This window comes from Salarias fasciatus, chromosome 10 (genome assembly GCF_902148845.1).
Source record: "Salarias fasciatus chromosome 10, fSalaFa1.1, whole genome shotgun sequence".
Classification (NCBI taxonomy): Eukaryota; Metazoa; Chordata; class Actinopteri; order Blenniiformes; family Blenniidae; genus Salarias; species Salarias fasciatus.
Window position 1 is genome coordinate 7,684,400 of NC_043754.1, and position 56,572 is coordinate 7,740,971.

General features: G+C 42.6%; 3 protein-coding genes across 3 annotated transcripts; 1 reads left to right on the forward strand and 2 right to left on the reverse strand.

Annotated features, from left to right (window-relative positions):
* Positions 1 to 4,863: 4,863 nt before the first annotated feature.
* pcolcea (procollagen C-endopeptidase enhancer a) lies at positions 4,864 to 12,183 on the forward strand. Its single transcript, XM_030101826.1, has 9 exons — positions 4,864 to 5,029; positions 7,699 to 7,807; positions 7,888 to 8,146; positions 10,577 to 10,701; positions 10,806 to 10,942; positions 11,024 to 11,346; positions 11,461 to 11,538; positions 11,613 to 11,783; positions 11,863 to 12,183. The coding sequence occupies exons 1-9, from the start codon at positions 4,944 to 4,946 to the stop codon at positions 11,991 to 11,993; spliced, it is 1,419 nt and encodes a 472-aa protein (XP_029957686.1). The 5' UTR covers positions 4,864 to 4,943; the 3' UTR covers positions 11,994 to 12,183.
* A 1,120-nt stretch (positions 12,184 to 13,303) lies between these two features.
* tmem88a (transmembrane protein 88 a) lies at positions 13,304 to 16,507 on the reverse strand. Its single transcript, XM_030101829.1, has 3 exons — positions 16,093 to 16,507; positions 14,831 to 15,151; positions 13,304 to 13,603 (listed from the first exon to the last, which is right to left on the reverse strand). The coding sequence occupies exons 2-3, from the start codon at positions 15,137 to 15,139 to the stop codon at positions 13,319 to 13,321; spliced, it is 594 nt and encodes a 197-aa protein (XP_029957689.1). The 5' UTR covers positions 15,140 to 15,151; positions 16,093 to 16,507; the 3' UTR covers positions 13,304 to 13,318.
* Positions 16,508 to 20,371: 3,864 nt separating this feature from the next.
* On the reverse strand, positions 20,372 to 43,776 carry LOC115395116 (uncharacterized). The gene is made up of 22 exons (XM_030100502.1): positions 43,627 to 43,776; positions 41,273 to 41,406; positions 37,700 to 37,756; positions 35,579 to 35,702; positions 34,547 to 34,603; positions 34,221 to 34,437; positions 33,887 to 34,135; positions 33,598 to 33,741; positions 33,233 to 33,511; positions 29,637 to 32,221; positions 29,416 to 29,542; positions 27,975 to 28,080; positions 27,621 to 27,826; positions 26,553 to 26,710; positions 26,402 to 26,470; positions 26,179 to 26,327; positions 25,936 to 26,050; positions 25,599 to 25,786; positions 25,314 to 25,455; positions 25,103 to 25,229; positions 24,835 to 25,005; positions 20,372 to 23,912 (listed from the first exon to the last, which is right to left on the reverse strand). Exons 4-22 carry the CDS (start codon positions 35,695 to 35,697, stop codon positions 23,889 to 23,891), a joined length of 5,232 nt encoding a protein of 1,743 aa, XP_029956362.1. The 5' UTR covers positions 35,698 to 35,702; positions 37,700 to 37,756; positions 41,273 to 41,406; positions 43,627 to 43,776; the 3' UTR covers positions 20,372 to 23,888.
* Positions 43,777 to 56,572: the final 12,796 nt, after the last annotated feature.

Consider the following 56,572-nt stretch of genomic DNA (forward strand, 5'->3'; position numbering starts at 1 on the left):
CTCAAAACTCAGGTTTTCTGCAGCCTTCAGCATAAGAGCCTTCAAAAAACTTAACCTAACAGTATATCTTGGTTGATTTAACGCTGCATGCACCAACACATTGATATTTAGCTTTGCTAGGTGACAACATCGCAATCCTTTGTTACATAGAGGCCTGTGCTGAAAGGAACAGTAGCAACTACACACACCCGCATCAGTAAAATCTTTACTGCGTGCAGTTTAGCACTGAATGAAATGGTGCATGCAGGCTTCAAACTTAACCACAGGGGCAATGAACCGTGGCTCGTAAAGCACATGCGCTCCAAAGCAGCGATACGGAGGTTATAAACTGCTCCTACATGCAGTCATTCAAATGAATGGAAACACGTAATGAGCCAGATTTAGAGACATAAGAGGATTACGTGAAAATGAAAAAAGGTTTATCAAATCTGAAGTGAGGCATTAATGGAGTGTCCAGTGGTCAGGAGGTGAGGGAGGCAAGCCTGTATCTGAAAGTTGGCTGGTTTGAATCCCACTGTGCTTCACAGTTTTGGCTTCTGAAGCCTGCTTCAGGATAGACACCCAACAAAAACTGAAATGCAGATCACATAATCACATTTCTTTACCACCTCCTCCAACGACCAGCCAGGGAGTTAAAGCTCATGGAAACTTAAATGCACCTGAACCCCAGCTCAACTTCTTCAACATATTGTGCATCTAACTTTTTTTGGGGAGTTCAGTGCACACAAAGGCACTTAAATCAGCTCTAACAACCCACATCGGTAAGTCTTCTGCCAGGGATGTCAAACATAAGGCCTGTGGGCCCAAACTGGTCTGCAAGAGGCTCCAATCTGGCCCAGCAAACCAAAAACTAAATGGTAAAAATGTGAATGACAAAATAGTTAAAAAAAAAAACCCCAAACCAAACAAAACTAATTCCATAAGAGCACCAAACACAACACCAAACACAACACAACATTAACACCTGAGCTGAGACATCAGTGATGTTGCCATGAAAGCTAACAGCTTTAGCTGTCTGTATGTGGGTCCTGAACTAAAACGTATTTGACACATCTGCCACATGCCTTTACGAATACTAAAAAAATAAATAAATAAAGTCAGCAGCATTATAATAACTATATAATTAAAAAAAAAGCCCTTGAGTTCATGTAAGTATGGTAAAAATGATGGAAATGTTTCAGATGTTTATGGTTGTATTGTTGTTTAGGCCTTGAAAGAAACCTAAAGCATTAAAAATAATATGAAGCAATTTCATGAAATAATTCAGATTTTTTTCAACTCATAAACAAAACACTACAGAAAAAAATGCAGATACTGATTGCAGATTTCCCCTGTTATTTTAACAATAAAACTGGACTCAAAATCAATGCATTTTGACCTCAGCAATAACAAGAAGTTTCTTCAGATATTCTCGGTCCTGTTTAGTTTAGTTATACAGCAAAATACTGCAGTCAGTCAGTCTGAAATCAAGCTGGAGTCGACAACACAGACCCTGAAAATGGTGAAAACAGAAAAGACTGCATCCTTGAGAGGTTCAAACTGGACATGGCAGTTTTATAAAACAAGTTTTCCATCCGGACACAGATCTTTCAGCAGCAGAGAGATAAAATTACGTCTCCAGGCCTTTGTAGGAACACATTTTGAATTTAGATAAAAATCTCAAATCTGAACACACATCTCTTGGCTTCTCTGTCACCATGTTTTAATTCCTGTCGTCCCATTCTTTTCATTTATCAAGCATAAATTCCCAGTAAGCGTCACTGATCTCGTTTCGGAAGGTTGACGCACTCCAAAAGTAAGAGCCAGTTTTGCACATGAGTACCGAGCTGCCATGTGAAGAACAGCTGACACTCTGCAGCGGTTCTCTCCAGTTGTCACTTGCTCTGTCAGCATGAAACAGTTTGAGTGACTGCAGCTTCAGACCAAATCACTTTCTGCAAAGCAGGACAGAACATAACTCTACTCTGCTTTTAAACACGAGGAAAGTCCAACCAGTGGAGCTCTTAACGCTGACAAATTGATCTCTGGTATTATATAAAATTCTCCTGGTTCTGGGAAAGTTCCAAGTCAAGATGATGCAATTTCAACATTTCTCCACCAGATGTCACTATCACAACTCAAGTTCGAGTTACACTCTCCTGTTACACAACCACCATGAGAAGTCTTCCTCACATTACAAAAAATGACTTAAAAAAGAGTGGATTCCATCAAACCTTAATGAAAATGAGTTTTCAAGTCAAAAACAACTTATGTCTAAACTAATATCTTATTGCGGACTGATGCAAACCAGAGTTTCATTGATTACAGGCTCTCGGTGGAGTTTTAGGAACAAGGCCAAGAAAAAAAGTGTTTTAAATTTCACTTCATTTCATAATAAACTTGTTTTAGGGTTAGTATTGGCGTCAAGACTCTCACTTCACAGACTCTCACTTCACAGTCTGAGTGGCCTCGGGGGCCTTTCTGTGTGAAGTTTGCATGTTCTCCCAGTTTATGAAGTTTTCTCCAGGTTTCCTCCAGAGTTCAACACGTCTTTGTGAGAGATTAAGAGACTCTCCATCAGCTGGAAAAGCTGAGACATGAAGCTGGATGAAGCATTAGAGGATTGATTGCTGATAGATGTAGATTACATGTACATGATATTATAAAGTTGTATCATAACTCAATCTATTATAAAGATGTGATGGTGCAAATGTTTGACTTTCAGTATAATCAGTTAAATTCCCTAGTCTTTCATGAAATTTGAAAAAAAAAAAAAAAACACACACACATTCCTTTGCTTTAAGCCTTCTGCTGAGCATTCCATCACTTCCACCATATTTTTCTGGACATTGGATTAACAAACAAAGGTCCAGCAGAGATGTTTCAAATTTCCACTGAGTTTTTCATTTTCATTGGAAATCATACAGCATACTTGCAAGAACCGCTTGAGAAATAACAGCGACTTTATTACTGCTTCCACTGCGAAAGACATTGACTGTTTGAGAGCTGCGATATTGGCCTTACTTTGTCTTGGACCGAATGACAAATGATGATGTGTTTCATGAGCCGCTGCCATAAAAGAAGCAGAATTCCTCACTGTGAGTTTTCACTTGAGTGTAAAATCCTATGAATACAAAATTAGATGGTCTGAGCTTTTGGGGGCTTACACATAAATCCAATAAGTGGAGAAACAGCTAACATGCTTGGTTGGTTTTCCTCTTTTATCACTTCACCTCTGCGCATGTGTATCCACTTATAGTAGAGATCATATAAAATTGGGACTTCTGCTCTGCATGACTGGATGACTGATCTTTTTTTTTTTAAACCAGAGAGTAAATCTGAGAGGATCCACGTTTACAAAGACCAGATGATTCTACAACTGTTATGAATTCACCAGAGAGGCATTTTCAGATGGATTCATGAAAGTTTTGTTTAAGTGTACTGTGTCTTTGGAGTGAGAGAAGAGTGATCAGCACCGGGAGTGTGAGGAGTAACAGCACTGGCGCTCTGGCCGGAGTGTGACCTGACTCCGTGGTGCATTCAAAGACTCTGTTAAGACTGAATTTCTGTCAGATCGCTTTAAGTTTGTTTTCCCACTTCTTCTCATTCTGTCCGCCCCTCCTCTCCTCCCTCGCTCATTGCCTTCTCGTCAGTCATCCACTCCCCCGCTGCTACTCCCCTTTGACTCTCCCCAGAAGGAATGCGGGTCCAGCTCGAGGGCTTCGTCAGGAGTTATTGCAGAAACCCACTCGCTCGGTTTGGATTTCTGCAGAGGTGCAAAGGTCACGCGCGGCGGTGTCGGCTGCACAGACTCCGGCGCGTCCGAGCGTTCTTGATTCTTATCGGAGAGTCTACGTTAACACAAACACGACGGAACATGCTGCGTCTCCACATGAGCGCCGGAGCTGTCAGGAAATCCTAAACCGAGCAGCGAAAGTCCATCCCATCACAACACACTGTAAAAAAAAAAACACAAAATGACTGAGTGTGCAACATGCAGCAGGAAGCACAACCCCCTTCAGTAGTTTTATAGGCTGTCTGTGCTGCTTGCTCGATGCTTTGATGGAGGCGTTTAACGTTCGTAGGCTGCAGAAACATTACTGAAAGCTGCATCTACTCCACAGGCCTCAGTAATGTAGGCCAGAGGGTTGGCTCATCAGCCAGACTTAACAGTAAGGGAAAACTCCCCCATCTCCACTGTTATTCTTGTGGACTGCGGGGGCACGCAGACTCAATCTGGATGTCATGGAGCCAAAGGAGCTCCTGGGGTTTGGGGAAATATAATCCAGGGGGAAAGAGACTCATGAGGTTCTGCACTTGAGTGTCATTTTGCTACTGCTACAGTTAAAGTTAATGATTGTATTAGTAAAAGGTATGTTTAGTAAATTGAAGGTCTTCTGTCTGGCCTGCTGTGGAATGTGAGGATTTACGGCCCGTCGTGATGAGTCGGGCTCTGCCTCCACTTGTGTGGACATGATGAGTAGTCAGACACGAGCTGGACAGTGATGGAGGTAAAGTTCTTCAACGGAAAACTCCAGGCTTGTTTTTACCTGCAGTTTGAAGCATTTAAAGACCCCTGCTGTGAGAGAAGACCGGTTGCTTCTAGACTTTTCTAGATTCTGACCCTGTTTTTCCTCGATGTCCCCCATGTTGGACTGAACCAGGGGTTATTCCAGCGAAAACATCTGGCTGTAATTAAAGCCCCGTCCTTCCTCCCTCCCCGTACACGTCATCCCCCCTCACGGCTCTTTCTCACCGCCGCGGTTGTCCTCTCAGCATCTTTGCCCGTCTCTTTATCCATCCTGGAGCCCTTCCCCACCCCTCCTCCTCCTCCGTCATTCCTCCCCAATCGTTCCCTGTCCCCGCCCAGCCCATGAAAACAGCCTCCTCCTCCTCCTCCTCCACTCTGTCTCTGTCTTTCACCTCTTGCCTCCCTGTTGCCATCTCCCCTCTCACCCTGCATCATGATGCACACGGGCTGCATGTGGGGTCTCTGCCTGGTCCTGTGTCTGAGTTTGGGATGGACGAAGGCTCAGACGAATTTCACCAGGTGAGTTTCCGGCTTGTCCTGTGTGTGTGTTTTTTGTATGATAAGAAAATGTCCTTAAATGATTCAATCTACTCTTTGTTTGAATGATTCTGCAGTCACCAAGGTGCTTTTTCTACAATTTATACTTATTAAATCAAAACGAGCCCCTACTTGACTTCACAGAGGCTTCGAGATTAAAAGAGAAGAAGAAAAAACTCTTTGCTGTGTAATTCTTTCCTGCCTCTGTAACTGCATTCCTTCCAGTTCAGCGTTTGATTGGGCACAGAGTTGTCCTGTTGGTTTTTGGCTCAAGCTGTAAGGCGAGCTGACTGTGCAGTGGCCCCAGATGTTATTGCTTTGGGTTCTGCCTGTGGGGTCGAATCACAGAAACTTGGCTCCGACTCTGCTCATTTTGGCTCTAATCAGCAGCCGCCTGACTTCGCCGGGGTCCTGCTGTCTGAGCTCTCCACTCTATCAAGTGTGTCCTGTCCTAAATTTTGTTTATGTCCTCAGAGGATGCCAAACATGCTGCCAACCTCGTAAAAACTCCATAAATAGTGTAAACATCATAATTTTTGTGGATGAGCCAAAACTCTCCACAGACACGTTATAAAATGCTTGATGATGTGAGGCATATTCATTCTGGCTCACACTTTTAAAATTGGAACCTATTGATCCCTGCTGGCAACAGCGTGAAAAAGGAAATTGTCCCTTCTGTGAAATGAGTTGTGACGTTCAGCGAGTGCCTGGAAAGCAACGATTTATCACTTCAAACGACGCGACAACTATGAGGTTTGAAACACACTCAGTCAGCTGCAAAATCTGCTTCCAGTGCAAAATTGCTGAGTTTTCAAACTCTCATGTTCATTTCCAGAGGTTCACCATCTGTGTCATAACAACAGCTTCAAGTGCTGACCGTTTTATTATAATGCGTCTGGTTTGGTTTTCAGAAGCGTTAAATGTAACTGAAATATTGCTCGCCTCAGATTAAAAGTGAGGAAAATCCATCAAACTCAATTAAAGTAAAAAAAAGGGACCTTTTTTCTTTTCCTTACAGACAGATCATTAGAGAGGAAGTAAGATTGGGTTGATGAGTTCAAACCCCAAAATCAATACTGAGTAAACTGTGGAAACCATGAAATTCATGAGAAAAACTTATTATTCAGTTAGCCAGAATAACATAGATTTTAATGAACTTAGTGATATATAATGAAAAAGAAAGAAAGAAAGAAAGAAAGAAAGAAAAAAAGAAAGATAGAAAGAAAAAGGCTTTATTTAAATCTCACACACGTTTAAGAAATCCCTCTTTGATTTAGGACTTTCTATCAGTGAGGTTTAGTGCATGTCCTAAATTGCAACAAACGTAGCAGACCACAACGTGACCACTCCAAATAATGAGGTATTCTTAATGGAATGAATGGACTTAATGGACAGATGGAATAAAATGCTAAATTCTAGCATGGTGACGTCTCCTGACTGTCATAATTATGACAGCAGCAATGTCAAGACGAAGAAGAGAAAATATAAAAAGCCAAAGAGATTGTGTTTGAATGCAGGCGTACAGTTTTTCCCAATAACATCAAAATTAAGATGTTAATCCAAAGGCATTTTTCAAAACATTTTCTTAAGTAACTTCAAAGTGAGAGAAGAAATTTTGGAGTTCAACAGCTTTTTGCTCATAACTGAACCATAATCAACCTTAATCTGAGTCAATCTATTTCCACAGCGCTACTTAGTGGTGGAAAGTAGGACTAAACAATAAAACGCTTCAGTGGAAATATCAGCTTCGGTCTCTCATCATTTGATTTGATACAGTGCAACATCAACTTAAACAATATTTGTGTGTGTATCGTGACTCAACATGTGTGTAGGTACCATCACTTTCAATGTGAGACACCCGAATATGAAAAAAGAAGTCGATTTGTTGTTTTATTTTGATTTCATGAATTGTTTGTATTGTATTTGAAACAAAAAGATCAATAAGTTTCAACTGGACAGTTATTATTCAAAAACAAACTGATTCAGACGTCCTGTAACAAGTTGAGAAGCATCTATTTTCATCCTTGACTCTTATTATATATACTAAATTTTTGATCCATACAAGGCCTACTCTGGCTTTGGTATCTTAAAGCTAAACCAGTTTTTTTGTTGAAAATCAAAATATGGACACCATAAACTGTAATTAACTACTTTTAGAGTCAAAATTCCAATGTCTTGGAGTGGTATGTAAACCTGACCAACCAGCAGCTGCAAGACATTTCCCTCAAACCCACAATGTTATGATGTTTGAACGGTAACCAAACAATAACCACACAGCATGTTTGATGCCGTATTCCAACAACGGAACCGACTTTTCACGACCAGCGAGACCTTGAATTGACTTTGATTCAACATGGCAGAATGGATGAGTGTAGTAAGCGACCTGTCACTGTAAAACATCTCACTGTTTATTCTGGCTTCATCATGGTTGGACTGTTATTTTGTCTTCAGTGATTTTAACTGCAGACTTTAATTTGGAAGCTGAAATGAGTGTCTGTACAGGAAAATGGTTAATAAGTTGTGGTGTAACGGTCAGATCAGGAAATCTCCTGTTTATTTAGATGACTCAGAAAAGGTTGTGAAACTCACGGTGGAGTTATAACAACACCAGCCACCCATACGGTTTTATATTGTCCTCACTGCTCTTACAGACCGGTGTTCTACTGTGGAGGAGACCTGGTTGCAGATTCAGGCTTTGTGGGCAGCGAAGGCTTCCCAAGCTTCTACAAACCCAACAGCAAATGCACCTGGCGCATCACCGTGAGTCATTTCCCCTGCAGACTCCCTCCCCAGTCAGTCCTCCAGTGTCTGACTCACATCCAATCTCTCTGCTTTTCCAGGTCCCAGAGGGCAACGTGGTCACGCTCTCCTTCCGCGTTTTTGATCTGGAGGCTGATTCACAGTGTCGCTACGACTACGTGGACGTGTACAACGGCCACTCCAACTTGGTGCAAAAGCTGGGTCGCTTCTGTGGAACTTTCCGGCCCGGGAACCTCGTTTCCACCACCAACACCATGATGCTGGAGATGGTGACCGACGGGGAGACTCAGAACCGAGGATTCGTGGCCTACTTCAACGGAGCCAAGCCTTATGTCGATGGTATGTGGTTGCATATTGCAGTGATGAGGAGGTTGTGTCATGTTAAAGGAACTGATCCACAAACATACAGTGAAATAACAGGTCATGAAAAAAAACCACTGAACCAATCCTTAATCACGGTGGCAGGACAGAGAGCAAACAAGCAGAGATCCTCCACAAGTCTCTGAAAGATCAACCAAGAGCTGTTATCTGTCTGCAGCAAGTCCTGGGCTGACCCCGGAGCCTCCTCCCAGGGTGACATTCCTGTGATCCAGTTCATGGGTGGCCCTCAGGGACTGAGCCAGCTCCTCCTCTTCACTCAGTCGAGAGGAGTGGTGGCTCGACTTTGAGTCGCTTCCAGATGGTGGAGTTCCTCGCTCCATCACAAAGAGAGATAGTCCTTAAGACACGAGCAGAGTTTATGAGCATTTATGTGAGGAAGTGGGAAGTAGAACGGCCGGTAAACAGAGAGTGTCGCTCCCTCCTCACTGCAGCAGTCTGGACAATGACTGCGTGAAAGCACTTGATCTCCTGCATATGAGGACCGTTTTCCCCAGAGGACACGCTATCCTTTTCCTTTTCCTCACCTGCTGACCTTGGCTGCGCCTCTGCATCCTGTCTTTCGAGATCACAAACAGAAGAAAAAACAACGCACAACCTCAATAACACCCACAGGCAACTTTAAAATGAAGTGTCCTTCGTTTCCCTGATCAGTGCTTTTAATTATCCTGTATTACAGTGTCTTAAACCACAGTAAAAGACAAATAAATGATCACTATTTCAGTGTTCCTTCAATTTTAAGTGACAATGTTATTTATTATTCATTCACAAGAATTTTTGCGGAGTATTCACCACGACTCCACAAAATGCTGAACTCACTGAACTTAAGGCCTTACATTTAGGTTGCCTGGTTTCACTAAATTTAAACTGAATTATATAGAGCAACAAAGCTGTCTTTTGGAAAATGACCAAAACCTCACTCTAAGAACTAAGTGGGAACTACAGACATTTTTATGCTACTAAAAAGCTTAGCTTTATGACAATATAATGCTTTATAAAGTTTCTATATTTAACAATACCGTAGAATTTAATACTGTGGAAATTTAGTTGACTTTTGAAATAGTGGAAGTGTTATTATTATTATTATTATTATTATTATTATTATTATTATTATTATTATTATTTAGAAAAGGAATATTTACAACATAGGTGAAAAGTAGACTTGAAATATTTTATTCCATGATAAAAAAATGGGCATTATCTCAGTACATGTCAGAGCACAGCTTTGCAGCACAAGCAGACTGAAGCAAGTGAACAGATTGAATCAGCTTTTGACCACACTGCAAATTCCACAACATTTTCTTGTTCCAAGGAATTTATCACTTGATACATCTGCTGAAGTTTACACAGACATAATGTTTACACCCAACAGGAAGAGAGGTCACAACTTGCTTCAGCTTGCTTCAGTTTAGATGCATGAAAACCCAGCATTTTATCACATCTCTAACATTCACCTCAAGCGCTACCGTCTTGGCAGATTTGATAATGACGGTTCTTATGTTCGCCTCAATCACTCACACTGTAAACGGCAATGCTGACACTGCTTTCTATAAATATAGAAAGTTCTTGTGATATTCACATGGACTGTCGATGTCTCTTTGTTTATGCAGTGGTGCAGAGTTCAGTTCATCCATAAATGGTCGTCTCACTTACATAACTGCAGCAGGATCTTGGTGTACAGCACATTTCCATGTTTTTTGTGTACTTTACTTTAATACAGGTTGGTTTTTACACAGGATGTTTATCTGTTCCGTGACAGCTGTCTTCAGTCCTCTTAAACTCTCAGCTGCAGCTTTCTGCTGCTTTATCATTCAGACCTCTGGCTCTCATTGCAGTCCTTGAGACTAAAGCGCTTGTCTGAATCATTGCTTAAGTACCAAACTATTTTCAACAAAGCTTGCACACATACTGTGTATCGTTGAAATGTCAAAGTGGAACTCAGCACATCTAAATGTGTAGATGTCTCATTAAAATACGACTCAGTGTTAAAACAAGGAACCAGACGATGATCCGTGGTTTGATCTGAGGACATTGTTTAACCCACACATCATTTAATTGGTTCATAGTTTTGTTAAAAAAAAAAAACAACCTAAAAATCTTCAAAGTTTCTGAAGAATGAAAAAAAGATTGCTTGTTTGTTCTTTCCTGAGAGCTGATGTGATAACAGTGAAAGGAGGCCGACTCCAGGCCAAGGTTTTCTGTTACGACACTGAATTTGCACAATGAACTCATTAGAACATTTGATCCTGCCAACAAGATGAAGAAGAAAGCAAAACTAAGCATTTTTTTATATCTCTGTGTAATATATTATCAGCAAGGGATTCTAATCCCATTTGCAAAAGTTAAAATTTTCCTGATTTTGCATCATGCTGTGTCTGTGGTATGTTTCAGATGAGCAGTTCTGTGGAGGGAAGATTACAAAATCCCAGGGAGAGATCAAAACTCCCAACTGGCCTGACAAGAAATACCCACCAGGGACCACTTGTGCTTGGCTTATCACTGTGGAGCCTGATATGGTTGGTAAACCAACTCCCTTCAAACATTACACGCTTTACTTTCCATGAGTCTTTCTCTCAAACGGTCCCCTAAAGCCATGACGGAGCTTCTGTTTGGACTCTAGGTAATCAAAGTGACGTTTGATAAGTTTGTGCTGGAGGCTGACACCTACTGCCGGTTTGACTACGTGGTCTTCTATAACGGTGGAGAGAGAGACGACTCGAGGCTGATTGGAAGATATTGCGGAGACGTAGCACCTCAGTGAGTCACTGACAGTATAAAGCAAGGTCACAGCAAGCTGTTTTTAGTGTACTCCTCTTATTTCCCCGTCTTCTGTTCCAGACCGATCATTACCAGTGGAAACGTGCTCCTGGTCCAGTTTGTGTCTGACCTCAGTGTCACATCGGACGGATTCCTCGCTCACTACACCAGCGTCCCCCGTGGCTCCCAGATAACGTCAGTCGACTCAGAAGCCGGCACCAGAGACGTCTCACAGAGACCTGCCGTCAAACCCACCGCGCAGCCGGTCGTACCCACCACCAGATATGAGCCGCCGCCTCGTCCGGTGCCCACCGCGAGAGTCAAGCCCACTCGAGGCCGCGGGCAGGGAACCACCGGCCAGGGCCGCAGAGTGACCGGCACAGGCACAAACGGAAAGAGGCCTGGTGGGTGAAAGTGTGTGTGTGTGTGTGTGTGTGTGTGTGTGTGTGTGTGTGTGTGTGTGTCTGTGCACAGAAGATGGCAGTACAGTCTCTAACTTTCGCTCTTTATGCTTCCAGTCGCTCAAAACCCAGAGTGTGCCAGGGCCTGTAAAAGAGACGGGACGATCAAGCCCAGTTTCTGTGCCAGTGAATTTGGTGAGCTTGTGTGTTGTGGGTTCACGTCCTGCCCAGTCAGATTCTGTGTTCTGATCAAGTCCTGCTTTGTCCAGTGATTACCGGGAAGGTGACCTCCCTGTCCCCTGGGCCCCGAGGCACCCTCCTCATCAGCGTGTCTCTGATTAAGGCCTACAAGGCAGGCGCGCTCACCATCACACAGGTTGGAGAGACCATGTCGGTGAAGCTGGTGTCGCAGTGCAAAAAATGCCCCTTGCTCCGCAGAGGTAGGAACTCTTTGAATTCACTGTTACTTTTCCACACAACTGTGTTTAACCCTTCATGGTCATTTTTTCTTTGGAATAGGTGTAAACTACATCATCATGGGCCAAGTGGACGGAGAAGGACGTGGTACCCTGCACCCCGGTGCATTCACAGCTCTTTACAAAGCTCCACACCACAAATTATTAATGAATATCAACAACCAGCCCTGCTAACCTCACACACGTCCCCTCCAGACTATGAAGGCCACATATCATCACACATCCAGACGTCCTAATGTGAAACACCCAAGAAAAAATCCACAGTGACACATAACTGCAGTTTTATACACCCTTTTTTTTATAAGAAACACCAGCCATTATCTTTGTAATTTATATATGAATAAAGGTTTTATATCTCTTTCAAGCGGACTGAATGTTTTGTTACTTCAACTGTGAGACTTCAACATTGGAATGACGCCTCTGACACCATCTAGTGGTCATGTCTTGAATCGAAACTCAGACTGAAATGACTTGTCTCTCATGTGTTAGGGTTAGGGTTAGGAATCTTATTTCACACAGCAAGCGGCTGTAACAGCTACACAATCCCTGAGAAAAGTCATATCATGGGGCTGTAGCCTTCTCACTCCAAACCTTCCACAGATGTCACCCAACTGATCAACTATCAGTTTGGAAATGGCCACATATTCCGAACTCCATTGACACATGGGACAGAAAGAAAAACTCTTAAGGTAAGCTTATAAAAGTGACAAGGAACAGTAAATAAAAGCTTAATAAACTGTTGTTAGGTTGCAGAAAACATATACTAACTATTTAAACATCTGCAACAGCAGCTAATGGTGTGACCAACTGTGAATTATTGAATCCTGCTGTCATTTTGACTTTCTCTCTGATCAGCTGGTTGTAATGTAATTTTTTTTAATATGCTGCTTCTCATACCTTACTTCTGAGGAGTACTGTTGACTGCACTCATTAAATATGATCAAGAAGTTGATTTAAACAGTTTAGTGGTCAGCACTGTCTGGGCCTGAGCATTTCAAAAAAGAAAAATAAATGATGTCCTCATATTTTATCTGCCACGGTTTTTATACTAATAGCACATATTTTATGATTTTGATTCCCTCTTTCACACTTTCAACTCAATTTAATCATAAAATCGTATGCTTCAATTATTCATAGTGTCTCCACTCTTTTTTTAACAAATAATGTAAAAAAAAAAAAAAAAAAAAAAAAAATCAACAGGGAAAAGGCATTCCCCTGATCCCCTGATGCTTCACAACAGTCTCTCGATAGCCTGACAGAGAAAACACAGCGTGGCCGATCAAGTGACGCTTTATTGTAAAAAGATACAAAATACATTCAATAAGTTGAAACTGTATACAAAAAGTCATACTGGTTTCCAGACAGGCAATAAAAATCAGGACATTAAATGGATTTTTACAATTACTGACAAGTCGCTGTATAAAAAAAAAAGATAAAAGAAAAAGGGAGCTACACTACACATCACAATCATATACATACTTCCTCAGCTCTCCTCACTCCTACACCCAGACGCTCCCCTTGCCCTCCCTCTCCACCGCCCCCTGCTGGCCGCAGCAGCCCCCCGCCCTGCCCCCCCGCCGCGAGGCCGGCAGGTTCTTGTACACGGCCCTGCTGTAGGGGATGAAGCACATCCCCAGCTGCAGGTGGCGGGCCAGGCGGCAGTAGGCCGCCAGCGCCAGCACCAGCAGAGGGGTGAACAGCAGGAAGCCCACCACCAGCAGCGCCACGCAGCCGGCGTCGTCCAGCAGGTCCGAGCAGTACAGGGTGGTCCCGTGGGGCAGCACCTGGAGAACAGGAGGAACTTGACTCACTGCGCAACCATGAAGCACAAAACACGCATGCACAATCCCGACACACACACACACACCCTGAAACCCATGAACTCACTTCACCTCCGGGGAAAATGAACGTATCAGAATGCGGATTCATTTTGTTGTCAGTCTAAATCTCACTCAAGTCCAGACTCTTGAGAAACTGGAGCAGCTCAACCACAGCTGCTAAAAATTAACATTAAGCTCCAGAAAGATCTTTGAAAAACAGCATCAAATCTCTGGGAAAACATTTTTCCCTCTCTCGCTCCGTGGTTTTCATTGGCAGAGGAATGTCATAACAGCAGGTTGAATGACAGTCTGCTCCGCTGGAATAATGTGTCGCCTGGCTGCTTTGGAAAGGGGATCCTTTCAAAAAAAACTGGCACATTTACTCAAGACATCGGAGAAAATGAAAGGTCATTAGGTCAGAATCCACTGATATGGTACTGCAAAGCACAGAAATATATTTAAATAAATAGATTTGAGTAGTTTGCAGTAGAACTGTAATTACAGATTACAGTTGTAGTAAATTTTATATGATGAGTGTTTAATTAAAGGTAGTATAAAGTTCCAGCAGATGAAGTTTTAGATGTGTGGGAACAATTCACAACTGTGTCGCTCTGCCTCACAGCAGTTTCTAATGTAAAAGAGCACAAAATATTATACATTACTTTTACTCGTATGCATCAATGCAATTTATGAGAGGGCAAAAATTCTCTTTATTGAATCATTTCCTTTCCTGAATTTAAAACCAAGACTGGCACCATTAAAAAAAATCAAAGCAAAATAAATAAATAAGAGTTTAAGGGCAAATTTGCAGTTAATTTTTGCTTATTTACATTTCAGCCATCTTTAGCACTCTGCTTGAGTTACAAGGAAAGGTTCACTGGATTTTTAAGAACTGTTGTTGTGATTGTTTTATAGTACATGGTATCCGTCATGCAGAAACACATTTAAATAAATCCATTAACTTTTATTATTTTAGTGTTTAGGTGGAAATATTTCACATACAATCAGCTCCTTAGTGAAACTGACTCAGAAAATTATAGATTTGTTCTCTTCCAGTTTCAGATGATTAAGTAAAAAAGTGTAAGTTTGTTGCTGAGTGTTAACTGACCAATCCTATGATCCTTCATCCTGCTTGTTCTCTCTCCTGTAAGTCTAAATGAATGAATGCATGAATGAAAGGCAGGGCCTCACGGTGGAGTGGCAGAGGAAGCCGAAGGTGATCATGGTGAGCGCCGGCGTCAGGATGGTGCCGAACACGACGCTGGCCACGAGGGCGTTGATGAGGGCGATGATCAGGTTCTGTGCTGTGACCAGGACGGAGCAGGCCCAGCAGTCCAGAGACCCCCTCAGCTCCAGGGGCGTGTCCGGGCCCTCGCTGCCTCCCAGGGAGTACGGAGGGGGCACCACCACCCCCGAGGTCGCTCTGGAGGGGGAGCGAGCGTCAGAGAGCGCGTGCTCGGACATCGTCTTCTCCAAAGTCCCGTTCCTGGACAGACTCATTGTCTCTGTGGACTACATGCAGGGAAAACAAACAGAGACATAATGAATCCAAGAAATTAAGTTTTTTTATCCTGCTGGTGTTGCTGAAAGTTCAGTTTTTTAGGGAAAATGTTCTTTTCTTTTCTTCTCTGTACTCATTTTTCTCAGTTCAACATGGCTGAAGAACTCTCACCCATTAAAGTAATGGGATCCCTAAATAATGTGCTGAAAGGTGTGGAAAGTCAACACAGATAATCTCTGAGTGGGAGGAAATGGGCTCCACTGACTCCGCCTCCCAGCTCCAGGATAACCACAAGAAAGAACAATGAGGCAGGAGCTGCTGGAAAACCCTGAAAAATCACCCATCAAGTGGCAGAACACTTTGTGACTTTCACTTTTTCAAAGAACAAATGCCAGACGTGGGTTTCTATTTCATTTCACCCCACCGTTGCCATAGGAAACCTGCTTCCATGTGACAAAGTAAGAATAATAAGCGACGGCTGTACTGTTTCCCTCAGTCGGTGAGGGTGTGAGTCTGCTGGCGTGTGACCGGGAGGAACACTGCACGCTTTTTCCACTGTTCACTGAACTCCTGTTGCTCCCATGGTTCAGATGGTTCATGAAGTCTACTGATTCATTCATCAACAACATACAAACAAAAGGAAGAAAACAGACTGCTTTGATGGTTTTAGATCTATTCTGTGATCCTCTCAGTGAAATCAAGCACTTTCATCTCATTTATGAATCTTTGAATATTTCTAATAATACCTGAAAATCCAGGGAAAGATTTTTTTTTGGATACTTTTTGCATTTTGTCATAGTAAGTCTGGATGATATCATCCACAAAATCCAGTTTAAAATAAAGAGTATACAGTTTCAGCTTAAAGCTGTTTTTTTTTTTTTTTTAACATTTCCTGGTGAAGTCAGGACTCCTTTTTTAGGATTTTAACTAGATAAGACTGGGTTATACTCACCGTGTGGTAACCCTCTCTCTCCTGCAGTTGGACAGTGGCAGCAGATGAAGAGAATCTGGAGAGTTTCCTCCTGATGTGGTTCTCCTATGTATGCCAATCCAGATTATGATGGTGGTTGGTATCCAAGTGCAGGTTCAGTTTCTACTGCTTGACTGGAAGCCCCTTTTCTGTTTTGACCTATTTCCCCAATTACAAAAAAAGGAAAAAAAAAAAAAAAAAAAAGGTAAACTCTCCGGTTCTGGCAAATCTAATCTTGCTCCTCAGACCAGACCAAGGAGCTGGTCAGAAAAAAGCTTGGGGCAAACTGTTCTTTCCCACTGGCTTCAGCGCTTCCTTCCCTGACATGCTGTTTCCTCACTGCGACTCCAGTTCGAGATATGATTGAGAGGGAGAGCCTGTATCCTGTGTTGCCCGGAGTGTGAATGCTCAGAAAAAAAGCAGGCTGGACTCTGTTAAAGGCTGCCCTGCAGATGAGGGTGGGGGAGGAGAGGGGGAATGGGTTTCTCTGATAACCCCCCCTGGAACCAGAGAGAGAGAGAGAGAGAGAGAGAGAGAGAGAGAGAGAGAGAGAGAAAGAGAGAGTGTGTTTATTTTGATAGATTAGAGGAGTAAGGGTATGCTGCCCAAAACACAACTCTTTACACTCAGGCTGAGCACCTTCTCTACTCAGTGTCAGAAACAGATAAGGCACGTTTCAAAATTCTAAACAACTCAAGTGATTTCATGTTTTACGTAGATTTTCATGCCAGGAGATTAAAAAAAAAGCTGCAAATAAGAGCAATATCAAGCTTCTGAAAGTGTTGCATAAGATGCAGATATGAAACATCACTACTGAAGCAGCAAAACCAAATACTCAGATTACTATGGGGAGTATTTTATATGATATGTAGCCTAACGTGTTTGATATTTTTCCCTAAGGACGCGTTAGAAAGCTTCAAGTGGGAAACACGCTGGAAGGAGCAGTCTGGGGTCAGGAAGAAGCCTTTTCCTGACAGGTTTTTTTGGTTTCTTCTTAGAAAAAAACATGATGAAGACAAGGGGACGTTACAACCACTGCAAACTTTTCTATGAAGCATGTCAACAATAATATTTTAGAATGTGGAATCAAAACTTTAGTATTACTACTTGGAGTGAAACAGTCATACAGCTTGTGAATTGGGGGTTGGTCGGGCATGTGGCTAAAGCTTTGTGAGGACGGGGCTCGGTTTCTGATTTCTCACATTTTGAAAAAACCCTGATTTTTCACAATTTGTTCAAATCATTAGTTGCTGATTCCACGGTTCACATTATCAGTCAAGGCTACCATCAAGATACTTATAACCTTTCAGTTTGGACTTTGGGAAGAGAAAGTCCTGCTTTTTAGTCAGATTTGTTAACAAAATCTGAACTTTTTGTATGTTTATACAGATGAGTGAAGCTGAACATCAGTTCTGAAATCCAACAGCTTGTGCAGAGTAAACAGGAGGTGTGCTTGTAGAAGTGTCAGGACTGTGGTATAAGAAAGTGAGAGGCTTCTGGCTGCAGCAGGCCCTGACAGAGCCTCGGCCCCTGACCTGGTGATGAAAAACAGATCTCCGCTTTCAGAAAACATAAGGAAATGAGGATGGGGGAGAATGCTGACTAATTTGGTGGGGGAAAGCGCCTATCAGGGGACTGATAAGAAGCCAAGAGAGGCTCAGTTCAAAGGGTGAAGCTGGTATTTTGATATGAAGTCTCATTTTTTCGTGCCACACTGGGCATCTCTGTTTGTTTATTTCTTCACAGGAGCAGATAGAAATGATCCCCAGAGAGAGAATGAAGCATTTTACATGAAGTGATCAAAGAGGCCGAGGGTGAAAAAAAAAAAAAAAGTATGTGGGAGCGATAGGAGGTTTTGCCATTAACAATGCCCTAGTGTGTGTTGTTTGTGTATGTGTGTGTGTGTGTGTGTGTGAGGGTGCGTGAGCGTCTACGGGGGGCTGGTAGAGGAAGAGCAGCCTTCCTGTCCTTGGGAGCAGGATATCCGCTGCCGTGTCCACGCTCGGCGATGTGATGTCCCTGTGTCTGCGGGCTCGGCAGACTCATGTCCTGTGACCCTGGAGACTGACGTACACAAAAATGACAGTCCCATTGTATTTGGCGTCCTGAACTATGCTGGGATATGCTGTTTTTAACTCGGCATACTGCCGCGCAGCATGCAGAGCGCTATTTTAGTCCCCGCTCCGAGTGATTGACAGCTCTTAAGTCCAGCACGTCAATCCTCAGGTCACCTCATCCAAACATGGCATTCACTTGATATTCTCATTCAGATAACTTTATGATGCTTTCACAATACCTCTCTTCCTTTCCTGGTTATTGTGTTGACAGGATGCGATCAGGAAAATTACAGGAATATTTGACTAATGAGGTCTCCTTCATCGTCAGCTTTGATGAGAAAACTGGTCCAGTGGAGCCGCTCAGTGGCCGTCAGCTGAGACTGAACCAGCAGACAGATTTACTGTCATCCTATCTGCAGGAATATTCATCAATACACACCTGATACACACATTAGAAAAGATTGATTTTCTGTGATCACAAGTCAATAAATTTGTATCACTTATAGCAGTGTCAGCAGTTTAACGGGTGTTAACTTTTAAACCAATGCATTGCTAGAATAAGATATATTTTGAAGCTTCATTTCAAACAAGTAAAAAAACAAAGTGAACAGTCAAAAAACTACAAATTATACTATAAATCAAGGTACAAAAATGTACAAGATTAAGCAGAAAGCCCTGCAGGGAAAATCCTCAACCAAGCAGTGCGGTCGTCTTGAGTGTCTATTTAGAACTTTTTAATGAAATGTAGTTCAAAGGAGACTCTGGACTGAGCACTAACATCTGAACACAATTAGAAACAAACTCCTAAAGCCGCTAAAGAATTAGTGAGGTCAACAAAGACTTGACCTTTGACCTGTTGCTCCAAAAACCAAATCACATCCATCCATGGTGGGAGTGGGTGTTTCTGCCAAACCTGAGACTTCACTCAGAATGTGTGGTGATTTTGGCATTTGTCCAACAAAATCAGCTCATTTTCGAGTGAGTGTGAACATACAGTGAAATATGTTAACAAGAGGTGTTCGTTGAATTGATTAATTTACTGAAACCCAAAATCTGTTTATTTCTGAAGTTACTTTGCTTTCGTGGATTTTTTCAGATATCAGGACTTTGAATATTTATTTTTAATTATTATTCAATACATTTGAGCTTGAATATCTGAAACTTGTTCCAACATTCGCAAAACTTCTGAACTTCTTCATCTGTACTGAGGATGACTCGGAGTTACAGGAAAAGGAGTTTAAGAGTGACCAAATTATATCAATAATGGTTGAAAAGGAGCTTCAGGTTTCTGAGTCAAAAATAAAAATTCTTCCAAATGAACTGTTTTAAATGGACTTCAAAATGTTTTATATAAACATGGGCCGGGCTACTGCCTTTCCCAACTGCAATATATTAGCATGTCTAAGTCATGATAGTAAATAATATTACTAATAAGAGGGTGATGTATTTTTTTTTTAAGTGTTAATGTATCACGTGAAACTGAAAGGTATAGGAATTTATAAGTTGCTATACATCTTCCGGGTCCTTTTCAAGCATGGTTTTTGGTTGTTTAGTTTTAGTTTAGTTTTGTTTCAATATTCAAATGCAACAAATTTAAATTAAAATCAATGAAGCTCAGTGGAATAGCTGCACCACAGTATCTCAGAGCAACATAAATAGTCCCAGAGAAAAAAAATCAAAAGAGAATGTGCCACAAAGCATTATTAATGTCCCTGCTTCATCTACATCCTGCTGGTGAAAGACCGGTCTGCACTGCAGACTTCCAGCTTCCTCATTTTATCTTCTTGCCTGCTGCACCTGTTCCTCATTGGTTAATTGATTGATTGCTGTTTGAGTTTGCTCAGTATGTCAGTTGCTTTCAGGGCCAAAAATAAACTAGACAACAGCACTTCCATCAGCTTCTGGTTTTAGCACAGCAAGTTAAAACACAATAAACCCATTAAAACATTCAGAAAAAATGAATGAATATTGACCCTGTCACACAGACTTCACCAGTGAAGAGTAGACCACTATAATCAAAAAACAAGTTGAATTACAAACTAATCCAGTAACTGAGTAGAATTATTACTCACTTCTCAGAAGCCGTAGTTTTCCACGTACCCCCGTCTATTAGAAGAATTAATCACCCACCCATAAACCATAAAACACACAGTTAACACTTCAACACTCGGAGAAGAAATCAAAAGCGAAATCTCATGATTGAATAATTTATCAAAACATTTTATTTTCTTGAACAACAATACAATATGTCACAGAAAAATCACAGAGGGATTTAAGACAGGTCTGGCTCAGGTTTTTCTTCGATGTGAGTTCTTTTCAAAACAATAAGTGCAGCGAAAATCAAACCGGTCAAGAGGAAAAAAATAAAAACCAAAAAAAAACAAACAACATAAGAAAAAAAGAAATAAAGAGCATCATCACATCCTCCAAATAGTACTAATGCTGAGGACAAGACACGAAAAAACCTGGACGCCAATAAAAGTCACATCCCTAAAAGTCTCTGCAAAAAGTGTCAAGAAGTACAACTACTGCTAATGCTCATCATAAAACCACTAATGCCTCACAAGGTTATGAAATTCATACAATGGAAACAAACAAACAAACCAAAAAAGTTAGAAAAGATCTGGTATTCATCTGCTAGATACAGTACAAAGACATCATACCATTTCTGCGTCCAGTAAACGGTGTTGAAATGGTTCCGAGCACCAAGCGGTCGGTCCGAGTTGTGTGGCTGACGTGAGCTCATACATCATGATCTGCTGTTTAATGTAGGGGCACTGAGGCAAGGAGGGGTCTAGCACCATGAGAAATTACACCGCCCCCCTGATTGCACTTCCCCTATCCACATGTTATGACCTCCCTACATCTCTAAAATACCTTGTAGCCCCTTATCAAGTGAAGTATCCTTTGATATGCAATAAATATATAAGAAAAAACACCATGTACAGTATAAATAAAGTCACCATGTACAATTTTTCCATTTTTGTGTGTTACCAAAAAAAAGAAGAACGGACAACAAAAAGAGGTATAAAAGTGGGATGAAACTCCCATTGCAGTATTTTAAACTACAGTGAAACAGGATTTCTTGACCATGTATAATAATATGGCAACAACAGAAAAGAACAAAACGACTGAGGTGGACAATCTGACCATATACAAAGTAGACTTTTTTTTGTTTTTTTTCCGAGTGAGAACAAAATTACATAAGTCTTCTAGTAAACCTGAAAACAGATACATTATGTACATGAGAGGGTGTGCACAGACTCATGGCAGCAGAGGGGCGACTGACATTTGAAGGGGCGGGGAGAAACGCTCGTACGACGCTGATGCCGAGCCTCCATTTGGATTCCAAACTGTTCTGTGTAGCAGTAAGAGCTCCTGAAAGGACTGAGCAGAGCCAGACCGATACACCAATCAAAAGCTTTACAGTATGTGGTGAAATATATGACGCTTTTATGGGAAAATACATCCAAAGTTTGTCGTTAGCCTACTACCATAATTAGTAGTATGTCCATGTGTAGGTTTGACATCTACTGATAATGCTGCCTTTAAAATCATCACTTGTATTTCATTATTGCTAAATCAGATTGTAGACTTCAGGTAAACTGATTAAACAACAATGGGTCTGGTGTAGTAACATACATGAGCATTAATGTATAAAAATATGTCGTTGATTGGCTCTAATTGGAAAAATACTGCAAATTTTGTAATGTTACAAAAAAAATAAACTTTTTTTTTTGCTAAAATTGTGACATCTAATTATGCAGATAGGTGCTTATTTAAAGCTTTTTTTATCCCTTCGAAAATCAATGTAAATTAGAATAATTATCTGTATCACTGTTTCTGTCATTACCATTGAATTCTTTTCGATTGAATGATCAGATCTGTTTTCATGAGCAATGAATGAACTGAATGAAATTCTGTTATGGAGCAAGAAAATCATCCAGTTAAGTCAGAGTTAAATTATCTCCTCCAATCTGATCATTATTTATATTATTGCTAATTAGATAAGGCCGATCTAATCTGATCGAAGTGTTTACATGACCCATTTTGAATCACATTAGTTACGGTCAATTCAGATAGTCTCATCAGGTTTTTCGCTGTAAAAATGTAGACATGGTATAAGCTCACAAAAAAAGTAAAGAAAATGATATACCTTTCATGAATATGTGCTAAAGAAGTTTAACTTATGTGTTCATGTGTGTATTAATACATTCTGGACAGCAAATACCCAGTATAATCCAGTATCGGTCAGGCTCTGCTTTGAACTGTATAAATGTTCTCTTTGGGGGTCACCAAAAATAAGTAGCGATCCCCTGACATATACATTAGTTTACAATAAAGATATAATAATATAATACTACTATATAAGCCTTTCTGGTGCTCTTCACCAAAAACAGAAGAGGAACCGTGGCAGCAGTGCATGCAGCTGAAGATCACCAGGATGGAGATTCTGTGGTGAGATGAAAACAGCGAGGAGCTCATCTGTTTGGCCTCGCCGGTTTTTGCATCATAGGACAATGATTGTGTTTTTCTTTGGACTTCTGGGACATGAACCATCAATGGTGGCTTCAACCAACCCCCCTTTTTCTCTCTCTCTGCACCCCGTCTATGCACACCGCTGCGTATTCCATAAATTCATTCACAATTTACAATTATTTATCTTCTCTGTCGTCTACAAACATTAACATAACAACAAAAGAGGTATAAAACTGGGAATGTTTTCCCATTCCAAAAATAAAAATGTCATTATGTGTTTTTTTTTTTTTCATCGTATCGTAGAAACGGCACCAACCACTGTTCAGCTGGAATAGTGAAAAAACAAGTTTTCTCTTCTACACACTTGATTTCCAACTAAGAACGAAACCATATTAGTCCTCGAGTAAACCCGTATTTTAGAGAAACTCAGAAAAAGTTATTCTTTTTCTTTTCTTTTTTTTTTTTTTTCCAACATAAAACCTCATTTGTGTGTCTAATTACCTCTAAATACAGTTCACAAGGCCAATGTGGTGTACTTCTAGGCTGGTAAAACGTCTTAAGTATCGAACGAGAATAAATAAGATTGAAATAGCACCTCGAAAAAGTTTTACAAACAGGAATTACAAATGCCAGAGTTTACCTGAATACCAAACAAAAAAACAGGAAACCAATACGATGCCAAATGTGACAATCAGCTACTTCTCCTGTGAAGCGATTCCCCTGCTGGTACAATAGAATCACAGCAAATTCATGGACATATAGAATAACTAGATTGGTATACAAAAGCTCTACTGAATTTGCATAAAAGTACCTGAATCAATACACAGAACCGGCTACTTGACGCTTTTGAATCACAGCAGTGTCCGTTGAACATATAGAACCTGATTTTCAGTGCTAGCAGTGCTCACATTGTGTGTGTGTGTGTGTGTGTGTGTGTGTGTGTGTGTTTGATTTTTTTTTTTTTTTTTTTGTACTCATCTGAAATGCTTCTGGTGGGAATTACCAGTCTAGTCATTCTATTTCCAAGCACACGTCCAATCAGCAGCTGGTATGGGGAAGACGGCGAGCTGTAGTTGGATTGGCTGAGTATCCATACCTTATTGTGTGATGTAAACAATACTGAGTAAACGTGATTGGCTGATTGAGAAAGTGTTTGCAGGAACAGATTGCCTGGAAAGGCAACGTTTGTGCTGCCATTAGAGTTTTGGTTATGGCTGAAAGACACCGTGGAGGAGAGAGACGTCACTTCGTGAAGGGCGATGGAGTCTGAGAGAGAGGGAACAAAGAAGAGGACAGACTTCAGCTGGAGGAGTCGGTGAAGACCAGTTTGTACAGAAAATGCACGATTCCTCCATGACCACAGCAGCCATTTTCTTATCAGATGCCAAGTGGAACTGAGCTTTGAGGAGAAACGCAGAAGCTGTCGGAGGCATAAACACCAGACTGACGTGCCGGCATCTCGCTTGGCGAGGCGCTGCAGCTCACATGAGGAATTTGCAAACTCTGTGAATATGTTGCGATCAGAGATCGACTCAGGGAGGGTTTAAGGCTCCAATTTGCATGACAAGCTGAAGATGGAAAATAAGTGGAGATACAGACAGTCTGATGATATGGAACAAATATCTCCAGCTGGACACTGCTCTCTGTAGTTGGCTAAAGAAAGGCCTGTTTTGAAAAAGCTTTTCCAAAGAGGGTGTGGGGAGAGCTCACCCATCTGCTGCCAAGAGAGAAGGCAGTGTGTTTATTTGAAGGCGGCCAGAGGCAGTAATTCACACTGCAGTGTCAAACAGGAACAGACAGAAACTTTCTTCCCACCGTATCCGAGGAGATCCAATTATTTGGGCTGTTAGGAGGAAAATCTTAAGACTTGGGAATGTGTGGCTAGGTGAGACAGTCCTGACACCTCCCGTGTGTGTGTTTACTGGGAGGAGGGCTGCGAGCACACGATTCATCAAAAGAGGACTTTGTGGTTGTTATGACAATGCTAGTGTGTTTACATGTGAAACATGAGAATACTAAAAAAAAAAAGGGAATCCCAGAACTGAGAGAATGGGAGGACGATAATTTTAGAGATGCTGGATTACCTTATTTTATAGTGGATCTGACATGCGGCCCTTGATGCTGGCTTTGCCTGCAAGCTAACATTTCTTCCTCGTGCAAGTAAGACCCGAATCCCATTTTTACTGACCAGCACGAAGGTGTCGTAGATTCTCATCAGCTCCTCTATCCGATACTGTTCCAGCACCACCACTCCCGCCAGCGCCGGGCTCTTGGCTCGGGCGCAGTCCTCACAGTGCACCAGGTACGACTTCTTGGTGCTGTTCTCGCTGGTCACAAACAGCAGGTCGAACACCTCCACCTGCACAAGCGCGGGAGGCGTCACCGAGGTTCACGTAAAGAGGGCGAAGGCGGCGAAGGTGGCGGCGAAGGTGGCGGCGGTGGCGGAGATCACTCACGTCACACTCGTTGCAGTAGTAGGCCGGCTCGTCCTTCACGCGGCTCTGGTAGCAGATTTTCTTCCCAGCGGCCAACAGCTGGTCTCTGAGTATCTGGATGTGCTTGATGGACTGCATCAGGCAGTGTCTTACAGAGACAGAGGAGAACCGTCAGGGAACAATGTAAACAAGCGCTCTCGTGCACGCGCACAGGTCAACACACGTGTCTTACTTCACCATCTTGAAGGTGTCTTGATCGGTGATCTTAATGGTGCGAGCCACATTCCAGGAGACGTGAATCATGGGTACGATTGACTTAACCTTCTTGACCTCGTTCCACTCGAAGCGCTCCAGGGCGAGCTGGTATTGGTAGGCTGGGAGAAAGAGAGAGAGAGAAAAAAATAACAAAACGAATGGCAAAGAACGGCACCTTTACCGTGTATTTAATCAGTAATGCGGGACAAAGAACAACTCCTGCCACTCCGGTGTCAGGCTGTTTTTCCAGCCTCTAACTCACAGTTGAGCGGTCCCACGTTCCAGGCGATGTTGTTGCACCAGCCAACCGCCTGCACCCAGTGCACCGTCCCCGCGTTGATCCACACCAGGTCTCCGGGCCTCTGGATGAAGCGGTACACGGGAATGTTGGAGCTATAGAGGTCCTCTAGGACAGGCCACCAGGACCCCGTCAGGTAGTCCACCCCATGCCTGAAGGAAGGAAAAGACACCAGATCGGCTTCCGGCTCCAAACACACGACTTTTGCAGCAGCGTTTTGGCCTCAGTGTTTCGGCTGATGTAGCGTCGCCGCCATGTGGCTGCTTCTTCTGTTGGAACATTAAACCGCCTCCTTACTCACTTCTCACAGAATTTGTTGATAGCCTCCCAGTAGTGTTCATGAACGGCAAACCACTCGCAGTCACCCGGACCGATGTTGATGTTGACTGAACAGAAGTTGTTGTTTTCTTGATGACCTTAATAAGAAGAAAAAAAAAAAGATTTTTGTTTCATTCCAAACCTTCCCAAACTCCACAAACAGCAAAAACAGTGTTTTTTCTTAAAACGAGGCTGGAATATGAAAATCGCTCCGTCTGTGGCTGACCTGGCGTGCGGCTGCCGGGCACCTTCATGTAGAGCTGCACGGTGTTCATGCCCAGGATGGTGTGTCCCACGTGACTCAGCATGTTGTTGCTGGACTCCACTCTCATGAAAGCCGGCAGCTTGAGCAGCTCCTGCAACTGCGGCTTCCACCTTGTAAACAAAAACACACGGCGGGTAACGGGATACGACACGGACCGAGAACGGCTCCGTGAACCTCATCTCACCTTTTGGGGTCGGAAAGATCAATGTTGGTCCCGAATTTAATGACCTTGCCAGCTGTTTTCAGGTCTGAGCTGTTGGAGACAGAGAGAGAGGTTCGCACGGTGAAGCGGAGTCTTTTTGTGCACGCGGACGGATCGCAGTGACGGCGCTGACCTGAGCGTGCTGCTGGTGTGAAGGAGGGCGGCTTTGCCAAAGAGGGGAGACGAAGATTTCGAGGTGGGACTGTTGGCTAATGTCAGGCCTGCTTTCATGGCCGCTGAAACGTCTGACGTCGGCTCCCCCTCCTCCTCGTTCTCGCTCTCCTTTTCCTCCTATAACACATCTACATGAGCTCAGCTGACAGCTACGGATCAGTCAGCTTGGAGCTTAAATCCAGGAAGGGACTCAAAATTATTCATTCAGTAAAACACCGATTTATGCAATTAACCCTTTTTTGAACTTTTCCAAGCAACGTGCGTTATGTTACTGTTTGCCTTGTCCTCTCATCTTGTCCTCTCACAGGGAACACTTTTAAAATGACAGCACTACACGTTTCTGTTTATTGTCTTTCCCCCAACATTGAAATGAGATTTTTAGCCTGATGACCACGATGCAGCAGAAGAAGCATATTTCTGCTGTGTTCATCCATAGTTTCATTTTTAGTTTCATAACATATATGTGAAAGAAAAGCCACCTGTGGGAGCAGAAAGTCCAAACACCAGAAAAAGTGGCTGAGTGTTTCTTTGACATCTAGAGGTCGCTTGTTAATTTGATTATACGGTTGTAAAAAACTTATTATCCCAGAGCACACTCATAAATTCAGCCAGAAAGAAAACAGCTCTATGAGGACCAAGGACGCTCAGCTACCTGTTGCACACCAACCTTTTTACTATCTGTGTGGATAAAAGTCAAAGAAATGTGCAAAGTGTAACATAATGGACAACGTCAGCAGTCATAAATACATATTTTTAAGAGCCACTAAATGTCACAAGAGCCATTTATAATAAAGACACACAATGAATAGATGAAGTGTGTCTTGATAAAACATAATTTTGGTTTACTTGAGAGAAAATGAGTTCCAGAGGATGGAAATGTAAAATATTAAAGTAGAATATGAGTGTGGACAGGTTATAAAGATTTACATGAAATACAATCTGGTGTAAGTGAACTAACGCCACCTATGATCACTGAACATGAAACATGAGTCGTGTGCACGTGGGCGTCATGGGAGAAAATGTCTACCTGCAGGCTCTCCTGGAAGCTGGATGCCTGGTACTGGGCGTATTTGGCGATGGTGGTGTGCGAGCGGCTGCTCTCGCACGGCCACGTCTGCGACGCGCCGTTCAGGTCCCAGTTCTCGTCGGCCGGCTGCTGCACCTGAGTCCTCACTTCCACCGCGTGGTCCGAATTGGCCTCCACCAGAGATTTAGTGGAGAACAGACCCAGGTCTCACAGAGGGAAAACAAAAGCAGGGAACACGTGATGATCAAACAGAAACACGCTGACAAGTTTAACTCCTAAACAAAAAAGAACTCAAATATTATGGTTGAATTTTTCTGCACTCCAGGCTGAGATCAGCACGTGGGGTAAACTTACTAAGGCGGAGGGATCCAGCGAGGCCTCTGATGACTGTAACAGCATTTTTGGGATCGGTGCAGAACTGCAGCAGAACCGGGGAGAAGGCGTCTCTCTTGCTTTCCAGCTGAAGAAACATATCATTTCACATATTTGAAGGCAAAAAAGTGATCAATCCTGTCCTGACACCAAATGAAAAATGGACTGAGCCTATTGCTGATGAAGTCAAGAGTACAAGTTCATCTTACTGCTTTTATTTCATTTGACCTGTTATTTGTGTATACATATATATTTAAAAGTGGTTTTAAAGTGCAGTTTAGGTCTTCACCAGGGGGCGCCAGAGAGCCTCAGTGGAGGCACAGCACCCAGAAGGATATGGGGGTCAACTTTATACATGCTTATTGAATATCTTTTAACAAAAACAAAACAATAAATACATTATTTCTTAAAAAAAAAAAAAAAAAAATGAACGTAAAATTACTATTTCTTTAAAGGTGCATTAAGGAGTTTTTCAACTTTAAAAATACCTATTTTCCACCATAAATATGTTACACATTTTTAATGATGTGTACAATGTGCCCTGACATATTCATTACAAGTACCTCTAACAGCGCTAAATTGTTATTTGAAAGTTGCAGTGCTGGTCTGGCACCAGAATTTTTTTGGGGAGAATTTGAAAGGAATGACGTAATGCGCGCTCCGGCTGGTCTGATTTAGTTAGGTTTCCTTTTGTCTGCCATTACTCCGCCAGATGCTTAGTGAGTAACAACTGAGCAGGATCTTCCAGAAAGTAAGAAAAGACTGGCTTCTAGCACTGCCACAGCTCCAGCACAGACTCCACCAGGTAAAAGAAACTTAAATTTTACTCGAGCGCTACTAAAAGAGCGAGGAAGGAGTTCCTCTCTTCCGTGCACACAAGCCACAGGCACGAGTTTTTCACTAAGCTGCATTATGGCCAAGGCCTGCAGGGGGTGCTGTTTCACATAAAATGTGCAAACTCCTTAATGCACCTTTAATGAAATCAAACTATGTAGGAAGTGTAAGAGCTGCAGGCTTTATATCGAGTTTTGCAACTTGTATTGCTGTGAAAGGCCTTAATGATAAAACATAATGTGGGAAAAAACAATTAAAAAGTGTAAAATTTTTCAAATATAAATTGAAATATAAATATAAATATAAATTAAATGATAATTAATGATTAGAACTCTTAAAGGCATTTCTGTGACAGATCATAAAATGTGCATCAACAATATCAAATTTCATGGCTTCTCATTTCAAGTCACTTCCTCATAAAACAGTTTGAAGGACTGCTAAACTTGTTAGAAACATGTTACAAATCTGTTATGAACCACTCTACGTGTCAGTCTGTAAGACAACTTAGGACAACTAAACATCATGCCCCCTGACCAGCGCTGATGTTTCCCACTGAGACAGAAGAAGCCTGTGAAGCTTGTGCACTCACGTAGATGCTCGGCGTGGGCGGGTTGAGCTTCTCCCGAGGTATGGGGATATCGATGTTGATTTTGGGTTTGACAGAGAAGGTGGGAAGCAGGTAGGACTCTCTGAATTTCCCCTTGACCCTCGTCCCCCTGGGAGAAACACAGCAGAGCAGCGTGAACTCATGAGCCGGACTGAGGGAGAGCTCCAGAAGCTGGGAGCGCCTTTGTCCGAGTGAGAACTCACTTGCACGCTCGGATCACCTCGGTGGCCGTGTTGTTGATGCTGAGCTTTGAAAACGGGACTCTTTGTTCCTCCAGCTCTGATATGTTGAAGGTTTGCCTTCCGGCACTCTCCATTTTAATCAGGAGGATCTTGAGCTCCTTCAGGCCCAGGGACAGTGCTTTGAGTTTCAGTGGGTCTGCTGGAGCCGATGAGCAGGGAGGTTTGCTTGCTGGTGTGGGAGCACCTGATTCAAGTGTAGTGATTGTTTCAGCTGAGGCTGACTGTGAGGTGTCAGTGTCTGTGTTTCCAGCTGCCTTATTTTCAAGCTCGTCCTGCTCCTTCTTCTCATTTGCGGTCTTCACTTCACCAGCGTCCAGTTTTTCTCTCTGGGTGTCTCTGCCACATGAGGATGAATTTTCCTGAGGATTCGGATCTTTCGCGCTGTCTTTAAGCGGTCTGGGTGGGTTCCTACAGATGTCGACTGCGAACGAAACGTTCCCCTCTTCCTTTATTTCAGTTGTTTTACTTTGGGAAGTGGTGACCTTGCATCCTCCGGCTTTAATCTTGACCTTGACGGCTGCTTTTCTTCTTCTGTCCTTGGCCTTGTGTTTCTTCTTCTTGCTGGTACCTGTGGCCTCCTTGTCCTTACTGGTTCCTCTCTCTTCCGTCGCGGAGACCGTGATGAGGCTGGTGAACGAGGCCGGATGTGTTGTGGTCAGCCTCAGCTCTGCACTGAGAGATCCATCCAGAAGAGACGAAGACTGCGTTCTCTCCGGGAGCACCTCCATATCTTTGTCATTCTCCTCCATACCGCTCCCGTTATCTTCCCTCTCTTCCTGCGCCGCGGCGTCGGCGGCAGACTCACTCGTATCTGTCGGACTGTGGGTTTTCAAAGGTGTGTCTGAGGTAGAGTGGAGTGGCGACTGCTTTCCGGGATGGGAGGCTGCTGTGGGACTGGATTTGGGGGGTGAATCCCGATTGTCTTGAGAGTGGATCTCTGGCCCCAGCGCAAGAGAAGAGGAGTACTTCACCCCTCGAGCAGGAGGCCGGCCGAAAGGTCCTCCTCGACACGAGACTCTCTGGCCTTCCAGGAATGTGGCGAGGCTCTTGAAGACGTCATCCAAACCAGCTTTGTGATGGTGGAGCTCATGAAGAAGCGAGCCGGAGGTCTCCCTGCTTCTCTCCACCTCCTTTTCATTCAGACTCTCAGAGACTTGCTCGTTTCTGCGAGGCAGCTCTTCCGGTTCAGACATGGCGTCGCGGTGACAGTCAAGTGCTTCCTCGCACGGCTCCTCCTTCACGTCGTCGATACTCTCGCCGTCGATGGGGGGAGGCGAAAAACACTGGGTGGGGCTGGGCTGCAGGACAGGTCGACTCAGGACGCCCTTCTCCAGCTCCTCCTCATCATCGCCCAGGACTGATACGGGAGAGCCCTGCCAGCTGAGCACCGGGGGGGTGTTGGCCAGGTTGTCCCCGATCTCCCTCAGACTTCCCAGCACAGCCACGGGCTGCAGGTCCGGCGCGTTGAGCAGCGGTCCCGGCCCGCCGTCTTTACCGTGGACCAGCTGCTCTGCGCCGACAGAACTGACTGTATCAGGAGGAGCTAAGGCTTTGAAATGAAGGGAGGGGAGCGCGCCGTGGGCTTTTGCTTTTGGTCCGTCTTCTGCTCGGGACGAGGCGACGCCGGGCCTCTTGCAGGTCTGGCTGAGGCTGGCGGTCTTGGTGGGCGACTGTTTTTGTTGCTTGATGGGAATTTTTGTGGAACTGCTCTTCTTTTTAGCTAGTTTATGTCGCTCAGATTTGGAGGATGGCTGTGGTGAAACGCAGCCGCGATGGAGAGCCTTTGGCCTGTGCGACGGCCGCTCGGCCTGCTCCCCCCGCTCCCTGTGCTTGTGTTTCGGCGGTGGCAGAGTTTGACTCTCAAGGTTTGGGGGTGAAGCCTCTGCTTTGCAAGTTTTGGCCTCTTCTGGACAACTGAAGGTCAAAACTGAAGAAAACATCTCTCTTTCTGTGGCTTTAGATTTCAAAACAAGTTTTCTTTCCTTCTTAATTGTTTTGTCTTTTTTCTTTTTTCTCTCTCCCAACCTTTTTTCCTCTTTTTTCTTCCGCCTCTTCCTTTCCTCACTCTTTCTGTTTGTCTTTTGAACTTCTCCTTTCCTCTCCTTCCTAATCAGCATATCTTTGTGTTTGTACTCGGACTTTCTGTGTTCCTCTGATTCCTTCTCGGGCTTGTTTGTTCTCGATCTGTCGTAAGGTGGCTGCCGTGGGCAGAGCTGTGACATCTTTTTGTACTTGGGGTCTGAGGATCTGGATTTTGAAGCAGTGTGAGGCAGAAGAGGCGTGGGGGAGGCGAGGCCCGGCCTCGCCGAGTGACCGGGGCTTTCGTGGAGTTTTTGCTGTCCGTTGGGGCAGGACTGCTGAATGGCTGAGGGATCTTTTCTACCGCTGGCTGCGGCGTAGGATGAGGGACTGGAGGGAGCACCGAGACTGCTGGGAGAGGAGCCTCCATCTTTAGGGCTGCAGTGAAGGGACAAATAGAGAGGAGGCTCCACACCAGAGGACTTGGAGAGGACGGGATCTCTTGAACTTCCCCTGCGCTGAGTTTCCTGCAAATGAAAAATATATATTACTGTTTGGGCTTTGCTTGCATGAAATATGTTTTCCAAGAATAAACAAAAAGTTAAGCTGGTGCCCAGGTTGCACAACTAATAACTGAGTAATCGCAGTGCAATAACCTTGCTTTGAGTCAAAGTCAGGGTCTTTTTTTGTGTGCGATTTCATTGTTCAGTGAGTGTGTGTGTGTGTGTGTGTGTGTGTGTGTGTGTGTGTGTGTGTGTGGCTTTTCACCGTGTGCTCCCTCCCACAGTCTAGAGACATGCCTATTTGGTTAATGACGGACTCTAAATTGTTTCTAAGTGTAGTTGTCTCCCTCTCTGTCCAGGCTGAACACCGCCTTCTGGCGAATGTCACTTGTGACAAGATCCAGATCCCTAACTTGGATAAAGTTGGGTACAAAAGATGGACAAACTGCATTAGTCTTATTCCAGAGCTAAACTAAAAGGCGACTGTGGCTCAGCTGGCAGGGTGGTTGTCTTATATTAGGGAGGTTGTTGGTTTGACTCCAATCTCCTGCTGTCAAAGTGTCCTTGGGCAAGGCACTGAATCACTAACTGCTCCAGGTGGATGGACTGCTGAAGCAGTGTCCATTACCATTAAACTCCTCACATTACAGCTGAGAAAATTGCAACATTTTGTGGTTGGTGCTGTGATCCCAGGTGGATTTCCAAAAATTCAATACAATTGAAATATGTTTGTCATTTCATATGTTCTGCATCTGTTACACATAAACTGTAATATTTAATCATTTTATCTAAAAAATCAAAAAATCAACTATTTCCCAAAATATTGTAATACTCCACAAAAGCAGATATTTTTTTACCATTTTTCTGGAACCAAAGCTCAGAATTATCACAACTTTTTGAAAAAAAGCTTAGTTCACACATGACAAGCACAGAAAAATCTGACCAAACAATCAACTTTTTCAACAATATTTACAATGTCGGAGGTGTCTAGCATTGTGTAATATTAGTAACAGACTTTTAATAAATGCCTCTCACTGTGCTTTGTTTGTGGTGGTGGCTCCGGGAGTCCTTCTCCTCCAGGGGGCGTGGCGGGGCGTTGTGCTGTGGGGCTCGGGGGTGGCCAGTGTGCCGCTGATGGTGATAATGATGGTTTTGGTGGCTGTAAGGCACACGGGTGTGGTCTGCTGGTGAAGACGGGATTTTCCGTTCGACCTTCCCTCTGCTTCCGTGGTGTGGCTGTCTGCTGCCGCAGCTCTGGTTCACCGGCGCAGCGTTACTGAAGCCGTGCTCCCCAGCCCGCAATTTAGAGGTTTCCTGACAAACATCAAACCCGATGTGAATAAAGAATAAACATGCACTTGTTCAGATTGAGCGATCTCTCACTGCGCGTGGATGTTCACCTGTTGTTGAGTTGCTGAGGTCCTGTGGTCGGAGTGGTGGCTGTCATTCAGAGGCTTCCAGTCGTCTTGGTTGCTGCGGTAGTGGCGAGGTGGTGACGGGATGCGGGTAAGTAAAGGTAAATGCCTTGATCCGGGATGAGACGACTAAACAACACAGAGTAAATAAAGAAAGACCTGTCACACTCCATAAAACGAGATCCTCCAATAGGTGGTGCTCTTGTGCATGAGTTGAGCACCGTGTACAGGCAGGGTGAGTTTAACAAATCAAAGTTTAGTGTGGAAGTTTTACCTGATCGGGGCCAAAGTCTCTTCTCCTCTTCGCTGGACAGTCTTCCCTGGGGGGTAGAGGGTGCAGTGCGGATGGACCGTGCTGGTGCAGCTGCTCTCGCCGCTGGTGGTGGAGGACCGGCCGTTTCCAGGGCCCCGGCCTGTTGTTTACCATCCTGCCTGAGAAGTTCCTGCGGCAGTCTGAGGGGGCCCACCTCTCCGGCGGGGGCTGCAGTTCCCTGTTGTTGCGGTGCAGGCGAGGATTCCCGTGCTGTAAAAAAACAGAACAAACAGTCATGGCCAAGGAATCGAGTGCTTTTCAAAAGTTGTTATTCCACGCTGGTGGGCCTCAGTACCGAGTTGCTGCCATTGTTGTCCCAGTTGGCGTAGCGGTCTCCTGGTCCAGTTGGATAACCATTGCTGGTGCCAGCTCGGTTGTGGAATGAGCGTGTGGAGCTGTGATGCCAGTTCTGAGCCTCGAACGGCTGCTCTTTACCATCCCAAATCCGCAGCAGCTGCTGGTGGCCCTTCGAGATGCTCTTGTCCTGAACATGGCTCACTGGTCTGTCCCCTCTAAGAAAAACAAAAACATAAACAAACATATGTTAGCACAAAAAAATCGTGGAGATATTCAACACAACTGTGTTTCACCCATTTTAACAACAACTGTTGTGCTGTTCACCTGTTGTAGAGACGGCTGGATACTGAATGGTGTGATGGATTGCGCCCTCCTTGGCATCTGTAATCACAAAAATACACAAAAAGCGATGTAATCTCAAGCTAATCAAGCAATTCTCGTAGTAGTACAAAAATAAGGAGCTCGAAGTTAGAAATCAAACTAATTCCAAACTTTTTTCAGCTTCCAGGTTAACCGCTAACCACTTTCCACAAGTCTTAAAAATGATTAACTTGCTCCAAATACAAAGGTCAGGAGCATTTCTCCCAAAGTGACTCATTGACCTCTGTGAAGAAAAGCTTCACTTACAACACAGTTCTGAGCTGAAAGAGTGGGGCGATGATCTTTATCCAAACTCTCATGTTGCACATGCTCTATCTCAATCCAGGTAGCAGGTTTTATTTTATTAAATTAAGATATTAATGTAAAAGATTATTTATCTATTGCTGAGTTTGCGCCATGTGAGCTCTCTGCTTGGAGTTATTTCCACTGTTTGTAATTTTGTGATCATTCTTCATTGTCTGTTGTTTATGTTGCTCAAAGCAACAATTAGAAGCCCAAAGTTGCAGTTGAAATCATAATAATTAGCACTTAGCGTCATCAGAGTAGTGTGATTGTATCTTTTGCCAGCTGCAGCGAAAGAAGTTAAAGTTTCATTCAGCACTGTCTGGCTCGTCTGAGCTGCAGATGGGTTTATTCCCACAGCTGCAGCATGAATATGTTAATCAGCACTTCAGTTGGCCTGCCCCATAAAAGTAGTGCTCATCCCGATTCAGCGGAGATAACAAAGGCCAGGTGCCATGGAGAAGTTCAAACCTCGATTGTTTCTTCATGAACTCCCACTTTAAGCTAAATTTCTATTTTTTTTCCCATCTATTTGCTTAAAAAAAAAAAGCCCCCTGTGACAATGACAGTTCAAAACAACAATGCATTCTGCTTCGACCGCAATCTCACATGTGCATTTGTAATATCAATGAAAAGTTGTGACTGTGCAGAAAAAAAAAAAACCCCACTCATTTCTTTGTGTGAGCTGCTGACCTTTCTGTGTGGCTCCAGGGCCGATTGTTCACAGGAGCCCATTGTCCTCTGTTAGGTCCTCCAGCTGGATAGGAGTCCCATGTGTTACGGCCGGAGTAGAGCTCTGCTGGGTGATACATGCAGCCTGCAACACAGAGGGAGTTCAACCCAGTTCAGCTTTATTTATAGAGCACCAATCAGAGCCCAGCGAGCTCCTGACACTCCACATAGTGAGGTTACGATAAATTATACAAACCCGACAACATGACAATTTGCACATGAGAACCAGGGGAGAGGAGGGAAGCAGAGGAAAACAGGAGCGGAGGAGCTCGGAGCGTAAGACAGTGGTTCCCAACTTAAAGCCTGGGACCTCCTTGAGGGAGCACTAAAGATTATAGAGGGGGGCCCGAGGCTTCGCTTGCGCTCAGGTTGTCAAAATCAGATTTGCACCTGTCATAATAAGCATGATAAGACAATTTCTGGGGCAGACATGGAAAACTGTTAACTGCTTTTGCAGATTGGTTAAAGAATGGGGTCTGCAGCTGCTCAACGACTCAGAGTTTGGGAAACCGCTGCTTTAAGACAATGCTATAGTTTCAGGATGAGCTACAAATACATACAATTTTGTTTTTAACCTACTTTCAATGTTTTTTTCCTCACTTACTCCACTTATTGGACCTTCAGGACCTCCACTCTGAGATGAGAAGTGATTCTCAACACACAATGAGACTCAGTTATGGGTTGAAAAAGAAGGATTTCAAGATATTTAGGTCAGTGACATGATCACTTCAGTAGAGAGAAGCTAATATGGAGTTAATATCATCTCTCCAGCTTGTTCTGGTCCTCCACTGGAAGTTTTATCATCAAACACAGTGACATGCCATTCGTTTCCACTCATTCAGAATTCCTCTTGGACCCAAACAAAATAAGTCAGTTTGATAATGTCATCACCCATCCTGAGGTTTTTATGGGAGACACACATCTTGAAAAGCCAGCCTCCCTTCTGTGGGACTCAGAGTTATTTGTGAAGTGATAAAAATGCAAGCACAGCCTCTAGGGGGACGCAAACAATTTGGGGGGAAATCCCAAATGTGGAGAAACTGCAGAAAAGCTGTAAAACTTCTCCTCTCGGCTGTAATTTTAGATATCAGAGGTGCACCGCGAAAAGTGGGATAGACGCTTTTTTTTTTTTTTTTTTTTTAACTAATCCGAGTAGGCTTCCCTCAGAAAATGCCCCACATTGATTTCTGGGCAGCATCTAGTGATTAAATGATGACAAGCAGCTAAAAATGTTGACACTGGTCACATTAAGCAGGAGCACCGAGAAGATTACAGAGTCTGACATAGTTGGAGGAAAATTACACGCCAACTTCACACTAATTTTGGACGTAACTTCAAGTCAACGCTGTATTTAAACTCATAGTGGGGCTGGCAGATTCAAATGATAGTGTCTGCAAAAGCTACCGAGCAAGTAAATAAAGAAACAAACAAATAATTAGCATAAAACATGTAAGCGCAGCTACTTCTGACTCCAAAATCTCTTTACTGTACAAGGACAAAAGTTATTGTACTCCACTGGATTTTAGAAGTGTGTGTATCACCGGTGTTGAAATGTGATTGTTTGTCAGGTTTCTTCTATAAACAATTTTATACAAAATAAACTGTCATAGTTGAAAAAAGAAACTAAATCTTCCGATTCTGAATCTTCAGTCGAAAAAACTAAAGCCTATTTTAAAGCCATCCTGTTTAATGAAATACGTCTGGGCTTGCAACACATATTTCCCATTTAAAACAGAGACAATACAGGTTTTAAACAGAAGTTTTATCATTTATACTTTAGACAGGTTTATTCTTGACTTTTTCCAATATTTTCCATGTAAATAAACCAGGATCAGTGTTGCATAGCTTCAAATACACGTGTGTGTCTGGCATCCAACATAGTAAGATATTGCTAAATTCTGAAAAAAAAAAAGCTATTTCATTCTGAGATCACACAGCTGCAGGATTGTTTATTCACGTGCAATTTTGTCAAAGCTACAAACAACCACTGAACAAAGGTGCAAATAATAGATCTGCACTGAAATAGTCGCCCACGAGCAAAGCCACGGAGCAGAGAGAGACAAACAAGCGTTGTGTGGTTACCAGTCTTGGTCTGTATTTAGGAGGCCCTCCACTTCACACCTGGGAGCAAACGGCAGCCTGTGGACAAAAAACACATGCTTCAGTGAGAGCGTCTGAGTCTGCGCATGGCGACATGCATTTCTGGACCGTGTCTGCTCAACATCTGCTACTGATCAACGCCAAACAGGCATTTTGTGCATCTTCAGTCGGTGTGATTCCTTGTGCAGCGCTGGATCTGTTGGGTGGCCGTATCATCAGTCAGCCAGAGCTGCATTGTGCTCTCAGCCTGTCTCTAATCAGAGCTACCCAGCAGCCACCACAGCCAGTGGCCATGCAGTGACAGAACAAAAAAAAAAAAAAAAAACATGGCAGTATGACCAAAGACCATGGCAGCTTCACTTTAAGAACAAAGGAGAGGGGGGAGAAATCCTGGTGGTCTGCTTTATTATACTTCCCACCCTTTCCTTTGTGTTGCTTTAAGCTACGACTCCTTGATTCACTGGCAGAGTCGGTGGATGAAGCTCAAATCGACTCCTCAGCGGGGTTCACCGTGGCCATCAAGGCTCACTGCTTTAAATCAGATGCTTCTGGTACACATATTTGTAGGGGCGCCCAGTGACCTGCTGCAGGTCATATTTGACTGGGTGTCTCCCACCAGTAACACTGCTTCTGCACTTTCTCTGTGTTTGATGCAAACCTTGCTCCGTCCAATCAGGTGTTTTTGTAATTGACGTTTCACTCCTGGTGTTGACACGCACGTGTTGATGCGATTTAATCGTATTCTGAGTCACTCTGCATGCTAAACAGAGCACCGCTCTACAGGTGACAGGTTGCACCTCAATACGTGTTCATTCCCCGCAGCTATTTATAAACAGGATGACGAATGATTGTGCAAAGTTTTACCACTTCCCCTGAGGTAGTTTGTGAACTGAGGTGAGCCGTGTCCAAATCTTACTTAAATAAGACACTGCACAGAAAAAAAAATAAAAAAATCAATAGAAATGAATACAGTACTTCTAAGTCAGCAAGTGTGAGATCAACAAGTCTTGATTGAAATGAGTTATGCATAAACACGCTGTGCATTCATGTTCCCATTGTTCAACACAATACTCAACATTTTTCTCAGTTCAGGTTACTCTGGAACAACATTATCTTACAAGCTGTGATTTCATCTAACACAGTCTGTAAACCCCTTCTCCAATCTACAATAACCCAGTCTCACCAGTGCACAAAAAGCAAGGGTCTTGAGATTCCAAAATATGTCTTATTATGAAAATAAATTAACAAAAGTCTACAAAGGAAGGAAACTCAGATTAAAAGTGAAACACAGTCCCATTGTTCACTATGTTTTGACTTCAGCTGCATTGCACTGTGTGTACTTGAGCCTTAGACTCACTATTTTGTGTGCATATGTATGTAAATGGAAGCAGTGTGTGGCAGTGGTTGGTTTTGTCCCCTCAGAACAAGAAGAGCATTGACTTTCTATGTTCTCACTGCGGCTGCATAGATCTTCCCAGCACTCAGCTTCCTCTCACAATAAGAGGACATACTCATTCGGTTCAATAATGACCCTAAATAGCTCAAATTGTGTTAATGTCTTTGTTTGGCGACTTTCCTGATCTCTGAAAGTGCGCTGTTGTACTTTTTTCCATCTACTTTTCAGAGTAACCACACCTTGAGCTGCTGCTGGATGATGAGGACCCACCGCAGCACCGTCAGTCTGTTCTTGCGGTTCCACTGGTGCAGCTGCGGCGTGTTAACCTTTCTGTGCGTGATGAATGAGCGAAGTGAGCAGCCTCTCCGAGTATATTTCCAACCAGTTGCTAGAGCAACTGAAGCCAGACACCTCTGAGTGTTGTGGCTTCGGGCTTTTCAGACTCAACTGCATTCAAATGTATTTTTAGCTTACAAAGAAGACACAACAGGACTGGATACGCTACTAACATACAGTTAAACAAAGACTGTAAAGTCTTTGTCTCAACAAGCAGCGGTGCATACCATCCACACGAAGCTATACATTGGAACACGTCTCAAGAGTTTATCCCACAGCCTCTTTTCCCTTTTGTGCCCAGACAGAAACTTTGCATTGAGAGACTGAAGAGGTGTAATCAGGGAGTTGTGTTCCTGAATTACACAAGGTGTGTGCAGCCAGAGCAAGCAGTCAAGTGTCAGCGCCAGTCTGTTGCATGAAATGCATGATACCTCTGTGAACAGCCGATAATGTGATTTTGGCTATAACCCAGGAAGCAGCAGAGTCTACACTGTCTGTGCATGAAGGAGGCGAGTCAGGTCATGATCACACCCCGGCGCGGTCTTGTTATTTGCGTTGTTATCCTCCCATGTGTTATGTCTTCCAGCCGCACCATGGTTATGACCCCGGGTTCCCCAGCTATTCTGAACAGCCACTCTATTTTCTTGACCTCCTCCCGAAGTAATCTTAAAAGGTCACGGATCTGATCGACAGAAAGATGTTTCAGACCGGCATTCCATGCAGATTGGAATAGATGGAAAGAAACAAAGGATTTGCCCTCTCTGTTACCAACAGGTGGTGCTTCTGCAGCTCAGACAACAAACTGTTAACAGGAAGGCTACATCCATTTTTATATTTTGGGATGGTAAAAAAATCCCACATGCTGAGGCCTGCTGGGTCGTCTGGCTTGGTGAAAGCCTTGATGTCTGGCAATACCCGCTGTAATCCTTATATCACCTCATGGTACATTAAATCTGCTGACACAGGGATCAGCTTTCAGCGCTTTCCCGTCTAATGCCGACATTACCTCCCCAGCTATGTGGCATGAGGATCCTTCAAGCTTTCTTTACTTAAAATCTTGAATATATGAGTTTATTCTGTGCCCAAGAAATTTTAAATCGTTGTTATTCTAAATACATAAGAAAAGTTTTCCGACTTTAGTTGGTGCCAGTTATTTGTACACTTTTCCTGTCTCTGCAGTTGTGCATTATCTTTAGACAAAGAACTGCATTTCCTGTGCTTTTTTCCCCCCCCTGCAGACAGTAAACACAGCATCTGTTGCAGACCTTCTTTGTTACAGTGTTGTAGGGGGAGCTGTCAGTCAACGGCTGCTCAAATTTGACTCTACAACAATGGCGCTGTGCTTCTTATATGAAACCCATCTGTGCGGGGTTAATTCAAAACATCTGGAATTTAGCTCTGGGGCTAAATGATGTCATGTGCAAAATGGGTTAAGTTGCTGTTGGTTAAAGTCTTGTCTTCCCGGCCAGATACCTTTAAAGAAAGAATGTGCAGTGGAAACTTATAGCAAACTTTGTTCCAGTTGTTTTGAACCAAGGCTTTGCTTGCCACACATTGCAGGTTTGTTGCTAGCGTAACATCTGTGCACAAATGATCCTTTATAATGCAAACTTGCCACCACTGTGCGCCTTTTGTGACCAAAGTGTTGGCCTTCAGTTAAAGCCCCCATTCGGCTGTCTAACCTTTAACAGTGTCACCTCGCTAACCTTGTTTGCTTGGTGTAAAGTGAAGAGCTTCACTTGAAATCTGATACAGAGCGTAGGGGTGTGTGTTTGTGTGTGTGTGTGTGTGTGTGAGTCTGCACTCCCGCTGACCACTCTTACCTCGCAATGTGCAACCGAGACAAACGAGGGGAGAGACAGACTTTCTGGTCCCAATTTGATAACTCCGGTCAGGAATAGAAAGACAGCAGACCCGTGCAGTCTCCGATCCCTTTAAATAGACTGGCTCATCCTCTGCAAGCTGGCAGACACACACACACACACACGAACACACACAAACACACACACACACACACACACACATAGTAGAGTGAGGAAATACCACAGCCAGTTGGTGCACAGATGTAGAAGGCAGGAAGGTTTTATTGTTTTAAACCTGAGGCAGTGCCTGCCCTCCGTCCCTCAGGTATCGCTGCTGCTCTCCTCTTTCCCATTCTCGTCTTTTACTTCCTACCAACATCTGCACAGTTGCTGATCTCCAGACAAAGAAAGTGAATGAAAAAAAACCAAAAAACCTGAGCTGGCTACCTTTGACACCCATTCTTTCCTACTTCCTTTCCCCCTTGCTATCTCAACTACTAGACGCCCCTCTTTTTCTTTTCTTTTTTACATTTCTTGACACCCAATATCCCAGCCTCTTGCCTCCTCTCTCGCAGCCTCTGCCTATGCCTCACCCTCCTCCCTTTTCTCTGCACGCTGTGTCCTTGTATCCCTGGCAACCGATGATATCATTTAGTCCAGAGCTGGGAGGAAGGCCTCAAGCAGAGGAGGGGAGTGTTTGCATTTGTGTGTGATTTTGACATGGAGAGAAAGAGAGAGTGGAGGGCGATGGTGAAGGGTGGGGGTGAGCAGTCAGTGGAATTTAATGTCCACATTTCTCAGTTCACTCTCTTCGGATGGTCGCTGCATTTATTCAGCGGCTCCGTCAGCTCAATAAAAAAATATGCAGCGAGTAGTGGAGGAGGGCTGTGCACGCTCCGGCTTGTGTGTCCTCAGAAAGAAGCACTACAATCATGCTCGTCTGTCATGATGCTAGACGCGGTAAGGCACTGCAGGTGTGAATATCACGCTGTGATTTTGTACGTGCATGCGTCTACGTGTGTGTGTGTGTGTGTGTAGTAAAGGGCTCTTGCTTCTATACCATAAAAGGAAGGATGGGCTGCAACACACCAGAGTCCTCTCTGGTGGCTGTGAGGCTAGCTAGCACGAAAGACTGGAGATGTGAGGGGGGGGGGAACAGATGGAGGGGCAATCGAGAAGCAACACCGTACAGCCAGAAAGCCACCGGATGAGCAAACCAACCCCTCCTGCATGCATGCACGTGTATGATTTTATTGGACGCCGGCCTGAAACAGCGATCACAGAGAAAGAACGTACAGTAAGAGGCGAATATCAATCACATTTCTAAAAATAACATCCCCGCAGCCCCTGCTTCCCTCTGCTCTATCCCCCTTTCTCCCTCTCTGTAATAGCAGCTTCTCCCGGTGTATGCTCCATAAAGCACAGCCCTCTGAGGGGTGCTGGAATGTACCAAGGCAAGGTCAAGAACAAGAAAGAGGGGTGTCTTTCGCAAACAATGCAAACTGGACAGCTTTTAATGTGAACAATGGCAATGTAGCAGGTTAACAGGTTTGAAAAAGACACTAAAGCACGTGTCTGAGTGTGTGTGTGTGCGCGTGTGCGCGTGTGTGTGGGTCAGACAGCTGGGTTGTGAGGGGAATGGTAACCTAGAAATGCACGTCCAGGTGGTTCACTAAGCTGACAATCATACCAGCCCAAAGCACACACTGGGTTCATGCTGTACTTTAGTCACAGTAACCCTAAATGTCCTTTGTGGCTTCTTTTTTTTTCAGTCACACACAGCTGAACAACTGGAGTCAATCTTTGACCAAAAAAACAATGAAAAACCAAGTGACTGAGCTGCACTCTCAGAGCAGAGCAGGACGAAGCCGGCTCAGACAGTCCTCTAAATGAACATTAATCATCACACTGTATCCTTTTACAACTGTACTCTCTGCACTCAGGCTGATATGCAACAGTTTAAGTACAATGTAGCCACATCAGAAGTGAGACTGCAACAGTTCCCCTCAGCCACATTCAGCATTTCATATTCCACACTGGCTGGGAGTCTGCACGTGAGCAGTGTGTGTGTGTACGCGTGTGTGCGCGCGTGTGTGCTTCATGCATGAATGTGCAGCAGTCTGCAGACACACTCACACACACGTACACACACTGCAGTATGTTCCAGCAAGACAGATCGGTCTGAAACACTGACATCAAAATGTATTTACACAGTAATTAACAAACCGAAAGAAACATTTAAGAGAAACACGCACACGCACACTCTCTCACACACACACACAGACTTCAGGATCAGTGTGAAATGCATGCAGTACATTTCCAATGCTCCAATATTTCCATCAAAGCGCACCAAGTTGGATGAGAGTGGTCTTTACCTCTCTTCACTGTCCTGCTCCTCTCTGGTCCACACGCCCCTCTCTGCTCCCCTTTTCCTCCCTTTCACTCCTCGCCACCTTGTCTCACCCGATCCTCTCCTCTTGTCTTCTTTCTCCCCCCCTCTCCTCCTCTTCCTGTTTCCACTCCACTCTCTGATGCTCGAGCTCTCATAGCAGACCGATCCATGTGCAGACACGGAGGGGGGCGGGACCACCAGCTGCCAATCGCGGGGAGAGTAGCCAATGAGAGGGCAGAAGTAGCCTATCCATTACATTTTGCAGTGAACAAGAGGAGGCAGGAGGAGGGGAAAACAGCCAGGGAGAAATAAAGAGAGGCTCTTTATTTCCCTGCTTCAGTGTGTGTGTGTGTGTGTGTGTGTGTGTGTGTGTGTGTGTGTGTGTGTGTGTGTGTGTGTGTGTGTGTGTGTGTGTGTGTGTGTGTGTGTGTAAGTTGGAACAGAGCCAGTACAGTAGAAGAGATATTTAAAATCTCTCCACTGCTGTAAAATAATCTTTGGGAGCTGATACAGACGTGCTTTTCCTCCTGGCTATCTCTTGCATTTGGCTGGCATTCATGTTCACCATGAATGTGATAGTCTGTGGCTTTATTATTTGTTGCAAAAAAGATGCACACACATTTTGTTTTTTGCACATCATTATGCTAGAAAAAAATGTTTTGGTGACAAAGGGGTGAAAAAAAGAGAAAGAAAGCAGACAGTATGAAACAGACTGAAGTTTCTGCCATGTTTGTGGCTCCTGCAGCAGAAATAGTGACAGAGGGTCCGCCAGTGTTTTGGCTGAGCTCAAATGTCAAGTGACAGAGTAACCGGGAGGGAGGTGGGGCTCCCGGTGCACCGGGGAGGGTCTAAAATCCCGCCAGAGCTGCCGAGGAGCCGGGCCGGACTCACAGTGAAATGGTGGAGAGAGGTAGACGGCTGCTGACTGATTTCTTTAAAGCCCCAAAGTGCCTTAGCAACAGACCACGAGCAGCTCAAACCCCATTGGTCAGCTCCTGACCCCATGTGGGGAATTGGACCAATCAGTGAGCTTTGGTGCAGCACTTAGTCTGTGCTGTTTTATATAGAGAATATATGTTGAACCACGCCCCCTGCTGGCTAAAAGGAATTCTACAATCTATACACTGTCACCGTAAATGAACTCATATTAAAATTAAGCTGCAATTACTGTGAAATACAATATAAAATCATTGTTTATTTATGTAGAATGCATACGAGCATCAGTTGCTAAAAAGTTTATAATCATACTGTATATATATATATATTTGGAAAAATTGTAGTTGTAGTACGGCAACTCGGAAGGAACAAAAAGTGTAAACAACTGCGCTTACATGACATGAGTGAACTCAGTGACACACACACACACACACACACACACACACACACACACACACACACACACACACACACACACACACACACAATTCTAAAAAGTACTAATCATCGCATTGGTGTAAACTATAGTCTTAGCTGGAACATATAATTAAACTAATAACAAAAACAATTGTTCAAGTCCCACAATGCTGTGCAATTTCAATCTACGGTAGTTGTTAGAAAGAAAGAAAGAAAGAAAGAAAGAAAGAAAGAAAGAAAGAAAGAAAAAGGCAAGTGTAACAACACAGTCAAAAAGACTGTAATAAAAAAACAAACCTTCAATTTCTGTTTCCCTCCTCTTTCGTCTAAGTTATGCTTTAATAGCCACAGAGCAGGGAACTAAAAAAGTTTTTTAGGTCAACACTGCCCTCAGGTGGACAATAATCAGTACTGCAATACAACAGTTTTGTCAGTCTTTATACACTCAAAACTATAATGTTTCTAACATTTCCTATAATTTAATTGTGGTTATTTTTAGCCTTTAGTTTAAAAAGTAGCAAAAACATGCTGTATTTTACCATGACTTATGAGCCAAAATTATGAAAAAAAAGTTCATGGGAAATAAATCTAAAATATGTTGCGATTTAACTATTTCTAGAAAAGGAATTCATATCATTGGTTAATAAGCCTATATTTTATTTATTTAAGATGGATTTTAACATAGATAATACTGTATATTCCACTAATAATAGAAGGTAATAATTGAATACTTAAGCTGATTATTAAATTCTTAAATTTAAATGATAGTCTTATCAATTCATAGTTTTCTAATAGGATTATCCAAAGTAAAATAAACATCTTTTTCATTTGATATATTAAAAATGTATTCCTGATCCTGAAAAGATGTGGGGAATGATGATGGAAATGCCAACAGTTTTCAAAATCAATCAGATTATTTCTGGTTTCTTCAATTTCTGGCAAAACCTCTCATCTGCTGTGTTTATTGATCACACCAATAACAAACAGACATTTCCAAGTGGTTCAGTAATGATAAAATAAAAGTGAAGTCCACTGCAGTAATTCGGGACTTATTTCTTCTTTGGTGCATGTGAAACTACAGATGAAGACCATGCTGTTCTGCAGCAGAAGAGGGCTCTTCTTCCTCTTCTGGAGTGCAGCAGAGGGCAGCTGAGCCTGGCTTTCACTTGGTCTGAATTTATAATTTCAATTGGTAAAAATGCTGACAGCTGAGAAATGTCTGTTCACATAACTGCATCATCAGCCCGAGTTACATAAGTTATGATTGTCGTAACTCAAGATTAGATCAGAGAGGCAAGCTGGTCCTTCGACGAATACCAGCGCTCAGTCACTCAAATTGACTTATTAGGGCAGTGAAGGATTGTTGCTCCGGCTAATGTGACAGTTTCCATTTGCATGGGGCAGGCTTTAGCAGAGGGCCCCTATAGGGCAGCACCACAAACACGAAGTGCAGCATATTTCATTCCCTATATGTTTCAGATCATGCAGATCAGTGTCATTTAAAGCCATTAAAAAGTGGTATAAACATTCACATGTCAATGCTTTTATCTACTTCAGTGCTGTTTCGTTCACTCTTCAACTATTTTTTCAAGTTTTCTGCACATCAAATATTAAGACTTGATTGTTATGAACAGTTATGTACATTTGCATTGCACAAATAGCCCTGACAAAATAAATATTCCTTGGTTTAATGAATAATCCTCCACTTTACATATATAATTAAATCAAAAATATGTTGCACTGTCAACAAAATACGACAAAATGTTGGGAGAAATCAATCTCAGTCATCAAGTATTATTGTGAGCATGGTTCATCAAAGTGGGTAAAATCATTTGAATTCTCAAGGATAAAAAAAAAACTTGGAAAAGGAGGATGAGTTCAGATATATTTTCAGATATATCAATATGTCTGAACACAGCTAAGCTGCTAAAATAGCGCAGGAACCCATTTTGGAAAAACACAAATACATTGGCCTTGAAACACCTGGAAGCTGTTTGCCTTCTCACTCATCAGTACTCTGAGTTGTTTGTTGTAAAAACCTCCATATTGTCCATTCATCGAGGTATTTCCCTCTAGCTGAGCCAAAGAATATTTCAAATTCAAATTCAGACACCGTTTATAATTACAGCAAGACATATGAGCCAGTTTAAATCGGTATTAATGGAGCCTTTGTCATAGTTAAATGCTCCAGTTTTATCTCTCACGGGCTTATCAACCGTTCACACTGTGTCGTAGCTCCAAACCACACCGGACACAGAGAGGCTTTTGTTCATCAGCGGACAGATTAGACCAGTTTTGCATTTGACCGGTGGCACTGCTCAATATCTCATTTCACTGTCTCGCTTTTCGTCACCTGAACTCAAACATCTGTACAGCTGAACACCCCTTATAACTGGAAACGCCTTTTCAGAGCTGTTAATATTCCTGTATCTCGTCGTAACAGTTCACAGCATCATCAGCATAAGGCGGTCATCTATCATGTTGTTATTGAACTATAAATCATATTTAATTTCTAGGGGCTGGATGGGCAGTCGTCCTGACCCTGGAGGTGTGCTCTTTCTGACTGATATTGAAATGGAAACAATATAACAAGTGTGTAGACACAGCTTGACCGTCCTTATTGTGCAGCCTGTGGCTCCTCAGCTCCTCTACAGTGACTACAATATAAGTGTATAACTACATTAATCTTGAATAGATCTTATTTTTAAAGCTGCCTCATTATTGAGAAGATTTGTATACTCTACAATGGGCTAAAACAGCTAAACGTTATTAAAAATATTTGAAACAGCTAGAAAAGCAAAATTGTTCACTGAGTTAAATGGCTGAAATATCCACAAAAGAGTAAAACTGAAATCCAATCACTAAAAACAGCTGCAAAAGATAAAAATGCATAATTCAATGAAAAAAAAAATTAAATAAATAAAATGGCTCAATTAACAAACAATGCTAAATCTCTCCAATCTTGTTGTTCAGTGGATGATAATAAAGAGCCCTTTGACTCTAACTTAAACCGTCAAAATCTTAGAAACTTACTGTGTGGAAGTTTGGGGAAATATGAAAATTCACGACAAAAATTTGTTGTTCTCCAAAAAAAAAAAAAAGAACAATAAGAATTGTATACAAGTTTGGCTTTCAAGAACAAAACTATCCAATTCTCTTACAATCAAAAATTGTAAAATTCATGGATCTTGTAGAGTTTAAAACTATTCAAATAATATGTAAAGCAAAGAATAACTTATTACTGGGTTATATTCAAAAATTGTTCCATTAATGAGAAAATGTTTACGTTCTAAGGGGTGAGTCTGTAGCGGAGCCAGAGTGGGGGCAAGGGGGCCGTCGCCCCAGGGCCCACAAGGTCATAGGGCCCCGTTTCATGTGATGTGTTCACATTTACTCGTAAATAAATTATTATAATAAAATGTGCAGTGTGTGAGAGAAGGTATACGCACATGAGTGTGGGCTCCAATTTGCCAATTCTTACATTACGACTGTCCATGAATGCATCAGAGCTGTGAGCCAGCGCTGATTGGCTGTGCGGCATGAACCAGTTTTTTCTTTTGCACTTGATCTGAACTCTTTGGAGGGAAGTGAAACAGTATGCTAAACGCTATGCTAGCCGCTAGCGGTACTACCCAAAACCTAACATCGGAGCCACTGGTGAGTCAGTGAAACCTTCAAAAATATTATCTTGATCAGAATGCTGTGGTCTTAAACACCTGGCTATTTGAATGTGCCTTGTGTTGCTTTCAACTATAAGAGACCGCCGAGTCTATTTTTTTCTAATATGCAGTACATGAATTCCAAAAGATAGAGATAGCTGTGTCTATATCTATCTGAATAGAATGTGTAATTTTAGACCAGCTGTGTTCATTTTATATTTAAGCTGTATCAAAGATGGTACAGGTTTAGCCCGTGAGTTTTTGTTTGAGTTTTCAGCACCATGGACAGCGGACGCTCTGAGATTGACAGCTGTCACTCAGGCTGCATTTGTGTGTGTGCGAGCATATGTGTATTTGTTCTTCAGAACAAGTTTGTGAACTGGTTTGTGACTTTATTCTGCTTTCTGAGGCAGATAGGTTTGCTTGGCTCAATAAAAGTGAGCATTAGTGTGTTGTTTGATGGTAGGATGAGGCATTGTTTGAATGGTGAAATTACTATCATAAGGGCCCGTCGAGAATGCGCCGCCCCCTCTGTACTGAGACCCACACTCCGCCTCTGGGGTGAGTTGCAGTTTCAAACTCATTAAGTTTAAAAGTTTTTGTGTCACAATTTGTGGAGTAAAATTATGGAATAAATAATGTGACGAGACGGCGACGAGACGATTGTCAAATTTTCCAGTTTGTTTATGGTGCTGCATTGACTGATGGATGTGTTATAATCACTGATGACTTTTTGGTACAATAATGCACTGAAATAGATGTTTATCATAAAAAAAAACCCATTGTTTTGCAAATTAAGGTAATATCATAGATGCGAAAAAGTAGGATTAAATAAGCGTTCATCAAAAAGTCTCAAATTGACAGTATTATTATTGTTTCAGAAGTGTAATACAAGCATTAAGTACATGATGGACGGCCTGTAGAAATGACGAACACATGTCCTGAGAGGTTTGTCCTCTCAGTCACACTCTCCCTGCTTTACATATCGGCCATGGGGACATTTAAATCCTTGCTTTCTGTCATCGTCGCGTATAAGACATCAGGCAGTCGCTGTGGCCATGGAGACGCTCGCAGCTGTCGTTCTGGCTTCTGTGGTCCATCTTCTGTCAGCGACGATCGTTCGGGATTTCAATCACGTAGAGAGGTGCAAGGACTCCCTCTACATGGGCACTCTGCCGCGGGGGATCGTCGACTCCAGACTGAAGAAGATCTGCCAGCGCCACGCCGACAAACCTCGATTCGTGACCCTGTTTGACCCCCAGAGGCGTAGCCCAGGTTTACTCAGCTTACAGCTTCAAGAAGACAGAAGGAGATCGACGGGTGGACTACCCTTAGATGTACGAGCCACCGGTGAGTCTTTCAGTGATGGCTTCATTCATTCATTCTTCAGTTTGGACCACGGACGCCAAGGAGGGCCACAGTGTCCATGAGATGCCGGTCCAGGAGCTGGAGATGTTCCTGAAGGTCGACCAGAACCTTCAGATCTTCTGACACCTGCGTCTCTCCGTCGCCTCTTCCTCTTTACCTGCAACACACCGTTCTAGACCAGGAGCATCAAACACATTTCAAAACACGTCTCCTGTTCCTGCTGCATTATGCATGTTTTCACAAACTCACCCTGACAGCTCTCACAGTCACACCCTCTGTGTGTTTTCATTCAGTTCAATGAATAAAAGTAGAGATTTGTGCTTTTTTTTCTGCCACAGCTAATCCCAGTAAAGTCAGTTTTCAGCTTTGTTTGAATGACACAAAAGGTTTATAAAGCACTAATGATGTTGTGGACGCAGTTTTTTTGCTGAACAACAGTCATTATGAAAATGAATTCTTGTCACATTAAAATTTGCAGGTTGTCAGAGATTCTGATACCGTGGAGCAGAAGGCTCTAAGAATTTGATAAAACACGATTTTGTTGTAATTTACTGCATCGTTTTTGTTGAAGTTTTTAAACATGATTGCTAAATTGTTGTAGTGACAGGGGGATAAAATCTGAAATGCGCCGCGAAGACGTTATTTAAAACAGCCTCATTTAATGAAGTTCAACAGCGACAGATAATTCAAGTCCTTGTGAAATGTTGATGTAAATCAGTGGAGGAGTTATTCTTAGCTTCCCTTTACTGTGTTCACTGAATTTAGCTGGCCTTGTTATAAAAAAAAAAATGAATTTGACTTTTATGGTTGTTTCAGAGTTTCAGAGTCTTTAATCACGCCGTTAATCTGCGAGCAATAAAAGTCTTTTGATTATAATGAAATGCTCACATATATTCACTGGCAAAGTTCCAGCAGAAAGCCACAGCAAAGGCAAGCATGAATTGATATTTTGGGGAAGCTTCTAGATTTGAGGAGGTCACCTGGTGCATTGAGAGTGTGTGTGTGTGTGTGTGTGTTGTCTATTTTAGCTGCACACTGCCATCTGGTGTGAGCAGCCAGCACTGTCTTGCACTCACAGAGTACACACAATCCCACATTTAATTTTCTCTGCAGAGGTAATTGAGTTGAGCTCCAAATAGAGAAGGAATGGCATTACAGTGTGCATCAGTCATCTAAACAACTGCGTGTTCTATTCATGATGAATCCTATATAACCGGGCGCTCGTATAACTTCCTTCTTATTGCAGCAATTGCTCAGGAGAGTTATTGGGAGCAGCGACTAATTCACACTACTGTGTAACGAGAAAACGGGTGTATTACAAACACGCTGAATTTCTTCCTGGAGATGATGCTTATTAAATCAACAAAATCTTCCAATGCAGGTGGGAAAAGTGGAATCTTTATTGTTTTACCCCAGTAATTATTTACCTGTTCCATTACAGAGCCAAAGGTGTAATTGGAAAATGAGCAATCAATTGATTCACGTGTAAAGTGTGAGTGTGGAGAGGTAAAAAGAGGAGTGCTTCTTCAACACAGAAATAAAATGTAACTGTGGCAAAAAAAGGTGTTCAATTATTTTCACATCAGCGCGCGAATAAATGGGAAGTCAGTCGTTAGCCGAGACGCTTCGTCCAACAAAAGCGGCGCGCCCGCATGGTTTCAGTGTATTTGCAGTAGTATTGATTTACTGTGTGCAACAGCTGAATAAACAGCGATCAGAGGACAGTTCCCCTCATGAAACCAGCACTGCCAAGTTATTTCAGCTTTGAAATGAAAATTATTTGGACGGGAATTGACAGAATGTCAATTCGAGTTCAGTTTGTGCTAAATGCTTGAGTTTCTCTGCACGTTTTCATACAATAAATACCGTAATTCTTTTAATGAATGAACTTGAATTTCATGTAATAAAAGTCCAGCTGCATTAGTGGCAGAATGAACTCACCGAATCGGCATTTTGTAATAAGATTTTCCTGCTGGAGCCACTGCAGCGCTCAAAGGAATCATTTATAGCCACGTCATAAAACTTACTCTGGCTTTCATTTTAGAGTAATGCAATGTCTTTGGAATTGGAGAAGGAGCATCAGGTTCTGTTAGCTGCTGCACTGCCCAACTTGCTGACATCTATAATTTAAATTTAGTTTAAAAATCGGTATTTGACAGCCTGGGCCGACACACACTGACAGGTGAAACAATTCATCATAAATCCATCATCACACTGCAAAAAGAGAGAGATTTCAGGTAAAGCAGAAGCTGTTGTTGGGGAAGCATGGGGAAACGGATCCACTGAAAAATAACCTCAATGTGTAAACCAGGCATGCTATCGATCAGGGGTGTCAAACATAAGGCCTGTGGATGAAAACTGGCTCACAAAAGGCTCTGATCCGGGCCGTCAAACCCCCAAGCAACTTGTAAAAATTTCACAGAAAAGTGTTTTTGTTTTTTTTTTTTTTTAACTCCACACGTCTGAACTGAGATATCAGATACCAGAGGGTATCATTAAAAGTGGTATTTATATTGAGACTGTAGCCTTTTTTGGTGGAAACTTTTTGGGTTTTCAAAAATAAAACATTTTCATCATATTTTGTACCAAAACAAATAAAAATTTAAACAAAAGGGTTATTGAGACATTTTTTTTTTACCTGCCCAAACCCAAGAAGAAACTGGACTGTAAGTGACTCCTAAACTAAAATCTTTTTGACTAGCACATAACTACTATATTTTTCAGACTATAAGTTGCTTTTATCAAAAAACTGAATCATGAAGAGGAAAAAATAAATAAATAAAAGTTGCTCTGGTGTTTAGCAAATCCTCCTGTGAATATGTTCTTCTAGCTCTAATTACGGTAGTTTTCTTTCTCATCTTCATCATGGTACCAGTTCTATTTTCGACTGCTAATTATATGATTTCTAGTTTAACTTCTGCTGTGTAGGTTTTTCTGTAGCAGCATTCTGCAGTCACACAGTGACATCTACTGGTCACACATGGTATCTACAAGGACAATTTGAAATATATTCAATGTGTTTTGGCTTGTCGGCTTTCCCCAGATGAGCTGCTGAAGTTCAAACTCCTGAGGATTGTGAAAAAAATCTATTTCAAGTGGCATAGTTGTTAGTGCCAGATGGACTGGTCTGATTATTTCAGGAACTGTTAATCCACATCCACATTTATAGAGAACAGTCTAACAAAAGTGTCTTTTTGAAACCATGCTTCCAAGAATGAAGAAAATTCAGAAGATTAAAAGGGGATCCAATCTGTAACTACAGTACAGCAAGGTATACCTAATGTTTTGGCAGACGTGCGTATATGTGTTTAATTTGCAGAGAAAGTTTAGTGGTTCTCCCAGAGATAGTTAATGTTTAATTGAAACTCTCTCTCTCTCTCTCTTTTCCTCATCCAGATTCTGGTTGACTGAAGTAAATCAAACGAGAGCTGAAACAGCTAAAATATGACACCAACTAATGTGACACAAATATGCAGAAACACACAAGAAACATAAAACACGTTTGCAAAGTTTGACTGAAAAGCATCAAATGCAATCTCAGAAGTGAGAAGAAAATATCATCTTAATGCTGTCTTCGAAAACTGATCAGTTTGTATCCTAAAAAGTTCATTTCTGACATGTTGGATGTTCCAAGCAGACACTTCTTCCTGATTGGAGACAACATGTTGGAAATTAAAGGTCAAATTCACTGATGGATGCAGAATGTAATTTTCTTTCAGCACAGTTTCAAACGTTGACCCAATTATGAAGCTGTGAAGAACCCTGCATATTTCAGGAGAATGCATATTGAATCACATCTGATTCAAAATAACTGCTAGGATATGGACACATCTTCATGACCACGGCACTTAAACTATTCCAGTGCATTGTGACGTACTACATAGTTCACTTTTCTTCAGTCAGTTTTAAAGGAATTTACTGGATGAAAACTGAAAACCAAACTTTAACTCAGTACAAAGTACTTATAAGTCACATGTGCTTGAAAGCTGGACTCCAAATAAAAGCTAAAGCTGTCTAATGACTGCCACTTTTTTTTTAACTGACTCCACTCTTTCCAAAAAAACTTTCAAGCGAATCAGATCTGAGTCTTACAGCTACCTTGTTTTCTTGCCAAAACTGTGCAAACTTTCATTAAAACTTTCAAACTTTGCAAACTGTTAGAGAACATTTTGTTGTAAAAACAACAGAGAATTTCTTCCTCATGATAACGCACAGATAAATTCATCACGCGGTTTGGAAACTGAGCGTTATGTTAAAAAATACAAATGTCCAAATTCATTTCACAAACAAATAGCTTCAGTAAATCCGATAAAGATAAGTCTATGTAACCACAGAACTAGTTTCACATTTTGATGGTTTTATTGAGAATGAAAGTTTTTTGCTGATAGTTATGACTACATTCAGGGAGTATATATACTCCCTGAACTATATATACTGTAAAAATAAGTGAGGATATTTCATTTTTTGTAAAAATATTGACAGAATATAAAGATTTTAACCTTCCAACAAACAGGTGGGAAACTTTGATGAATGTGAGGCCACAGACACTTCATTATCTCTATTATCTCCATAAATTGTGACTGATATGTACTGCTATAAATTTTGGGATTTTTTGGTGGGTTGTTTGATTTGTAGTTTGATACAAGGCCTTTTCTTTTTTTTTTTTTTTTTACATCAAAATGAGGTTCAAACATGCAAATTTGTTCACGCACTGCAAAGAACGAAGATGGTGGCCGCATGTGGTCCACGGGCCACCATTGCCCATCGCTGTAATGATTACCCAGCACTGCTGACAGCATCTGAAAATCATTTAGTAAGCAGTTAAAGACAGCTAGAAAAAAATGGGACAAAAATACGAAGAGGATGCAGAGAACCGCTACTTTGGGTCTATTTCAAAGCGTCTTCAAGACTCCCTTCCTTTCCGCCTTGCAACAAAAATGATGGCAAAAGCGTTTGTTTAAGAATATCTTTTAATGTTTTCCAGTTCAGATACACAACATACAGTGTGTAATAGCCTCTATTTGAAATAGAAATATTAACTTTTAATTCTTTCAACCCCTCCTGATCATAATGCTCTCTCACAGTTTCTTGAGCCTCAAGCAGGTTACTGAATCAGACTAAATGAAACAGACAAACAGGTGCAAGCCTTCACGTCCCCGTTCTGGCATTAAATGTTGTCGTAAGAACAAGATATTTGGATCCGCGTGACGCTCTCCTCCCACCCTGACCCTTGTCAAGCCAACATCGAGACTGTAGTGTAAACATGTAAACTTGGTGAGTGTGCTTCCATTTTCCTGTTGGCTGGTCCAAACCCTTGTTTGTTGAACTGATAAAAAGTACTTCAGTTAATGCTGCATTTTTTTTTTTTTTTTGGAAGTGTGGGCAACTCAAACTCACATCAAACAGCTGGGTCGATAATCCCAAATAACAGAATGTGCTGACGAAATCGGCGCAGAAGTAGCTGTCTGAAATAAGATCCAAAGAGTACAAAGGATTTCACAACCTCCCAATTAGGGGTTATACAGTATGACAATGCTCAAGACAAAGTGAGACACTAACGATCAAATCCAACAGCATCACGAGTAAAAATCCTTGATTTGTGGTGTGTTTTGAGCACATTTGAGACATCCACCCCTTTGTGTTGTTTCCCCCGCCTCGCTCCTCTCCTCGTCTGCAGCTGTTCTTTGGCTTTTGAACCAATGAAAGGACTCATTTCACTCAATAAGCTGCCTCCCTGATTGATGGGATTGGTGTGTACGCTTTAAACAACTACAAATGCAGTGGGAGCATTTTTTTTTTCCCCCTTCGAGAAAAAAAAAAAAAAAAAAATCACAATATCTTGGCTGACCTGAGCCGTAAGCATTCCCCGTGCTGTGATTTCACGTTTTTTTCTTCTTCTTTTCAGGTTTGCTAACAGATGTACCCATGTGCCCATGACCTTTTGGAATTTGACCTTGACACCAAGGAAATGAAAGGAGAATCAAACATACTTTTTTTTTTTTTTGTTTTTACGTATGAGTGCTAGAAATCATCTAAACTTGCACCTGTTGTCACAAAGAAAAAAAAGATCCGGCCAATCACTCAAACCAAACGACAAACATAATATTTACAAATTCCAGTTTGTTCTCTTACACTTAAAAAATGTACAGTTTGTTTCGTGTGTTGTTTTTTTTTCTCTCTCTCTCTCTCTCTCTTTCTCCGTTTTTTTGTTGTTGTTGTTGTTGTTGTTGTTGTTGCCCTCGCAGCTCGTTTCCAGTCCAGCGTGAGAGGGATGGCAGTCTCGGTATCCTGAGCAGACAGGACACAGGACGGTAAAAGGAAGTGGGGGTGGAGGGGGGGTGGAGGGGCAGGTCGGTGGGAGGAGTCCCGCCTTGCTCTCTCATGGTACATGGCGTGTGAGTAATGTCTGTAACATCAGGGTTTGTTTTTTTTTTTTTTTTTGTTTTTTTTTTTCTCCTCTGTGCACGGACAGATCGTATGGCTGTCTGTGTTTGTCCACAGTTTTAGTGTCACCGGGCTTGTTTGTTGTTGTTGTTGTTGTTTTTTTTC

Coding starts and splice junctions, on each gene's coding strand:
- pcolcea (XM_030101826.1), top strand. CDS start 4,944: ATGATGCACACGGGCTGCATGTGGGGTCTCTGCCTGGTCCTGTGTCTG. Junction 5,030..7,698: donor GCTCAGACGAATTTCACCAG/GTGAGTTTCCGG, acceptor CTGCTCTTACAG/ACCGGTGTTCTACTGTGGAG. Junction 11,784..11,862: donor ATGCCCCTTGCTCCGCAGAG/GTAGGAACTCTT, acceptor TCTTTGGAATAG/GTGTAAACTACATCATCATG.
- tmem88a (XM_030101829.1), bottom strand. CDS start 15,139: ATGAGTCTGTCCAGGAACGGGACTTTGGAGAAGACGATGTCCGAGCAC. Junction 13,604..14,830: donor GCTTCCTCTGCCACTCCACC/GTGAGGCCCTGC, acceptor CCTGTTCTCCAG/GTGCTGCCCCACGGGACCAC.
- LOC115395116 (XM_030100502.1), bottom strand. CDS start 35,697: ATGTATCACCCAGCAGAGCTCTACTCCGGCCGTAACACATGGGACTCC. Junction 33,742..33,886: donor GAGACTTTGGCCCCGATCAG/GTAAAACTTCCA, acceptor TGTGTTGTTTAG/TCGTCTCATCCCGGATCAAG. Junction 25,006..25,102: donor ACTACTGCAACGAGTGTGAC/GTGAGTGATCTC, acceptor GCGCTTGTGCAG/GTGGAGGTGTTCGACCTGCT.